Below are 72,089 nucleotides of genomic sequence, written 5' to 3'. Positions count from 1 at the left end.
AAGTAGCTCGAACGATGTTTGCTTACTCCAAACTACCTCCGAAAATGTAGGGGGAGGCCATTTCCACTGCATGTTATACCCAAAATCGCTGTATCATTAATAAACGTTTTGATAAAACTCCTTATGAGTTACTATATGGTAGATGCCCAAATGTCAAATATTTTCATGTCTTTGGTTGTATATGCTATGTGCTTAACGATTTTGACAGCCTCAGAAAGTTTGATCCTCATGGCGATCAGGCCATATTTCTCGGTTATTCTTCGAACAAAGTATCCTATCGTGTCTAACACAAACGGACAAAGACGATCAAGGAAAGCATTAATGTAAGGTTCGATGAGTTATCGGGAATGGCTTTTGAACAACTCAGTTCAAAACCCGATCCTAACCTGACTACTTCTTCTTCCGCGCAAAATTCAATTTTATTGAAGAAGGGTGTTCCTACAGTAACAACAGAGGAACTAGATATCTTGTTTGATAGTCTTTATGCTCCTCAACGGAATTCAAATGTGCAAGCCGTACTGGTTACACCATCACATTCAACTACTGGGGAGACTCAACCAAGTCTTTTTGATGAAGATACAACACCAACTATTCACCCGTTTCTTCTTCATCCTCCCTCCCACCTCCTGATGCTAATCTTGAACCAATTCAAGATACATCTGTTAATATAACTCCAGTTGTTTCTCCAGATACTCAAATAGATCCATTAGAAAGTGTTACATCAGATCAAGCAGATCAAGGCTTAACGTCAACAACGGTTGATGTTTCAATGGATACCACTGATGTACAACCTCTTCCACATAATAATCGATGGACTAAAAGTCATCCAGTTGATCTTATCATTGGTGATGCATCTGCTCCAGTCTCAACTCGAAGGACAACTCGGAATATGTGTCTATACACTGCCTTTCTTAGTAAGATTGAACCAACAACGGTTGCTCAAGCTTTACTAGATCCGAACTGGGTGGTAGAAATACAAGAAGAGATCAATCAATTTGATCGTTTGAAAGTATGGCGATTAGTTCCAAGACCAACGGGTCAACGACCAATAGGGGTTAAGTGGATTTTTAAGAACAAGAAGGATTCTGATGGAATTGTGGTTCGAAATAAGGCATGCCTTGTGGCCAAGGGATATCGACAACAAGAGGGTATTGATTATGAAGAAACATTTGTTCCGGTTGCTAGGATTGAGGCTATTTGTCTTTTCCTTGCATTTGCTTCTCATATGAAGTTCACAGTGTTTCAAATGGATGTTAAAACTGCTTTTCTGAACGGTCATCTTCAAGAGGAAGTTTATGTTCATCAACCAGAAGGCTTTGTCGATCCCATTCATCCAAACCACGTCTACTACTTGGAGGAAGCTTTGTATGGTCTGAAGTAAGCACCGTGTGCATGGTACGAGACCTTAACAAAGTATTTGCTGGACAATGGCTTCTCTCATGAAACGATTGATACAACGCTATTCATCTGTAAAAACCACGGTCACATTCTCTTGGTTCAAATTTACATTGATGATATTATTTTTTGTTCCACGTCCTCGGCCTTATACAAAGAATTTGGTGACTTTATGGCCAACAAATTCGAAATGAGCATGCTTGACCAGTTAAATTTCTTCTTAGGGTTACAAGTAAAACAATTACCAAATGGGATTTTTATCAGTCAAACAAAGTATATCAATGATATGCTAAAATATTTTAAAATGACTGCTTTAAAACCAATGACAATCTCAATGAGGACTTTACTGGATACTGATGCTAATGGGAAACCCTTTGACATTACACTTTATCGAAGCATGGTTAGTTCTTTAATGTATCTGACTGCATGTAGACCAGACATTACACTTGCTGTAACTGTCTATGCCCGCTTTCAGTCAAACCCTAAGAAATCACACTCCAAAGCGGTTGTTAGGATTTTTCAGTACCTTAAGGGTACACCTAACCTTGGGATCTGGTATCCTCATGGATCCGACTTCAATCTCACTGCTTATACTGATGCGGATCATGGCGGTTGCCATGTTGATAGAAAGAGCACATCTGGATCAATTCAAATGTTGGGGAATAGGCTAGTTGGTTGGTCATCCAAAAAGCAGAACTGTGTGTCCTTATCAACAGCTGAGTCTGAGTACATTGCTGCAGCTCACTATTGTTCACAAGTTTTGTGGATGTAAACTCAACTTTTGGACTATTGCTTTAAGACCCCAATTTACTGTGATTCACAAAGTGTTATAGCAATTACAAGCAACCCGGTCCAGCATTCTAAGACTAAACACATTGATACTCGTTATCATTTCATTAAGGACCATGTAGAAAAAGGAGATGTAGAGTTATATTTTGTGCCTATCAATGTGCAATTAGCTGACATGTTCACTAAGCCTTTAGATGAAATTAGGCTAAAGTTTTTGATCAAAGAGATTGGCATGGTAGAGTATAGTGCTTGACATTCCTTAGATCTGTTGGGACTTATACTTGGGATCTTGTGTTTAGGGGGAGTAGATACTTTCTAGGGGGAGCAACTGATTTCTTATGCTTTTGTTAACATCTTTCAAGGGGAAGCCTTTTAGATCTGTGTTAACTTCCTGGGATTAAGTTTCAATGGTTACAAAAGGGGGAGGTAACTCATTGATATCATATTTTAAGGGGAGTTAATTCATTTTCTTGGGAAAATATCAAAATGGTGATTTACTTTCTTGTATATCACATTTTGAGGGGGAGAAAATGAATATAAAATTGTTTTTCAAAAGTGAATTTCATAAATTCTTTGTTTATTTCTGAAAATAATTCACTAAGGCTTGTATACGTCTCAGTATACAACCCGTTTTAACAATTGGTATCACTGAAGATTTGTACATTGTACATAATTCAAAATGTTTATAAGTGCAAATCTTGTTTTATAAAATTCATAAAAATTGGAAAAGATAAAATCCAAAAAGATGTGAATTTTAAATGAATAAATGCTAATTTTAGCATTATACCGAATTTGACAACCAACAGTACAGATTCGGTAAGTTCAAAATTTTCATAAATTATCTCAGAAATGTTTTTCATAAAAATGTGATAGTCTTGAATGATTTTTGATAAAGATTTGTCAAAATTTGAAGTCAATATGTTTAAATCTGAAATTGGACTATATTCGGTATTTAAGGCCCATTCGGTAAAGCCCATTTCTTCAAAACATTCGGTATCTATAAATAGCAGGGTCAAAGTCAAACTTTCTCTCACTTTACTCTAATTGCATACCGAATCTGAACTAATCTACCGAGTCTACCTAATCTACCAAATCCGCGTCTCTGTATCTTCAAATCTTTGGTATATTCTTGTTTTAATCAAATTTAAGTATCACATGTTGTAGATCTGAGATGATTGAACATTTGTAAACCAGAAAATAATGCAAATAACATGATTGTGACACTTAATTTTGAAAAAGTGTTGATTATACCGAATCTGAGTCGAGTTTCTTAATTCTTAGATTAAACTAATCTAATTTGGTTAATTAACATAAATTCTTGTCAAATCTATGTTAAATTAGTTGATCTATCAATTGACCGAGTCTGATTACATGTTTAATTGAGTATTTGATGGATTCTGTACATACCGAATGTGTTCTTGCTACAGTACCGAGTCTGTTCAAATGATTAACATGCTATTCTGCTTTGATTGAGTTGTTAATTGATTATGATCATATTTTTGCATGATAGAAGACTGAATATGCATGTTTGAATGATTATGTGTGATTTTTGAAGATACCGAATCCGTTCTTGGCATTTTACCGAGTCTGTAATTTGATACGTTAAAAATAATGTATTTTTCAACTTGATAAATCTTGCATGCTTTATTTAAGTCTTTGGTATGAAAACTCAAGCTTATTTGGTTACAGAATCTTAAGTTTTCATGACTGCCGAATCTGCTTGATTTGTGCTTAAATATGACTAAGTGTTGTTCTGATTCTTTGTGTTATATAATTGACTTTGCATGATGATTTTGTACTGTAATGAATATCATATGAATGTCATGTTTGTTAATCACTTGTTCATATTTGGAATAAATGATTTTTATAACTTAGAAAAACCATAAAATTTATAAAACTTAAAAAATACAAAGGATTTCAAAAGGTAAATAAGAATAGAGATATGTGCTTTATGTTAAACATCTTGTGGTCTTCTATTTCTTATTTATACAGCTAAATGGCGAACAATCACTTTATCAACTTTGAAACCAATATTTTCTGCAACTACTGAACTGCAATACTAGAGAGGCATACACTGTGGCCTGCTCTAAGCTCAACTGCCAGTGTGCCTGTAACAGATCTGGAGCTACTGAACAGAACTATTAGGTTTGTGGAAGCTAAACAACCTACTGCTGCAAATCCAGAGGGTACACAAGCTCGGTTTGAGTTTGAGCTAAGAGGAGTTCAAGGGATGAGGAGTATTACAATGGCTAATTTCAGGAGGATCTTTCAGCTTCCTCTTGTTCAAAATGCTCCTGCTTTCCCTGCTACTCAGCAGATGATGTCTTTAATTTTTGATCTTGGTTATGTTGGAGCTACCAATGTTCCACCAGCTAAGTTTCAGAAGAAATACTTACATTCAAGGTGGTATGTGATCTTCTCAATCATCAACAGATGCTTGTTGATGACAAGGAGTGGATCAGACAGCTTGACGGTGCCAATGCTAAGGCTGTTCTACTCATTCACAAGAGTAGAGACTCCTGACTATGCAGAACTTCTATGGGATTTGGTTCAGGCCCAAGTTGATAAGCCAAGGGGTTCATACATCCCTTGTGAAAGGTTTTTCTGTATCTTTATCCATGATGCTATAAATGTTTGCAGAAATGCAAATATATTTGTACCAGGTACACATGGTTTACAGATGAAAAGATTTGGGGAGCTGAAGATGAATACCCCGATAGTATCTGGCAATCAATTCACTGTGCCAATTCCAAATTCGCTTGTGAGGCTAGCTGCACCCCAAGACGTTCGAATGCGTTCATATTTTGAGGCTGTAGGAATACCTCTTCCGAACCCTGTACAACAAGCACAAGTTGTACCCGTCGCGGTTCCAGCCCCAGAGGTTGTAGAGGAACCTGTAGTACAACCACTCGGGCCAGCTAATCCTCCACTTAGGGTGAACCTCAAACGTTCTAGGGTAGCACACCATGCTCAACCCGTGAGGATCAGGGAACCTAGATCATCTAGGATTGAACCAACCCTTTCAACAACACCCGAAAAGAGCAGTGACACTGATTCTTCAGCAACTGAATCATCTCCTGAACATTCTCCTAAGAGAACTCGATTTATGCCTGATGAGATGATTCAGACTCCGCCAACCTATCGAGTAACTAGATCTAGGAATTCGACACCCATCATCCGCCAAACAGTTACTCTAATCATTGGTGATACGGACCAAGACCTAGAGCCGATTAGGTCACCCTCACTCATCTCTGTATCACATCCAATAATAACAGTAAGCACTATACTAAATTAAGCGCAAGCTTCGGTAGGCAAGAGAGCTAAACGCACGAATGGTAAAAAGACCAATAAGCCCATCCAATCTAAACAGGACTTAATAATAAATCCTACACAGCAAGATGCTTCGGCATCTAAGGAAGTAAAGTCTTCCTCTACAGTAAAGTCTACATTGACTCAATCGATTGAGGAAACTCAATCATTGAAGTCCAGAACGGCTGAAGGGAAGACGAAAAATCTTGAAAAGGCACCCTGCATATCGGCTGGAAATCCTCCCGTGCCTCAACGTACAACAGGGCCTCGAGGTCCGACTTATCTTGATGAGGGAGATCTGTCGCGTCGCATGGAAACGAGTCAACATGACAATCCTTTGAGATATTTATCAGACTTCCAGCAGACTGATCCCTTGGTTCATGAAAGTGATCCATTGGTTCAAACCACTTCTCTTTCGGATTCTGAATCTCATGGTCTGGAGGAAGAGTCGTTAACTAAAAGAGATGTACAACCTCATGGTATATCAATGATTTCAAGAGTCGGAAATAGCAATATCTCTGCGAGATTTAAACCGACGGGTAGTTCTACTACTTTGTCAGAGTCCCATGAGACTAAAGTCATGGAGGCGGATGCTTCGAAAGAAACTTCGCCGGCGACAACTCCGGTTGTTGCCCAACCTCCATCAGAAGGGGATATCACGAATCTGACTAGTAGTATGTACAGCCCTACATATAAGTACAATACCGCACGTATATCCTTACCTGCCCTCACAGCAAATCAAACACTTCCACCGACATCGCCTTCAACAGTTGCTGCTGATTCTGATGTTGTTCGTGGTTACACCGTTGTTTCACCAACTAGGTCACCTTCTTGGATTTCGAATAGATATGGATTAAGATATCTCTTTGACAATGAGGTGGAGGAACTATATCTTGCTGAGTTTTCTAAATGAACTGATCTTGATGAAGTTCGCGAGACTATGATGATATATCTTGAGCAAGTAAGGATAGTATATCCTTTATCTCCATGCAAGTCACTTGGACCAATTCACATGCCTGATCATGATGATTTCGATCCCAAAAATCTTCATGAGGGGGATAATAGACAAAGTGGTTATCGGTCCAGTGGTTTTCAAAGATCAACTTATGAAGCTGGTGCATCTAGTCAACATAAGGATCAAGATGTTGTTGATATATCTGATTCTGAAAGTGATAAAATTGAGGAAATCCAGTGTGAAAGTTTTCTAGATGAATCGGAAGGTCAGAGAGAGGGTGACTCAAGGATGCTTATGATTATGGATTTAGCTGATCAAGTAGAGAATAAGTCAGCTCAAGAGGACAATCAAAACTTTGATAATATTGAAGATATTTTGAAGGGGTCGTCGAGTGTCGCCAATGAATTCAATGATCATCAATTTGTTAACTTGTCATCTTCAACTGATGAATTTGGGATACACTTTGAAAATGAGATTTTCTCTAACGGCAAGGAAGATACTACGACTCCTCCTGATCTGAATGTTCCATTTCAAATTGTAGAGATTGTTCTTGAGCGTGAAGCTGATTTCCAACTAAGTGAGGAAGAAGAGAAGATGATTCTTCGTTCACCATTCATTGAACAACAAGCGTATAGAATCTATGGTAATTCTGATCTCGTCCTTTCTGCATCAATGAGTGTTCTGGGTGCATGGAAATATCATAAGAATCCGGAATATCTCAAAGCTTATCTGAGTGTTCGCAACAAATTTAAATTGAAGAATGAAGAAAAACTTTAAGAGCAGCGAAATTCAGAGATCAAAAGCATAAATAAGGTTTTGATGATTAATAAGGATGGAGTGAAGATGCCAGTGTTTCAGGTAACGAGAATGGATGATGATGATTATCAGTTCTCTGAAGAAGATTTTGATAGACTGAAGATGGATGACATTATTTTCATCTATAATTACTTGATTGACTTGAATGAATCTGCAACAATTTATCATGCTACTGCGATGAAGGAAGTCTACAGATTTATTCTTGACTCGATGAGATGGATGTCTGTTCACGATTTTCAGATGGGGTTAGAATCTGGACACAAAAATCTCGGAATCAAACCGCCAAATTAAGTAATCGAAGAGCTAAGATATATGTCCTTACTTGAAGTGAGTGATTGTCCTTATGGGTTTGTGTTTGTCAATTCTCACTATACAAAGATCTTCATCAGAGTCTCAGATTTCAGAAGATACTCAGACGGAATGTTGATGTATGCTTTCAAATACTTGAGATGGAGATTGATCAATAACTTCTATTCAACTGAAGATAATGAGATTGTTAAATACATTCTCACAAGATTGAAAAGTCGTCTAAAGACAAGAGTGAACATACGAAGATATGAGAATCTCAAGGGATTCAAAACCAAAGTTCACTTCAGAGGAACAAAGTTCCTTTAGATTACTCAATAGGATTATATTGTAAAGTTCACATTTAACACTAAGGGGGAGATTGTTAGGACCCCGAAGTTGTATAGTGTTAATGTGAAATAAGCTTAAATGATGGTTCCTTAGAATAGGGCTATATAAGGAACCTAAGTAGTCCTAATTAGATAGCCATTGCATTGTAACTGAGTTCTAGAAGCTGTAGAATGTAAATCTTATTGATTCTCTCTCATACCGAGTCTCCTTTACACTTACCAAATCTCATTCTAACTTGTCTTTTCTTCTAATCTCGACCAATCACATGACGTGATGGAATCTTTTTCCAGTCCTTCGAACCATGTTTGAGCATGATGAGTGAGAGAATAGGGAAACAAGTATAGCCGGACTATATCTTGTCCTATCCCTAGCTGTTTATAAGAGTTCGAAAGAGATATGAATTTATCAAGGTGAGAATTAGGATCGTCATTCGGGAATCCACGAAACTGACAGCTATTCTGGATGAGCTGGATGATGTGATGTTTTAACTCGAATGAGTGTCCTTGAATCTCTGGAAATCTGATCGGTCCTCCTCGACCTTCAATCAAGGGTTTGGTATTTTCTGCTAAAGTAACGCGTAATGCCATTCGATTTCTGATTCGTGCTTCCTTGCTTGCTTTAGAGATTATTGCGTCAGGATCAGGTACGAATAACAACGGCCCTAGTCTAGATCGGGTTTAGGTCATACACTGGGTATGCCTTTTTGTTTTTAATTTTAAGTAGATAAACTAAATTTCTAAAGTAGTCTAAGGTAATCTAAACTAATCTAAGGTAGTCTTAATCTAAGCTAGACTAATCTAAAGTAGTCTAGTTTAAAGTAATCTAATTTAACTAACTATCCTAAGGTTGAATATGTTTTTGGTTCTGGCTACTGATTTCCTGGTATTTCGATAACAGAGCTCTGCACGAACTATTCAACAAACCAAGTGGCCAGGCCGACTACGGAGAGGCAGGATCCTTTTGGTCCCAATATAATTGGAGACTGTTCGGAAAATCCAACAACCAAGTCCGTGTATAATTGTCTTTCTTAGACACCACTAAATGCTTGTGAATAAGTTTGATAGAGAGTAGTATTGTCTGATACCAGTTCCCCGGCAGCGGCGCCAAAAACTAGCTTCCCTCCTGATATGGCCAAAACGGACGGTTTTATTTGTGCGGTGTCGTCAGGTCGCAACATGTTAGAATCAACCACCAAGAGGGGGTACTGTTTTAAATTTATATTTAGCAGGGCCTAAATCGTACTACTCCTTAGTATGAGTGAGGGAAGTATGACCTAGAGTCGTATTTTTTGAGATATCAGTAGAATCGAACCTGCCTAAGATAGTTATGAAGGAGTAGTGGTTACTTAATTTTGAGATTTTATAATTTAAAAGACAGATAAAGTAAATGCAATAAAATTCGTAATTCAGATAAGGTTAAAGTAAGTGCATACTATGATTTCATCAGTTATTCTGCCGAGATTATGGAATGTTGGCTCATGAATAGGCAGAGGCCTTGTATTCATTACACTGGTCCTAAACGCCCCTGTCATAAGACATGTCACTAGGTACTGCGATAGGCTTGAAGATTCTGAATAGATAGCAACGTCCCTTACCCCCGACGCCCGTGCAGTCTGACTATAGGAATACACGTTCAGACGGCTCATCCAATTGTTGGGTGACGTATTAACATTCCACAAAGGTCTAAACTTTCTTAAGCATAATAGAATACATGGTTTACCATATTCGAGAGACGTGATGTGCTTCAATGCTTTCGTTAATGATTGGTTTTAAAAGATAGTTAGGCCCTTAAAAAGAGTTCAACCATAAAGAACACAATGGCCAAGTCAAACTGACTTCCATGAACACGTTCGGTTATCCTAACGGTCCAATCCTTTATGTGTCTAAACAAACAGTTCCTTATTTAACTAAGAATCCCTCAAGCGGGGTGCAATTCTTGAGACCGCGTTATGGTGCAGTGTACTAATCAACACTGACCGGGTTCCATGGCCTTACTTAGTAGAGGTATAGCTTACAACAACTGATGTGCTTTAGCATATACGTACGAAGTTTATATGCTTGGTGACTACACTAGCATGGTCTGGGACCAAAAATGTACTAAGGGTCTAGTCAGATGTTTCACTACGAAAAAGTCCTCAGTCGGAATCCAAAGCTCGATAAACTTACTACAACCGGTGTGCCTCAGTCGATCTTACGTTGTATCTGATAAACTTCTCTTACCAAGGGGTGACACAGATAGTGTACTCTGAATCGGGGTTCGTGACTTTCCAATAACAGAGCCAATAACTAGGTTCTATTAGTTGGAAAAGCGATTGAGTTTAAAGCATAATCGGAAAGCATTTCAACAACATACATAAACCATAACATTATTTCGGCATTATAACTGCATACATCATAGCATACACTAAAGATAACTGCTCGCTAATCATGGCAAAAATATCACAGAACATAATGATAGAAGACATTATATAAAGATAAAGGATAGAAGTACCAGTAGATTAAACGAGTTCCGAATACAAAAGTGACAAATTCAAGACTCCAGACCGCTCCTAATACAATCTTCGGCGTTCTTCTCTGGGTACTAGGTTTCCCGCACGGAGTCAAAAACCTTGAATGTATGACTAATATTGTAAAAGAGAGAGAAAGAAGTTGATAACTCCTAAATTATACATGTTTTTGAATACATTTTGAGGAGTTATTGTGGTATTTTAAAGTCATTTTGATGCTAAAACACACAAAAATGGGGGGAAATGGAAAAAAGGTATTTTAATGTTTTGTTTGAGAAATGTGTTAAAACAGGACTAAAAACATGAAAAAAAAGTAAGTGTTGAAGCAATGCAGAAAATCCGCGTGCTGTCACCGTTTTGGCCATATCTTGAGCATCCGGACTCCGTTTTTGACGAGCCACCTATCAAAACGACCGTAATAGAAAATTCTACAACAAAATGGAGGAAGCTGCCGGCCTTGTTAAGAGGAAGCTGCTGGCTTGGCCAAAGGAAGCTGACGGCTTCGGTCAAAAAGTCAACATTTTTACCGGGCACGTTTTTCTTGGCCTCCAAGCTCAGATCTGAAGTGAAGCTGCCGGCTGGACAACTGAAGCCGCCTGCTTGGACCTAAAACATGTTTTCTTGGGCATAACGATCAAGTTTTGAGTGAAGAAAAACTCACCACCATGGAAAGCCGCCGGCTTGGCACGGTTTTCGAGGTCTATAAATACTGGCCGAATCCTACAGTTTTCAATGTACCTTTTCATTATTTCACTCTCAACTTTCAAAATTCTGTAGTTTAGGGTTAGTTTAGGTTTTATTTTCAATGTAAAGTCATTCTCTTTCATTGGATTCGAGTTTTAATTCAAGTTAATGCAGTTTTTCTTATTCCTCTTTATTGCTTTGTAAGTTCTAATCTTATTTACTTTATCGCATCTTTTTAATTATGTCTTTATTTACTGTTATCTACTTCTGTTCATCTCCAACTATGAACTAAACGTTCATAGTGGTTACTTGGACGAAAACTGTGAAAATCTGGGAAAACAGATGAAGCCGCCGGCTTCCTCAGTCCAAGCCACCGGCTTCGCTGAGCCAAGCCGCCGGCTTCGTGCTTTAGTCCGTACAGTTTTTGGTTCATTTCTAGATCTGTATGTTCATGTTTCTGTGAGGATTATTTAAACTGTTTATGTCTGCAATGATTAAATAACTTGTTTGCCATGCTTAATGATTAAATATTATGAATCTAGGATTAACTAGTCATTGATTCTATGATCTTATATTCGATTCATATCACTTGCTTAGATCTAGTCCATCAAATATAGTGTTTGGATTGCATGCAAATTAAGGTAAACATCATTGGTAGTTATACAACTAGCTGAACTTGAATCACACTTATATAATAGAATTCATTATTGTTAGGCTTAATCGAAGAACCTTTGTTTATGTGTGTTTAATTATCAATTGCATGAGAACCTGATTAAGATTAACTTTCAGCTAGTAACTTGAGTTGATTTGATTAAGTTTATTAGCTTATATAATTTGTCAGTCTAATAAAATGTTGCCTTGGATCCACATCGGGTTTAGGTGATATTTATCAAGTGATTATTTGAATGTCATGAATGAAGACATTAGCTATGAGCATCACTTAGTTAATGTATGCTGAAATGTCACGTTCATATTGATTATAAACGTTCCATATTAATTGATTTCGTCGCGAGGTTTTGACCTCTATATGAGACGTTTTTCAAAGACTGCATTCATTTTTAAACAACCATAACCTTTATTTTATCGATAAAGGTTTAAAAAGCATTACGTAGATTATCAAATAATGATAATCTAAAATATACCGTTTACACACGACCATTACATAATGGTTTACAATAAGAATATATTACATAAAAAATAAGTTTCTTGAATGCAGTTTTTACACAATATCATACAAGCATGGACTCCAAATCTTGTCCTTATTTTAGTATGCAACAGCGGAAGCTCTTAATAATCACCTAAGAATAAACATGCTTAAAACGTCAACAAAAAATGTTGGTGAGTTATAGGTTTAACCTATATATTATCAAATCTTATAATATACCACAAGATTTCATTTTTATAACACATCTCATATCAGGCATTTCGCAAACTGCATAGAGATATAAATCATTCATATGTTGAACACCTGGTAACCGACGTTAACTTAATGCATAGAATATCTCCAAAACAGAACCTCTCGTCTGTATAATAATCTCGAAGTACTAAACCATCCATAACTTGAATGGGGATTGTTAAGCCCAATAGATCTATCTTTAGGATTCGCGTCAATTAGGGGCCATTTCCCTAATTCTTAGGTTACCAGACTTGAAGGGCGATATTCGGTTTAATAATCCAACCATAGAATGTAGTTTTGCGTACTTGTGTCTATTTTGTAAAATATTTATAAAGCTGCATGTATTCTCATCCCAAAAAAAAAATATTATATTGTAAAAGTGGGACTATAACTCACTTTCACAGATTTTTACTTTGCCGAAAGTAAGACTTGGCCACTGGTCGATTCACGAACCTATAACAAATATGTATGTATATATATATATATATATATATATATATATATATATATATATATATATATATATATATATATATATATATATATATATATATATATATATATATATATATATATATATATATATATATCAAAGTATGTTCAAAATATATTTACAACATTTTTATTACGTTTTAATGATTTGAGTTTGTTAAGTCAGCAGTCCTCGCTAGTAACCTACAACTAGTTGTCCACAGTTAGATGTACAGAAATAAAGCAATATATATTATCTCGAATCAATCCACGACCCAGTGCCTACAAGTATCAGACTCGATCACAACTCAAAGTATATATATTATTTTGGAATTAACCTCAACCCTGAATAGCTAACTCAAACATTACTGCATATAGAGTGTCTATGGTTGTTCTGAAATATATATATATATATATGTGGGTCGATACGATATGTCAAAACATTGTATACATGTCTATGGTATCCTAAGATTTCATAATATGTATAATACAATATAATTTAGTTAGGATATATTTAGTCTAGATTTGTTACAAAATTTTCGTAGCTAAAACTAGCAAATTTATCCAATTTTTTTTACCCGTCATTTCTTCGTTTCAAATCTGTTTTGAGTGATTCAAGTTGCTATGGTTTCATATTGAACTTAAGTTTATGAATCTAAATAGAAAAAGTATAAGTTTATAGTCGGAAATACAGGTTACAAGTCAATATTATAAGAGGTAGTCATTTCAGTCGAAAGAACGATGCCTTGATGACCATTTTGGAAAACATACTTCCACTTTGAGGTTTACCATGATTTTTGGATATAGTTTCATGTTAATAAGAAAAATCATTTTTCCAGAATAACAAATTTTAAATCAAAGTTTATCATAGTTTTTAATTAACTAACCCAAAACAGCCCGCGGTGTTAGTATGATGGCGTATGTCCGGTTTTACGGTGTTCTTCGTGTTTTTAGGTTTTAAATCATTAAGTTAGAATATCATATAGATATAGAACATGTGTTTAGTTGATTTTAAAAGTCAAGTTAGAAGGATTAACTTTATTTGTGAACACGTTTAGAATTAACTAAACTATGTTCTAGTGATTACAAGTTTAAATCTTCGAATAAGATAGCTTTATATGTATGAATTGAATGATGTTATGAACATCATTACTAAGTTAAGTTTAGTAGGTAAACCTACTGGGAGTGAAAAGAAATTATAAAGCTTCAAAAGATTCTTGGATGGCTTGAAAATTCTTGAAGTAGAATCATGACACGAAAACAAGTTCAAGTAAGATTTCTGCCCGAATTAAGATTGTTATAGTTATAGAAATTGAATCAAAGTTTGAATATGAGTATTACCTTGAATTAGAGAGATAATATACTATAAGTAACAAAGGTTTCTTGATCTTGGATGATTACTTGGAATGGATTAGAAAGCTTGGAAGTAATCTTGCAAACTTGAAAGTGTTCTTGGTTTTATGAAACTAGAACTTATAGAATATATGAAGAACACTTAGAACTTGAAGATAGAACTTAAGAGAGATTAATTAGATGAAGAAAATAGAAGAATGAAAGTGTTTGTAGGTGTTTTTGGTCGTTGGTATATGGATTAGATATAAAGGATGTGTAAGTTTGTTTTCATGTAAATAATTCATGAATGATTTATAATATTTTTTTGTAATTTTGTGAGACATTTCATGCTAGTTGCCAAATGATGGTTCCCACATATTTAATGACTCATATGGGCTACTAAGGAGCTGATCATTGAAGTGTATATACCAATAGTATATACATCTAGAAGCTGTATATTGTACGAGTACGAATACGGGTGCATACGAGTAGAATTATTGATGAAAATGAATGAGAATTTAATTGTAAGCATTTTTGTTAAGTAGAAGTACTTTGATATGTGTCTTGAAGTCTTACAAAAGTATACTAATACATATTAATACACTACATGTATATACATTTTAACTGAGTCGTTAAGTCACCGTTACTCGTTACATGAAAGTGTTGTTTTGAAACCTTTAAGTTAACGATCTTGTTAAATGTAACTAATCCATTGTTATAATACTTAAATAAGATGTTAAATTGTTATGTTATCATAATAACATGCTGTATAAATATATCTTAACATCATATATATATATATATATATATATATATATATATATATATATATATATATATATATATATGTTAAAATACTATTACAACGATAATCGTTACGTATATATATTGTTTCGAAATTCTTAAGTTAGTAGTCTTGTTTTACATATGTAGTTCATTGTTAATATACTTAATGATATATATAATTATCATTTTATCATGTTAAATATAGTGTAACAATATCTTAATATGATACATATGTATTTAGTAAGACGTTGTTATAACGATAATCGTTATATATATCGTTTCGAGTTTCATAATTCAATATTCTCATTTTTATGTATATCACACATTATTAATATACCTAGTGAGATTATTACATAACATAATCTCATGTTAACCATATATATATCCATATATATAACATCATGTCATTTTTACAAGTTTTAACGTTCGTGAATCGCCGGTCAACTTGGGTGGTCAATTGTCTACATGAAACTCATAACAAATAATCAAGTCTTAACAAGTTTGATTGCTTAACATGTTGGAAACATTTAATCATGTTAATATTAGATATCATTTAATATATATAATTATGGAAAAGTTTGGGTCACTACATATGCTTTAGGTCCTACCTTATGAATGATATGCGATATTTAGCTTAACCTTTTAGGGATGATGATTGGTCTATGATTGTTATCTTTCTATTTGTTAATATAAGTTATGAAATAATTAATACAATTCCCTTATGATTCACACGTCCTTGTAATTACTTCTTTTTCATAATTGTTTATTTTAAATCTTTATTTCTTGCTTTATATTTTGTTATTTTGTTTACCTTCAATCATCTCTTTCCTAAGAGATAAATATCAACAACCTTAAAACACATAAAAATCTATCTTTAGTTCTTTAATAAGAGCTAAGCTATATAATAAAACAACTCTTATCTGCTTCCACACTCTCTTGGGACGATAACCTAAAATACTACATCTGACCTAGTTTTGTTGCTCGTTAGGGTGTTAAAAGTGTATTAAATAAAGGTTATATAAATTTAAAAGTTTGAAAGGCAAATTAAGCACTGCAAACTTTTGCACATCAACTTTTTGGCGCCGCTGCCGGGGAGCGCGGTAAATATTGAAATTGAATATATTTTGGTTATTGATATTTCTTGAAAACGGGTGATGACTGTCTTCCTTTAGGGGAGGGTTGCTGGGGTTCCGATTTAAAGGCTCTTGCTTGAACCTAGACGCTGATGGGTCACTTAAGTATTGAAAGATTCAATAGGCCGTGTATTTTTTATTATTCGTTGTTATGCGATAAAAGTTGTTATTTAATTTATTTATAAGTTTATTTTTATTTTATTACTTCAAATTTAATTTATTTAGTTATTAGTTAATTACTTAAACTATTTTCTTATTCAAATCTTAATTCCTCCTATAAGTAAAATCTCCATATTAATATCTAAATCTCAAATCTTATTTAAAAATATGGAACAACCAACAAAGAGATAAGAAGATATAAATTTTATGGAAATGTTTAAAGAGAATAAGGATGAATATACAGCTGATCCATATACACCAAAACAAATACAATCGATGTTAGAATGGAATGAATACATGAGACAAATAAAAGAAAAGGAAGAAAATGCTCAAACTCAACATACGATAACTATCGAACAATATCTTTCCAATGCGTATTATTGGACTAATGATGAGGAAGAGGTTAATGAGGAGTTCGAACCGGTCAAAGAAGAGGTAGAGGAGATTGGGGTTAGTGTTAGAAACATGTCAATAGAAGAGATGATGATAGCCGAGGGATTTTGCCCGTGTTTTTATGGACCTTTTCAATGTTGCACAAATCCAGACGTAAAACACTCATGTACCTCATCTAATACACAACTACCTACCGATTCATACCTAGAACAATTAAGTAAGATAGAATTCCAATACCACAACCAATAACTACACAACCTACCATTCCACCACCTATGTTAGTAGACCCGGATAGTATATTTAGAGATGAAAGTTTAGATGAAGAATCACAGGGTATAGATTGGGATCCTTCAGATACCGAAGACGATGATGAGTTCCATCCGATCAAATGGGATTCTTCTGATGATGAAGAAGATGATTCTTATCTTAATTTTAAGGTGTACGGATTGCTAGAAAACACTAGGTTAGTGGAAACTGCTCCAATTTTAAGGATATATGATATTGATTCTTCTCTTGAGGAAGACTTTTGGGCATTAATGGATGTAGACATGGGGGATTTCACACCTATAAGTATTAAGGATGAAGATCTAATGAAAGGACCCGTTCTAATCCATCCGGACGAAGTCTATATCGATTACAAATGATTCACGACAGTTGATTACATCGCGAGGTACTTGACCTCTATATGATACATTTTACAAACATTGCATTCGTTTTGAAAAGACAATCTTTCATTACATCTAAAGTTGACAGACATGCATACCATTTCATAATATATCTAATTATAATTATCTAAATAATAATCTTGATGAACTCGACGACTCGAATGCAACGTCTTTTGAAATATGTCATGAATGACTCCAAGTAATATCTTTAAAGTGAGCAAATGCACAGCGGAAGATTTCTTTCATACCTGAGAATAAACATGCTTTAATGTGTCAACCAAAAGGTTGGTGAGTTCATTAGTTTAACATAAATAATCATTTCCATCATTTTAATAGACCACAAGATTTTCATTTTCTCATAAACATACGTCCCATACATAGAGAAAAAAATATCATTCATATGGACTGAACACCTGGTAACCGACATTCACAATATGTATATAAGAATATCCCCATCATTCCGGGATCCTCCTTCGGACATGATATAAATTTCGAAGTACTAAAGCATCCGGTACTTTGGATGGGGCTTGTTGGGCCCGATAGATCTATCTTTAGGATTCGCGTCAATTAGGGTGTCTGTTCCCTAATTCTTAGATTACCAGACTTAATAAAAAGGGGCATATTCGATTTCGATAATTCAACCATAGAATGTAGTTTCACGTACTTGTGTCTATTTTGTAAATCATTTATAAAACCTGCATGTATTCTCATCCCAAAAATATTAGATTTTAAAAGTGGGACTATAACTCACGCATATAAATATTGTAAAATAGTTAATAAAGCATTTGCATGTATTCTCAGCCCAAAAATGTAAAGAGTAAAGGGGAGCAAATGAAACTCACCTAATGTATTTTGTAGTAAAAATACATATAATGACATTAAACAACCGAACAATGCAGGGTTGGCCTCGGATTCACGAACCTATATCATTTGTGTATATATATATATATATATATATATATATATATATATATATATATATATATATATATATATATATATATATATATATATATATATATATATATATATATATTAAAACATATAATCGAAATCGAACAAATTGTATTTTAGTATATTTCCTATATTAGTAATTTATTGACCATTTATTTATATTTTAAATACTTAAAATTTGTATAACTATAGGTATATATATATATATATATATATATATATATATATATATATATATATATATATATATGTATATGTATATATATATGTATATATAACGGATTTAAAGTAGTAGATATGTTACGTATTATAATTATCCTATGTTGACGTTTAGAAAGAAATATCATATTAGGTATTAAAACTTTACATTGATACATTTGAAATTTATTTGAAATAATAATAATAACAGTGATAGTAATAATAATAATAATAATAATAATAATAATAATAATAATAATAATAATAATAATAATAATAATAATAATAATGTTAATAATGTTAATAGCGATAATAATAACATAATTTTAGTAATGATCATAATAATAATATTGCTAATAATACTACTTATTAATATCTTAAGAACTTAACGGTTTTATATCTATATATGTTTAGATACATTGTTTACAATATGTACGATCATAATTATATCTTAATCAATATAAATCTTATATTTATCTAAATACTTATCTTAGTCAAGATTATAAGAGTTTTCCATAATTTACAAGTTTAGTTCATAAATCTATAATAATTAATAATAATAATAATAATTATTATACAATCTTATTACTAATATTGATAACTAATAATAATTACCTGACAACATCAATAATCAATAATAAATAATAATAACAATATTAATAATACAAATGATGATTATAAGCTTAGTAACAATAATAATCATAGAACTTGTATTAATAACAATAATAATAATAACAATGGTAATAATTAATAATGACATTATTAATAATAATAATAATAATAATAATAATAATAATAATAATAATAATAATAATAATAATAATAATAATAATAATAATAATAATAATAATAATAATAATAATAATAATAATAATAATAATAATAATAATAATAATAATAATAATAATAATAGTTAGTAACAATAGAGTTACCTAAAAAAATAGACATTCTGCCCAGGCCAAGACTCGAACCCGAGCCATCTCGTTCACCCTTCAACCCCCCAAACCACTCCTCCGTATTTGCTTTTCTGATATAATACCCACTGAATATTTATTTAATCTATATCTTTCTGTTTTCCTAATTTCTTCTTCTTCCCCAAGTATCCAGTCGACAGAGTATTCAAAGAAAAAATCAAAATGACGAATTAAATGTTGGAATTAAGATTTGAAAATAATACAGATTATTTAGAGGCTTATTGTATTAATTAAAACATCAAAAGGTTAAAAAAATCGCTGTACAGAAAACTATGAAGCCCGATATGTACCCAGATTTGAATTCGAAATTTGAATGGGTTTTAGATAAAAATCAAAACATGAAAAAGATGTTGAATCATTCATTGAAATTTTCTGCACCCTCAATTTGATTAGAAACTTTCAAACAAATCCAAATTTCACGATGAACGGATTGTTTGACTTTTAAAAATAAAAGTTTGACTTCAAAATTGAAGCTCGATAGAACAAATTGAACAATGAGACTTTGTGGATAGTTTGAGAAAAAAGTTTCAAACACAATTGCATTTACACTTTCTGTAATTTTATATGAATTCAAGGTTTTAAAAAAAATTAACACGAGCAGACACATAGTCTGTGTTCTTTGTTTTTTTTTTTTTAAACCACATATTGACAACTGTAAAATATATTATGTACTGATAGTTGGTAAGGCAAGGTTTTTTTATATCAAATAACACTGTTTAATCGAGCTTTACAGCAAATTTCATCGACAGCCAGAATCAATTCGTACAAAAATAAATAAATAAAAAATATAAAAGTTGGATGTGGATTTCTAACAGATTTTGTTTTGATGCTGTGTTTGATTCCAATCTGGTAACCAGTTTAGAGAATGAAAACAAAAGCCAGTACACTTTGATGGTTATGTGAAACTAATTCTTCTTTTGTATATATATATTTTTTTTATAACCGTACTATTAAATAAATAAATAGGTTAATATTAATAATAATTATATAATTAATAATGATAATAAATTTACCAGCTTGTGTTAATAATAATCCACAATAATATTATTCATGATATTAAAATGATTTGTATTTTTCCTTAAGATAAAATAAATAATGATTTTAATAATAATGATAATTATATATATAAAAGTACTAATATTAATAAAAGTAATAATGATATCAAATCCAGAATTAATGTTAATATTAATAGTAATAATTAAAGTAATATTAATATTACTTACAACAACTATATTCTTAACTTGTAATAAAATTTATTATGTTAACTTTTCATATTATAAACTCTGTAATACATATTTTTATATAATAACATATTTGAGTATTTAATATATATTATTAATTTTATATAAGAGTCATATATGTATATACATATATTTTTATTTTAATAACAGCTTAATCCTTTTGTATTTTACATTATGTTTTCAATTCAAATGATTAATTTGTATTTTATTAATTCAAATTTATATATATATATACTTATATTTATATTTATATATATATCTTTATTTATAACAAAGGTTCGTGAATCGTCGGGAATGGTCAAAGTTAGATGCATTCATGGAAATAGTTCAAACATTATGAGACTCAGTTTAATAGACTTTGCTTATCGTGCTGAAATCATATAAGATTAAGTTTAAATTTGGTCGGAAATTCCCGGGTCACTACAGTACCTACCCGTTAAAGAAATTTCGTCCCGAAATTTGAGTGAGGTTGTCATGGCTAACAATAAAAATGTTTTCCTGACGAATATGAGTTGATAAATAGAGTTTTATCATTAATGAATAATACAGATAAAATAATTTGATTATTCGAAGAGTACGAGTGAATCTATCACAAAATAGTAAAATGAAAGGATAAAGATTTGTCTTAGCTTTCGACAGAGTCAGGGTTGAATTTGGATAATAAGGTGCGTCTTAACTTTTGACACTGTCTTGGTTGAATTCCGGAATTCAAGGGATTTAATGAAAATCTTCGAAATCTAAAAGATTTGCTTCTTCGGCGAATAAGGAAATTAAGATCTCTATAATTAAATACGGTGATCTGCCTCGATTACTCTGTCTGATATTTCCATTATAAATTTACCTTTTCCGTTCCATTAGTTTCCACCACTTCTATACCTTCTTTCTCAGTTCATATATCCAAAAGATTATAATAATGCTTAATCCGGTTCTAATCCTTGTTCTTATTCTGACTATCGCAATGATCGTTCTTCTTTTCCAACTCCCACCGGAAGAATCTGTTTATTTCTACTATGCTCTAGGAATTATTGTATTTATAATCCTCCCGTGTCTTTATATTGCTATGTGCACTGATATCCATAGTTTGTAATTTCGGTGTTGTTGTTAGGCTTTATATTTTCCCTTATATATCAGAGCTTCGTGCTCTTGTTTTCTCTTCCCGACTTTGAATCAAGCGAATAATGGTCCAGAATTTGTAGATATAGAGTTTCGAAAGAACTTAATGTTCTAAATGAGAAAGAATCGTAATAGCACGATTTGATTTGTCAAAATTACCAGAATCACTGAGAATAGAACTATCAAGAATATATTTTCTTGATATGTTCAGAAGTTAATCAGAATGAAAGAGTTATATAACATGGCACATGATGTCGTTATGATCTGTGAATCATCATGTCCCATTAGAAACTCAGCATGACTTACTGTAATATAATCACGTTGATCAAGTGTCATTATATTATACTAACTCATGCATCAGTTCCCAACACTACTTCAAAACATTCGTATTTTAAACTCGAAAGTTTACAAAATATAGAAACTAACAGTTTCTATATGATGTAACACTGATAGTACGAAGAGATTAATGATTTCAGATATGATTAGTTATGAAAATATCTTCAGAAATATGGAGGATATTTATAATGAAAGATACGATGATATCTTGGAATTTCTAATATCGATGGATGATGAAGAAGATTTATCCGTAAGGGTTTAGATTCGGAAGCAAGGTATTCGCTAAAGATTTCATCAGAAACAGAATCATTGGATTTCTTTGAAGTCAAACTTATTCTTTGTGATTTGTCCACGGCTTCCTTCATAGTTTCGCATAATCCGCTTTTCGGTACTAAATTTTCTATTGAGTGTTTTCAATACTCCATTATTTATCGTCAAACTTTCGACGGTTAAGGTCGTTTACGATTATCTACAGTTTCTGCTGCTTCATTCAGCTTTTTCAAAGTTCGATGTATTAATTCGTAGGCTGGGTGCTTTTCAAAATTTCAGAATGAAAGATCATTATTCTAAAAGATAAATGTTATACATATAATTGTTGATGTAGATATGCTGTGAATTTTCAAAGTACTGATTGCCGATTCTTCTACTTTTACTGCTACCATATTTGAATCATTGGTTATCGATCCGAGGTGATTTCAAGAAAATTGTGTTTTTAGATGATTAAACGCTGACGGTAATATGGTGGAATATAAAAAGTTTCTCGGTAATAATAAAAGAACATACATATAAATCAAGGTGATAATAAGGTTGTTTCGAACGAAAAGTCGAAGTTGATTTGCTGAAGCTGTGACAAAATTGGCTACTTTGAAAAGGGATCGCAAAGTTATTTTTGCTAAAAAAAAAATGCCAAATGATCTGACGCGGCTACGTGTTAAACTTTTATTCAGTTGCCGAGAGTTTCTCAGGTGCATAACAATATACATAAATCTTTTCTTCCGTAGATGAAGTGCGGTTGATTCATCCTATCGATTGAGGTGTTTTCAAGAATCATGAAAAGTTTGAACGCGGATTGTAATCGTCAAGATACTAATGAAGTTTAGAATGAAATCAAGTGGCAAACTTGAAGAATTGTTTAGTTTCATATGTTATAATCAATATTTTAATTCATTTTAATTGTCCAACGTTGATAGTCCTCAGTTGATAGTTCACAGTTAGCAGTGTACAAATAATAATTCATATATAGTTTACTATATAATATTCGAATTAATTAATACGTATCGCGACCCGTGTACATGTCTCAGACTCGATCACAACTCAAAGTATATATATTATTATAGAATCAACCTCAACCCTGTATAGAGAACTCAATCATTACTGCATATAGAGTGTCTATGGTGATTCTAAATAATATATATAGATGTGTCGATATGATATGTCAAAACTTTGTATACGTGTCCCGATATTTAAAGTGCGTAAAATAAATAACAGAAAGTAAATGACGGTAAATAAAGTGCGTAAAGTAAATAACAGAAATTAAATGACAATAAATAAAATTGCGAGAATATAAATTGCGATAAAATAAATTGCGATAATTAAATTGCGATAAATAAAATGTAATACGGAATTAACAGTTAGCTAGGAACAGTTAGCTAGGATTTTTGTTAGCGTGGTTTCTTAATAAAATTTAATATTGTTAATTAGTCTGTTTCTAATCAAATTTTTTTTTTTTTGTCCATTATTTCTTCATTATGCCACTTGTTGGATTCTGATAGGTCAAAATCCAAATATGAATTTGAATTTGAATGAAAATAGTTATTCTTTGGTGAACGGATACGTATCTCGGTGGTTGTAAATAGGATAGTGAATAACTGTTGAATCAGATTCGAAGAATATACAGTGTAACTTATTAATGCGAAATCTAAATATTCCTCGGGTATTACCTACCCGTTAAAATATTTTCACCATTAACAGTTTGTACAAGAGAATTTTTAATTACAATCTTTATGAAAACATATATACATATATATTTTCTTCAGATGTTTTCATGGATTTAATGAGTTAATATGATATTAAACTCATTTGCCTTTCGGTTGGAACTAGAATAAATAATCTCTCAAACTTTAGAGATTACATATTCGCCATGTCGAACGAAGATAAATGAGATAGAACGATATGTAGAACGAAGATCATACTCAAAGTACAGATGATGATATTGAAACATGGATTGTTGATGGTACTGGTGCTGTTATTGATTGTACTGTTGGTGCCGGTGATGTTGCTGAAGCTGGTACATTTTGCACCATATTCTCCGAATTGATTATTCGAGCGCGAAGTTCGTTGACTCATTACTCCAGGACGATTGTCGGTCGGAACGAGCGGGTGAATAAGGTTCAGAATTGCGAATAGAATATAATCTTGTCGAGTTACCCTGGAAATGAGACTGAAAATGGTGTCTCGAACAGGTTCGCCGGTAAACGCTTCAGGTTCATTGTCAAGAGGTGAATTCGGTTGGTGGAAGGGATTGCCTTCTGCGCGTTTCCATTAATTAAGTTGACTACGAATGCATCAGATGAATTGGGGATGGCTGATTGATTGATTCATTCTGGTGACATTGCTTCCGGAGCTTAGGTGAATATCCATGTCGGAATAGCTGTCGGAAAAACTATCGGAATAGTTATCGAAATCTGAAGGACTCGAACTGGTTGAGGGATTCATCTTGTACAATTAGATGAAGGATTTTCGATAAGAAATAGATTATAGGATGTAAATTAGTACCCTGCAATACATAATTTACATATACATATATAATACTAAAATCCCATAAGTTACGGAGGAATTTACGGAATATGTCAGACAAAGTTACAGTAACAAATACGCTAAGATATGAAGTAGCAGATACGCTAATATGTGAATTTTGTCTTTACACTATTCATGCAGTCAATGCAGTAAAACGTGTCTAGACTAAGAATGATAAGCAAGTGATTCTCTAAGAATGATAAGCAGGAAATTTTTCGACACGAAATGATAAGCAAAACTTTTGACATGCAGACCAGGTTCAAGTCCAGACTCCTTAAAGTAACCTAACAACTATTAAGTCGAAGTCCAGACTCACTTATGTATCCTAACAACTCCTAGTTAGACACACTAATGCAAGACCTGGTTCGCTACGACCACCGCTCTGATACCAACTGAAAGGACCCGTCCTAATCCATCCGGACGAAGTCCATATCGATTATAAACGATTCACAACAGTTGATTACATCACGAGGTACTTGACCTCTATATGATACATTTTACAAACATTGCATTCGTTTTGAAAAGACAATCTTTCATTACATCTAAAGTTGACAGACATGCATACCATTTCATAATATATCTAATTATAATTATCTTAATAATAATCTTGATGAACTCGACGACTCGAATGCAACGTCTTTTGAAATATGTCATGAATGACTCCAAGTAATATCTTTAAAGTGAGCAAATGCACAGCGGAAGATTTCTTTCATACCTGAGAATAAACATGCTTTAATGTGTCAACCAAAAGGTTGGTGAGTTCATTAGTTTAACATAAATAATCATTTCCATCATTTTAATAGACCACAAGATTTTCATTTTCTCATAAACATACGTCCCATACATAGAGACAAAAATATCATTCATATGGACTGAACACCTGGTAACCGACATTCACAATATGTATATAAGAATATCCCCATCATTCCGGGATCCTCCTTCGGACATGATATAAATTTCGAAGTACTAAAGCATCCGGTACTTTGGATGGGGCTTGTTGGGCCCGATAGATCTATCTTTAGGATTCGCGTCAATTAGGGTGTCTGTTCCCTAATTCTTAGATTACCAGACTTAATAAAAAGGGGCATATTCGATTTCGATAATTCAACCATAGAATGTAGTTTCACGTACTTGTGTCTATTTTGTAAATCATTTATAAAACCTGCATGTATTCTCATCCCAAAAATATTAGATTTTAAAAGTGGGACTATAACTCACGCATATAAATATTGTAAAATAGTTAATAAAGCATTTGCATGTATTCTCAGCCCAAAAATGTAAAGAGTAAAGGGGAGCAAATGAAACTCACCTAATGTATTTTGTAGTAAAAATACATATAACGACATTAAACAACCGAACAATGCATGGTTGGCCTCGGATTCACGAACCTATATCATTTGTGTATATATATATTAAAACATATAATCGAAATCGAACAAATTGTATTTTAGTATATTTCCTATATTAGTAATTTATTGACCATTTATTTATAATTTAAATACTTAAAATTTGTATAACTATAGGTATATATATATATGTATATATAACGGATTTAAAGTAGTAGATATGTTACGTATTATAATTATCCTATGTTGACGTTTAGAAAGAAATATCATATTAGGTATTAAAACTTTACATTGATACATTTGAAATTTATTTGAAATAATAATAATAACAATGATAGTAATAATAATAATAATAATAATAATAATAATAATAATAATAATAATAATAATAATAATAATAATAATAATAATAATAATAATAATAATAATAATAATAATAATAATAATAATGTTAATAGCGATAATAATAACATAATTTTAGTAATGATCATAATAATAATATTGCTAATAATACTACTTATTAATATCTTAAGAACTTAACGGTTTTATATCTATATATGTTTAGATACATTGTTTACAATATGTACGATCATAATTATATCTTAATCAATATAAATCTTATATTTATCTAAATACTTATCTTAGTCAAGATTATAAGAGTTTTCCATAATTTACAAGTTTAGTACATAAATCTATAATAATTAATAATAATAATTATTATTATACAATCTTATTACTAATATTGATAACTAATAATAATTACCTGACAACATCAATAATCAATAATAAATAATAATAACAATATTAATAATACAAATGATGATTATAAGCTTAGTAATAATAATAATCATAGAACTTGTATTAATAACAATAATAATAATAATAACAATGGTAATAATTAATAATGACATTAATAATAACAATAATAATAATAATAATAATAATAATAATAATAATAATAATAATAATAATAATAATAATAATAATAATAATAATAATAATAATAATAATAATAATAATAATAATAATAATAGTAGTAGTATTAGTAGTTAGTAACAATAGAGTTACCTAAAAAAAATAGACATTCTGCCCAGGCCAAGACTCGAACCCGAGCCATCTCGTTCACCCTTCAACCCCCCAAACCACTCCTCCGTATTTGCTTTTCTGATATAATACTCACTGAATATTTATTTAATCTATATCTTTCTGTTTTCCTAATTTCTTCTTCTTCCCCAAGTATCCAGTCGACAGAGTATTCAAAGAAAAAATCAAAATGACGAATTAAATGTTGGAATTAAGATTTGAAAATAATACAGATTATTTAGAGGCTTATTGTATTAATTAAAACATCAAAAGGTTAAAAAAATCGCTGTACAGAAAACTATGAAGCCCGATATGTACCCAGATTTGAATTCGAAATTTGAATGGGTTTTAGATAAAAATCAAAACATGAAAAAGATGTTGAATCATTCATTGAAATTTTCTGCACCCTCAATTTGATCAGAAACTTTCAAACAAATCCAAATTTCACGATGAACGGATTGTTTGACTTTTAAAAATAAAAGTTTGACTTCAAAATTGAAGCTCGATAGAACAAATTGAACAATGAGACTTTGTGGATAGTTTGAGAAAAAAGTTTCAAACACAATTGCATTTACACTTTCTGTAATTTTATATGAATTCAAGGTTTTAAAAAAAATTGAACACGAGCAGACACATAGTCTGTGTTCTTTGTTTTTTTTTTTTAAACCACCTATTGACAACTGTAAAATATATTATGTACTGATAGTTGGTAAGGCAAGGTTGTTTTATATCAAATAACACTGTTTAATCGAGCTTTACAGCAAATTTCATCGACAGCCAGAATCAATTCGTATAAAAATAAATAAATATAAAATATAAAAGTTTGATGTGGATTTCTAACATATTTTGTTTTGATGCTGTGTTTGATTCCAATCTGGTAACCAGTTTAGAGAATGAAAACAAAAGCCAGTACACTTTGATGGTTATGTGAAACTGATTCTTCTTTTGTATATATATATTTATTTATTTTTATAACCGTACTATTAAATAAATAAATAGTTTAATATTAATAATAATTATATAATTAATAATGATAATAAATTTACCAGCTTGTGTTAATAATAATCCACAATAATATTATTCATGATATTAAAATGATTTGTATTTTTCCTTAAGATAACATAAATAATGATTTTAATAATAATGATAATTATATTTATAAAAGTACTAATATTAATAAAAGTAATAATGATATCAAATCCAGAATTAATGTTAATATTAATAGTAATAATTAAAGTAATATTAATATTACTTACAACAACTATATTCTTAACTTGTAATAAAATTTATTATGTTAACTTTTCATATTATAAACTCTGTAATACATATTTTTAAATAATAACATATTTGAGTATTTAATATATATTATTAATTTTATATAAGAGTCATATATGTATATACATATATTTTTATTTTAATAACAGCTTAATCCTTTTGTATTTTGCATTACATTTTCAATTCAAATGATTAATTTGTATTTTATTAATTCAAATTTTTATATATATATACTTATATTTATATATATATATATATATATATATATATATATATATATATATATATATATCTTTATTTATAACAAAGGTTCGTGAATCGTCGGGAATGGTCAAAGTTAGATGCATTCATGGAAATAGTTCAAACATTATGAGACTCAGTTTAATAGACTTTGCTTATCGTGCTGAAATCATATAAGATTAAGTTTAAATTTGGTCAGAAATTCCCGGGTCACTACATCTAAATGCCAAGTTTGACGAGTTTATGAAAGTCAACATCAATGATGAATCCGATGATGAATTATTTGAAATATTTACTAAGAAAGAACTTATACCGAAAACACTACTTGAAATATGTATAACTCCGATAGACTTCGTGTATCCTAAAGAAATTATTAGATGTGAAATGGTATTTAAAGACCCGTTTTGGCAAGAACCCGCAACGAAAACAAACTTATTGTCGCAAGACCTACACAATGGGAAACTATTTATTGACACTCGGGTTAATTTCAAAATTTTGAATAAACAGCAAATTAAATATATCTTTACAACCCGAGGTGTTAATGATTGGTTAACGTTACTAATTCGTGGAACGTTTTCCACCGATTTTATATGTCGCCCGATAAGTGTGGGGAAAGTTAAACCCCACGAAGGAAAATTTTAAATGGGGTCGAGTCAAGCTTATGACTCATTAATAAAGAAGAGCGTATTTATTTCCTTTTTATTAGTGATTATTTGAATAAATGGGGTGATTAGGCGCGTGTTCTTCAAATTCAACTGCTGCAACTATCCTGTAACTACAATCTACTTCCAAGTAACATCATTCTTCTCCCTATTTACTTTTTTGTCTTCCTTTATTTTATCGTTGTAGTATAAATTCATGCAAGTGAGGGCATTGCATGATGTGTGGGGGGAAGACGTGAATTTTTCACTTAATTAAAAACCAAGATAAATTATTTTTTGAAAATTGTTAAGGAAATACTAATAAAATGAGGTTTTTATGATTTAAAAATCACACTTGATTTTGTTTGTCCTACATTAAAAAAAAATTGTTGCTTTGTGATTAATAATTCATACTCCTAAAAGTAACTAATTTTTGACTCCCTATATGGTGAAATTTTTAAATTTTGAGATAGAATAAATTATCAATAAATATAAATCACCTAAAATCAAGGTAATGTAAATGATAAAGAAATATCTAGGATTTTATTTTTTGTTAACCTTTTGTTTTAAAACCTTTTTAAGCCAGTTCACCCAGATTGTTAGCACCCAGTATGTGTGCTAGAAACAAATAGTTACCATTAGAAAGCTTAACCTTTTTAGGAATAACCCATATTAAACCAAATTCCCATTCCTAACCATATATTTTTGAAAGTATAAATTCTTAGTCAAACTTATGTCTTTTCATTAATCTAATCTAAAAGTTAATAGAACTACTCTCAACTTCGAGATCAGACTACTTGTTTAAGATAGGAAGTAAACGCCAAATATTGTGAAACGATTGCAAACTTATAGCCACTAACATATGGCATAATAAGCATGGACCACTGAGGCAGCAAAAGAGTCCTAATGAGGGCCAACTTAGAAAAAATTCCAAATGTAAAGCTAATGCTAAACATGAAAGCAAAAGAAATGAAAAGTATAAGAGCCCAATGAAGGCCAAAAGGAGTAATGAGGGCGAGAGAAAAGAGTTTCAATGAGAACCACACACTTATAAAAGCTCTAGTTAGAAAATAAAAGAGTCCAATGATGACCAACTGTTGTATAAATCTGGATTAACGAACATTAGGACCACTTGTACTCCTTGGTCTGGTTCAGACTAGTTCTTATAATAATAACTAAACTTTAATGATTAGACATCTTTTTGACTTTGCATTTTGCTTCTGCTTTTAAACCAATTTGATCCGTGTCATGACCAACCCGATAAACTAAATTCTGATATAAACTACCCATTTAATATTTCTTTTGATACATTACCTAGGTGAAATTCATATATAAGTGTTAATCTTTGAAAAAAATTCGAAGATAATTTTCAGCTGAAAACACAAGATTAACCAAATTATTGTCAGAACATCTCATTAAATACTATGTTTGATAAAAATGCCTAAGGGAGAATACTTTTAAATGTTTTAACTTTATTTGCTTGAGGACAAGGAAAAGCTTAAGTATGGGGGATTTGATAACTCTTAAATTATACATGTTTTTTGAATACATTTTGAGGAGTTATTGTGGTATTTTAAAGTCATTTTGATGCTAAAACACACGAAAATGGGTAAAAACGAAAAAAAAAAAATGTATTTTAATGTTTTGTTTGAGAAATGTGTTAAAACAGGACTAAAAACAGAAAAAAGGAAGTAAGTATTGAAGCAATGCAGAAAATCTGCGTGCTGTCACCGTTTTGGCCATATCTTGAGCATCCGGACTCCGTTTTCGACGAGCCACCTGTCAAAACGACCGTAACAGAAAATTCTACAACAAAATGGAGGAAGCCGCCGGCTTCAGTAAAAAATTCAACATTATTGCCGGGCATGTTTTTCTTGGCCTCCAAGCTCAGATCTGAAGTGAAGCCGCTGGCTTGACAACTGAAGCCGCCGGCTTGATCATAAAACGCGTTTTCTTGGGCATAACGATCAAGTTTTGAGTGGAGAAAAAGTTACCGTCATGGGAAGCCGCCGGCTTGGCACGAAGCCGCCGGCTTAGCATGAAGCCGCCGGTTTGGCACGGTGTTTGAGGTCTATAATATTGGCCGAATCCTACAGTTTTCAATGTACCTTTTCATTATTTCACTCTCAACTTTCGAAATTATGTAGTTTAGGGTTAGTTTAGGTTTTATTTTCAATGTAAATTCATTCTCTTGCATTAGATTTGAGTTTTAATTCAAGTTAATGCAGTTTTTCTTATTCCTCTTTATTGCTTTGTAAGTTCTAATCTTATTTACTTTATCGCATATTTTTAATTATGTCTTTATTTACTTTTATCTACTTCTGTTCGTCTCCAACTATGAACTAAACGTTCATAGTGGTTACTTAAACGAAAACTGTGAAAATCTGGGAAAACAGATGAAGCCGCCGGCTTCGTGCTTCAGTCCGTACGGTTTCTGGTTCGTTTCCAGATCTGTATGTTCATGTTTCTGTGAGGATTATTTAAACTGTTTATGTCTGCCATGATTAAATAACTTGTTTTCCATGCTTAATGATTAAATATTATGAATCTAGGATTAACTAGTCATTGATTCTATGATCTTATATTCGATTCATATCACTTGTTTAGATCTAGTCTATCAAATATAGTGTTTGGATTGCATGAAAATTAAGGTAAACATCATTGGTAGTTATACAACTAGTTGAACTTGAATCACACTTATATAATAGAATTCATTATTGTTAGGCTTAATCGAAGAACCTTTGTTTATGTGTGTTTAATTGTCAATTGCATGAGAACCTGATTAAGATTAACTTTCAGCTAGTAACTTGAGTTGATTTGATTAAGTTTATTAGCTTATATAATTTGTCAGTCTAATTAAATGTTGCCTTGGATCCAAATCAGGTTTAGGTGATATTTATCATTTGATTATTTGAATGCCATGAATGAAGACATTAGCTATAAACATCACTTAGTTAATGTATGCTTTAGGTCCTACCTTATGAATGATATGCGATATTTAGCTTAACCTTTTAGGGATCATGATTGGTCTATGATTGTTATCTTGCTATTTGTTAATATAAGTTATGAAATAATTAATACAATTCCCTTATGATTCACACGTCCTTGTAATCACTTCTCTTTTATAATTGTTTATTTTAAATCATTATTTCTTGCTTTATATTTTGTTATTTTGTTTATCTTCAATCATCTCTTTCCTAAGAGATAAATATCAACAACCTTAAAACACATAAAAATCTATCTTTGGTTCTTTAATAAGAGCTAAGCTATATAATAAAACAACTCTTATCGGCTTCCACGCTCTCTTGGGACGATAACCTAAATACTACATCTGACCGGGTTTTGTTGCTCGTTAGGGTGTTAAAAGTGTATTAAATAAAGGTTATATAAATTTAAAAGTTTGAAAGGCAAATTAAGCACTGCACACTTTTGCACATCAGAAGTGAATTGAAGTTTGTGTTGGATTGAATGACAAAGACCCTTTAAATAAGCCTAAATTTTTCCTGCAAACGGCTGGCAGGCCGTTTGGCAGGCCGTTTGCAGGGGCCGTTTGCCAAGCCAAGCCGTTTGCAAGGGCCGTTTGTCTGACCCGTTTGGAAGGCCGTGTTTTAGCCAGGCAAGCTGTTTGGTAGGCCGTTTGTGAGCCAGGCAAGCCGTTTGGCAGGCCGTTTGGCTGCCTGATTCTCTAGATCGTAACTTGATTTCTTGTCTTTCATCGTTTTCGCTCTAGAATCTTCGTTTTAGCTCCGATTCTCTTGATTCTTTTTGCACCGTCTTCGTATTTACTTGTTCTCCAATTCTAACCGACGAAGTGGGTATTTTGCCAACATAATACGAATCTTTCTTGTTTTTGACCTTTAATACCGGTGTGAAAACATGACTTTTTAGCCGATATCAAACTAATAAACAATGATGGATCATGTAATTCATTCAAACAACATTATTCAATTGATTTGGGGTAAATACTAGCATTAGAGATTCATAGATAAGCAAACACAAGAGATTTAGCCAATCATGGCCAAAATCAAACTAATAATAAGCATAGAAATGTAAACAATCATCATCTTCAAGTTATTACAAGTAATCAATGCAAAGTATGTGAAGTAAAGTGAAGATTACAACCCAAAATGTAAAGAAAATGAAGATCTAAGCTAAACACTGATGGATCTTGAGCTAGCTTCCTTGAATCCACCTTTAAACACCAATAGATGATGAAATTAGGGTTTTGTGTGTGAAATTCGGACCTAAAGCAGTTGCTCTCTAAAGATGCATATAAAAAATGACCTAATCTCGTTCCTTTTATAGTGCTGAAAATCTGGGCTGAAACAGCGACATGAGCGCCGCTTTTGGCTCAGGAGCGGCGCTTTTGACTTTAATGAGGAGCGATGCTTTTGATCAGGAACGCCACTTTTGGTTCAAATTAGGGGCGACGCTTTTGTTGTAGGAGCGACGCTTTTGCTGGATAGGAGCGGCGCTTCTGGCTATAGGAACGGCGCTTTTGCTCACTGGTGGAAAATGGAGCTGAAATGTGCATGAGAACGTCGCTTTTGTAGTTGGTGCGTCGCTTTTGGCTCACAGAAACGGCGCTCTTGAATGTGGAGCGGCGCTTTTGAAGCTAATTCTGCACTTTCCATTTCCTTAACCACTTTTGCCCAAGATTTGGTCAAGTTTACACCAAATCAAGTCCTTAGCCCCCAAATAACCATTTAGCTCAATAGCACACAAAATAGGCTCCAAGATAGTCATAAACCGAGCAAAGTGAGGTAGATATCGCGAGATAAAACATATATAAATGGAGTGATATCACCCATTTACTGGCATGCCGTTTTCCCTTATGGCAAGCCGTTTGGCAAGCCGTTTGCTGGACATAACTTGTCTTTAACCGTTTTCGCTCTAGCATCTTCGTTTTAGTTCTGTTTCTGACGACTCTTGCACCCACACGTTCGTAATTAAATATACTACAACATGAGATTAAGTAAATAAACTTTTCCAAAAATTATAAAATAAGTTATCTAAACGCGAGTTAATCGTCTTAGTCGCTTTTGCTCGTTTTTTCTCGTTTTTCATCCGTTTTTTAGTGATTCTTAAAACATAACCTTCGTAATGATATAATCTACCAAATGAAGCAAATAAATGCTTATTTAGATGATAAATTCATTTACTTTATCATAAATGGGGCTAATATCGGGGGTAAAAACGTGACTATCTAGCCGATATCAGTCAGATTCAAATGCTCTCCAGTGCTTGCTATTTATAGTGGAATTTAAAAACTAGCCGTTGTCACACGGTCACAGGCACGGTCGACCGTGGTTCGACCGCGCGTACCTAGTCTAAAATATGTATCCGTTGTATAGCCGTTAGACTCAGATTTGAACACCATATTTTGGAATCTTTACTTCATCTAGTACCTTCAAAAGAAACCCAATATCCTATACATATGCATTAAGTGTGTGAGATTTGGTCTTATTGTGTGAAAATGACATAACACTCTAAATATGGTAAACCCAACATTCTTGGAGAAGTGTTTTGATTGTCATTTTGGGTAATCTGATTTTGGTCAAGACTTAGTTAGATTCATTAATGCATTTGGTTCAATCCTAAAGACTAGTCAACATGTCATTAACTTTCTAGTTTCAATTAATCACAAATCATATTCATTTCAAGATTAAATAAAGATTAATTGAAAGATGTCTTTTCTAAGTTAAACATTAAGTGTGTGAAGACATCAATGTTAAGTCATACTTGGACATGTTACATAATGTGTTACTTAGACAAGACCAAATAGATTATTGACCATTAATGTTTTTGAACCATTTTACACTTAATTTATTGAAGTAAACTAGTTATTTGAATCTTAGTGTTCTAACTAATAACACATAGCAAGTTTAAGAGCATGTTATCAAGTTGGCAAATTAATGAGTATCAAACATATTAACAAGTAGCAAGTAATACTCACATATAACAAGAGATAGTTATTCTAATATCAATCATATGGTTATTTGCACAACACTATGGTTCAAGTTTTAGCAAGCTTACTTGAAATATAACATATTGCATGATTAATGTGTAAGCACACATTAATGTCCAACACATTCACAATGAAAGAGCAATCTCTAGTTGGGACTTGGTGACCATCCTAAATGTATCTAAGTGTATTTTAGGATTACAAGTCTTTACTAGTTACACTTAAAAATGTTGTTCTTCATTTAGCCTTAATTTGTCACTAAGTAATCTTTAATTGTAATTAGTGTTCTAGTGACATTAGCTTATGTGTGTTGGTACTTGGTGATCATTCTAAGAATGTCTAGACAAGTTTTAAGATCACAAGTTATTGATTAACACTTATGTGTTATGCATAATCATGGTTAAATTGTCATTAAGATGTAATTAAGCGTAATTAACCAAGATTAGTGTTTTTATGATCAAAACTCAATTGAGTATGGAGGAGGCATCTATTCTAAGCGTGTTGAGAAAGGTTTCATGAATTATAGATTTCGGGAAGTGGTCAAACTAAATTTGATCAAAAATAGTGACAGAGAATTCTGCGGTCGCACTGCGGTTGACCGTGGTGGCGACTGTGCAACTTATTTTCACAAAACTACGTTGCAGATTCAGTCTGGGCTTCTACGGTCGAGTATACGGTCGACCGTGGTTTGACTGTGTAACTTTATGATGTTTATTTTCATTCTAAGTTTTGTTTGATTTGGTCATTTGCAAGATTAAGTATGGATTAGTGAACTTGCGTGTTTTATGTTAAGATGTCGATCATCACTTATGCATATGTATGTGCCATCATCAAAACATATTCTTTGGTTAAGCATCATACTTAACTTTTTCGGTTAGTCCATTAACCAACATTCAACCAACAATGTCGAATTCTGATCGAGAGAGAAACATTTTGCAAATGAAGCATCGTGTAATATAATCGAGTCACTTCATTCTTGTTCTTCAGTTTTCCAGATCAACGGGTTTCGGATGATCATATCTTTGGAAACTATTCGAGAGATACGCCTTAGTTAGGTACGTGTATCAAGCTCGGAAGCACTTATCGAGTGGACAACGATTTGGTTTTTTGAGGTTCGAATGAATTCGGGATGTCGATAGTTTTGCTATAACCTTAAACTCAATTCAAATAAATGGAGCATGGCTTCGTGCTTACAAACTGCGTGAGAAAAAGAAGAGTAATGTCCAGAGTACGATAAATTCTCCAGAAGATGTTCATTGTCGATGGTTCACAAAGAGGAGCAACTTAGGATGGGAGAAAGTTTGTTGATGTTGACGTAGGTGGCAATAGGGATTCGTTATCTTCATTGACACATCTTATGACAAGGTCTTGCAAGGATTGCACTTCGAAAGAATTTCAGGATATCACTAAATCCATTGAAATTAAGGTTGACGGTGAGGTTTTCGAATTTAACATTAACGAATCACTGAACAATCGCAACCTCGTTTTCAAACTATTATCTCGATCGGTTTAACTAGACATTGATAAGGGAGGATGGAACTTGATCTACTACCTGTAAACCTTCCCTGGTTCCTGAAGTTTCGTCGAGTTTTAGTTGTCTCGTTGATTCGAAGGGTAGCGATTGGGATAAGTCTGTTGATTTCAAGTCGGACATACATAAAAATTTTGAAGTTTTCAGTGAAAAGCTTGATTGTATGGCCGGAGATTAAGATCAATGGTTGGTCAAGGAAGATTGTTTGGAAGATGAGAAGTTGAGCTTGGAAATTTAAAATGTTGTTCGAGGATAATTATGACTTTGAAGCCGCAGCTCCAAATTTCAAGGAGAAAGAGTCGTCACATGCGTCTCGCTCTATACGCATGGAAAATAGATCAAATTTGAATTCTATGTGATGGGCCTGTTGCAAGTATTAGTACAATTCCAAGTGATGGATCAAACTTTGGTGGTGGGCCAGTGGACTCTAAATTTGAGCCTAATGATACTGTTATATGTCTAAACAAAATAAAGTGGAATATAATTCGGAATGCTCGACTCATTTATATGATGTACCACCCGAATCCTTTTTGAATTACTCACCAACCACAGTGTCAAGTGTTCGTGGGCCCGTCTCCAATGCTGGCCGTACTAACGAGTCATTTGGTTTCTTTGTATACCGTTTACGCTCTCGAATTCGACAAAATAGAATGGGTAATGTAAAAACTAATCGTCATTTTTTCAATTATATCAAGCAAAAAAAATCTTATGAACCGTAAGAGACATCGTGATGAGCGTAAATGGTATGCGTGGTGTACGTTTATCGATTGATTTGTGGGCTGGGAAGATGTCGTTGGCGATAGTGATGGCGATAGCGATGGCGAAAACGATAATTATTTGTCCTTGGATACTGAATCATGGGTGTCTCTATAATGGTTGTTGCCTTTTCCGTAGGTCAATGATCGGGTTCTTGTGTCGTCTAGTTTATGTCAGTTGATCGCTAGCTTTTTTTTGTTTTGGCCATCGTCTTCGGGGTTGTAATTTTTGTTATTGTGCTCGATTGTTTTGTGTTTATGTAGGTTATTGGTTCCCTTTTGTCGTTGTAATTTCTAGTTTCTTACTAGTTTTATTTATATTAACAATATCTTGATTTCAAAAAAAATGAAAAAAACACCTTTTTAATTACGAAGTACAACACGAATTATTATAATACATAAAATATATACGACAACTCAATGATGTTACATACAAGACATAATTCCAAAATTTATCGTGACAAGCTCTACGAGTGAATGACTCACTCAAGACTAAATCCTACTTATCGTATGATTTTTGAAGTTTTATTTTGTAAAAACCTATTCATAAAATGTTACAATAACTCGTATGGTTTTTTTTTTTTTTTATGTAAAATAGCTACTATGTGTATATAAAATTTTTATATTAAAATTTGTTTTTCAGTAAGTGTCGGGAATCCATCTTCTTAATGGTGGCCAAAGTATAACGGTGCCCATATGCAAGAAAGGGAATTTTTTTTTTACTTATTTAATCAAAAAATTTAGTATATTCATTTTGGTTAGGATTGTGCTTCATTGTATCAACATAGAGTGAAAGAGAAGGCCTCAAAGTGTAACTGTAACTAGTGATGATTTGAACGAATTGTTAAAAATGCAATTTTGATGATTTTTGAAAAATAAAAAATACACCTAACGAGAAAAGAAATATATATTCAGATAAAATAATAGATTGTTTGTAAGAATTAATATTGTAATTTTTGGCTTAACATACTCTGGTAGTATTAAAAATTGGGGATTATCCCTTCTTCCACACCTTGCTCCCAGATGAAATCAAAGACTCAAGGTAAGGAAGCAATGCACCTTGCTCCTTGAAAGAAATTTGGCATTTTTTATTTTTAACTTTCACGCAAAAAAAGTATAAAAAATGAGCTTTTTGATAATCCTTAAAAATCGACACAATGACATAGTAAGAGAAGCCCATTATGGAATCCAAAGTCCAAATCCATAAAACAATTTATAAACCCGACCCGATCAATATAATTTTCCTCATTTCTCTCGAGGGGGTTTTACAATTGAGGAGAGAGTCGAGGAGTGTTAGAGAAGAAGAATCTGATTTATACTTGAAATTGAAATTCATTCACAGAGATCTGCTTGTAAAACACAAATTATCATAGCAGCAGATCAAAGTTGATAATTATTGATTAAACATCATCATGAATATTTTCAGACTTGCAGGTGATATGACTCATCTGGCCAGCATTCTCGTCTTGCTTCTCAAGATACACACAATCAAATCATGCGCTGGTAATAAACCCTAATTTTACCCCTAAATTTCTCCGACATTCAATGTTACACATTTTTTACACAATTGTTTCGGTTTATTTTATAATGTATCAGGATAGAATTTAGTACTGGTAATATATTTCAGGTGCGATTGTTTTTATATTGTTGATTAATGTAGGCGTTTTGAATATCAGTTATTAAAAATTTGATTACATATCAGTTATGAAGTGAATTGTTTTGATAATGTTGTGATGATCAAAGTAGGGTTGATGATGATGGTGATACACATATATTATATTGCAATATGTAGTAGGAAATTTATTACATTTTCCTCTGATTAAACAATACTATTCTCAGGCATGCTTTAAACCCCATGAAAATCTGATTCTACCATTTTCATGGCGTCCCCCTTTTTTTTTTTTTATCTATATATTTATCTATTTATTTTATTATTTATTTTATTTATCTTTGCATTTTTTAATTTATTTTTTAATTTCTATTTTTTAGTTTTAAATTTAAAAAAAAAAAGAGAAAAAAAAAAGTCTTTTTTTAGCCGGAGGTCCTCACGGAAGCAATCTCTCTACCCTGGAGTAGAGAGGGGGATGAATTTCCTTTCCCGTGGGTGGAGAATTCTCTCGACTCGTGGTAACAGAAACGACTTCTCTTCTAGTTTAGGGTAGAGGAAGGATTGTCTACATCTTACCTCCCCCATACCTCGCAGGCGCGGGATTGGGTTTTGTTGTTGTTGTTGTGTTGTAAACAATACTATTCTCAGTAATTTACAGTTTATTACTAGTAAAATTTCAATTTGTTTTGCAATTTTCTTTTTCTTGTCTTCGTGTGTGACCTGCATTACCATGTTGGATGCTAATCACCATAAACCAATTAGGTTACTAAGTATCGATGTTAGACCGTTTAGCTGCTTTCATTGACTTAGGATTTTTATCTCTATGTTTTACTTTGTTTATTCTTTATTCTTGTTTTGGTGTTACTATTTATGTTATTTATAGTATATGAGATTTAAGGATTTATAACTTCATGGATATCTGCTTTCCGCGAAATGTGGTTTTTGGGTTTAGGTTTGAGATGTGCGATTTACGATTGTGTTTTTGGAGAAATGTTACTCTTTTTTTTTTTGTTTCTAAGTATATGATACGTAGTAACACTAAACTTAAAATTTTATTAGGCCACTAGTAGTACAATGTCAAGTTGTTGTGCGTAATTGAATTGCTTATTCGTTTTTTATTACTGTTGCCAGACTTTGTTACCCGATTCTGGTTGACAGTTTCATATGCTAATTTCCATGTGTGTGTTAACGATTGAGTATTCATCTTAAACCATTTAGCTTTGTTCCTTGGCCTAGGATATAAACTTCCTTCTTTCGTGTTTCGAATATATTTTTAATTTGTTTCCACTGTGGAAATATTGCCCTATGCCTTGTGTCGCTTCATTAATGCTCTGTATTTATTCAATCTATTGTAACACAATACCTACCCGATTTAGACACATTTTAAGTAAAGGTTAGTTAGCTAAACCCTAACAATTAATATGCTGCTTCATAATAAGTAACAATATTACCGAAGTAGGTTTTTTGAAGTAGTTTTTTACATGTTTGGATTTATTTCATCTAAAATGTTGTTTGCAGGGATTTCATTGAAGACTCAGGAGCTATATGCGCTGGTTTTTGTTACTCGTTACTTGGATATATTCACAGACTTCATTTCAGTGTATAATACTGTCATGAAGATAATATATCTGGGAAGTTCTTTTACTATTGTATGGTATATTAGGCGCCACAAGATTGTACGTAGATCATATGATAAAGATCTTGATACCTTTCGGCATTATTTCCTCTTACTTCCTTGTTTGCTTCTAGCTGTACTTATTCACCAGAAGTTCACTTTTAAAGAGGTAAAAAAATAAAAATAAAAATTGAAGTGATATAATCGAGATCTATATTATTTTGCTATGTGGATTTTGTATGTTTAATACTCTATATTGAGCAGGTAATGTGGACATTCTCTTTATACCTGGAAGCTGTTGCTATACTTCCTCAGCTTGTTTTGCTGCAAAGGACTAGAAATATCGACAACTTGACTGGACAATATGTGTTTCTCCTAGGGTAATTCACTTCTTTTTATGCTTATTTATATAATATGTAATTATATATTTGTAATATATTTGATATTTGGTTTATTTAAAGGTTTGTATCTTTATTTTCTTTTTTTCGTTGTGCAGAGCATACCGTTCGTTGTACATTTTTAACTGGGTCTACCGTTACTTCACTGAGCCTCATTATGTCCACTGGATCAGTATGTCGCTTATTCTCTTCTAATATTCCTGATGCAAAATTCAAAAAGAATGAACAAAAGAAACAGAACTTATTTCATATTATCTAAACTTATAGTTATAGCGCATGCACACTTACTATTATGTGTATGTGTGTGTATTTATATTTGTGTTTATATATCTATTGCTTATAGTAGATACTAATTTGCATGATCCAAGAAGTTATCATATATAAGAGGAATGCTTTCGTAACATAATAAATTGTTGATCTTGCAGCTTGGATTGCTGGCCTAATCCAAACGTTGCTTTATGCTGATTTCTTCTACTACTACTTTGAAAGGTAAAATACCCGTAATATTGAAGCATTTTGAGGAAGTTTATGTATAAATCTGAAATGTTGTTTTCATTTTGAATACAGCTGGAAGAACAATGTAAAGCTCCAGTTACCAGCTTGATGATCATCCTATGATAATGATAGCGTCAGGTTATAGACTTATAGAGTTCTAAGAATCGTACCTTTTTTATAGAGTTTATCGTAGAGGGGCGTTTTTGCCATTTCCTTTTTTAATATGCTCTCATATTTCTATAATTGGATCATTTATTAGATATTTTTTTTGGCGTAATGATAAGTTAGATACAGAGTAATTTGGATCTAGTTACATCTACATCAAAATCTAATAAGAACCGTTAGCTATACGTCAATAAAAATGCTTGGCCCGTATGTTGAATAAACCAGTTCGACAAGCAACGGAAACTGAAGCATAGCAAATAACGTCACCGGAACCGATGCAAATAACGTAACCGGTGCAGCTATCCACGGTATTTCGTCTCGTAGCACTAACGCAAGTGCTGCACTAAACGCTATCATTGTAGCAGCAAGTGACAAAAAAAGTGACACGAGCGCGATCATCATCCTCTTAGGTAACGCATAGTAAAAATCTTCTTCAGCATACCGGGAAGTAAGTATGGCTAGAAACATTAAAACGGAAGTCGTCGAAGCGAATAATGCTATGGCATCTGATACTATAAATATTAGGAATACTGGATCGTCTAGAAAAAATGGTAAGCCATTACTGTCATTGCCACCTGGCACTGTAAAGGCGGCTGCAAATGCCATGGTGACAACGAGTGCTCCCACAACCGTAGATGATGATGATGTGTCCTTCATCCATGCTTCTCCTTCATCAACTAAATCCTTGTGTTCGTTGGTAAATACCATTCTTGGTGTCATTTGATCATTGTTTAACGCTTCTTTATATATCGGCTTGACGAGGCTCTCCACTTTCTGCAACAGCATTAGCGAATTAGGTCACATCTAATGCCCCAAAATCTGTAAGTTCTTAGATTTTATACCATAGTAAGGGATTGTTTGGATTGCTTTCCAAAATTAATTTGTTGAACGTAGATTCAAATATGACCTAGTTACTCAGTGTTGCAAAAAACGGGTGAGATGCCCGTGACAACTGATTTACCAGTGTACTGCCGCAACGGGTAAAAAATTGGTCAACGATTAAACAGCGGTCAACAACGGTAAAAAAAGGGTCAGCAGCGGAATAAAACGGTCGAGACGGATGTTGACCGATGTTGACTTTCTATATGTATTTCAAACATAAACATTCCAAACACAAATATTTCAAATTAAAGACAACGTTGGTCAAACACAATGTATTTGCCTTTAATTTGAAATATTTATGTTTGAAATGTTTTTTTTGAAATATTTATATAAAAAGGCAACGTTGGTCAACATCCCGTCTCAACCCCGTCTTGATCGTTGCGACACTCCAAGGTCCGGACTGTCTTGATCCTGTCGCGCGTCTCTTTCAACCTTGCCTGTAAGTAGTTAGGCAGTGTTGCAGAATTCGAAATTACTTGATGAGTACTCGGTCTATGCAACTCGGGGATTACTCGGAAAGTACTCGGTCAAAACTCGGGATTACTTGGTAAATTGGTCAAAACTCTGCCAAAACTTGTGATTACTCGAAAAATTGGTCAAAACTCGGTCAAAGTCAAACTTGGTCAATATCCAAGTACTCCCCGAATTTCCGAGTACTCCTTAAAAAGTCTCGACCGAGTAGTCCTTGAGTAGCAATTTTTGCAACCTTGTAAGTTAGGTTTATTTTGAGAAATAAGATACCTTGTACCACTGAAGTTCCCGTTGCATTTGTAAAGCTGCTCCACTGACAGTTTTGAGGCGAGGGAGAGGCGACAACCTCCCAGCTATATGCAACGGGTTGTCTGCATTGGAATTTACAGTTGCTGCAAATACCTTATGCCCCGTCATTCGGTACACAAGATTAAACACTTTTTCTTGACGATATCTAATCGCAGCAATGAACAAATAGAACCCATCATCTTCATACCAAACTATATCCGGGTAAGTCTCAACACACACCTTTATAAGTTCATGAATCCCGTATTTCACAGCTGTAGATACCGCAGTTCCTAGTATATCCCATGCTATATCATGACTACCTTTTTCTATAACAACCGAACACATACGTTCCACAAGTTTTAGTGTCTGTACGTGCATTAGTTTCTTATTATACAAATCTTTAGGGGATATGAGTAGGATTAACTTTGAGATGAACGATCTGAACGTGTGATCTGATGTTTTTTCAAGATCCACAGGGATGCCTATTATTTAAAAGAAGAATTTATAACAGTTAGATAAACGTAGTTAGATACATTTTGAATTGTTTTTTGTAAATATTAAGAGATCATACATGAGTAAATGAGATTCTGGAAGATATGTAATTTACTGCCACTTGGAAAAACATGTGGTTTTGAAGCTAAGACTTTTAATGCAGTATCACCATTCCTATCTTTCTGAGTAACCATATCCGGGTACTTTTTGACTAGATACAAGGCTACATCTATACGTCAACGACATAAGCATATAACAAAATGTTAGGATGAAATTACATAAGAATTGTGTGAATTTGTGGAGGTGTCAATATGGGCGGGTCATGCTGGTGGTCAACAATTGAAACACTCCCAGTTGTGTTGTTTATCATTTGAAAAAAAAAAAAAAAAAAAAAAAAAAAAAAAAAAAACAAAACTATTATTACAATCATTTTAGGAGGACTTTAATGAAAATCATCACTTACATGGCTTTCAACATGTTCAAGTTCTTACCATTTTAGCAGATTCAAGTATTCAACCCATCAGACTCATTAAACACAAAACACAGCCCATATCGACACATTGAATCATTTGAATGTGTAGATGTGGCAATATGGGCAGGTCATGCTGGTGGTCAAGTGGTCAACAAATTGAAGCACTCCCAGTTGGGTTCACCCAGAAAGAAAGTCATTTGTTTTTGCTGTTTAGATATGTGTTGTTTATCATTTAAAGAACACGCTGTAATTACAATCATTTTAGGAGGTCTTTAATGACAAAATGGCTTTCAACATGTTCAAGTTGTTACCTTTGTAGCTGATTCAACCCATTTGACTCATTAAACACAACGCACAACCCATATTGACACATTATAAGTACGTGGGTCAAAATAGCCACTTCTAGTATCTTGTAAGTAAACATACAGGGGGGTACATACTAACCACAAAAGCCTGCGGTTATGGATAGAGTAATGAGATCAGCACCAGAAACTCCACTATACGGACTCATACCATTCTCTCCAGGCTCATCTTTAGTCACACCCAACAAATACCAAAGCGTGTCGTGTCGACCGTACCATGCAGCCAGCTTTAACGCAGTGTGTCCTTCCGTATTAGTAACCTGTGCAATACCCGGATCTTTTGACACCAAAAGTTTAGCGTCTATCGTGTTCCCGAGTTTAGCAGCATAATGTAGGGCAGTGTTTCCCCAACAGTTTTTCGCCCCAAGCTTCCGAGCATCTGTAAATACGATATTTTCTACGATGTTGTTAACAAAACGGTGCGAAGTGTTGGTTCCAATTGCTATGTGCAATGGTGTTTCCCACCAAATGGTGATTTTGGCATCGAGTTTATCGGGATTAGCATCGAAGATGTGCTCAACGCAGTCCCAATCGTCGTTCATTGCTGCTTTGTAGATAGGAAGGTTGCGAATTGTGGCGTTATCGTCCATTTAGGTTGAATTTGGTTAGGTTTATGAGATGTATGATGAATTTTTTTAGAGGAATATTGAGAGTTGACATTGTTGATTTTCTTGGCTTAAGAAGATGGTGGAGCAGGTGAGTTCAATACGTCAAATAAATAAATGAAAATTCAACTTGCAGCCACAGGTCATGACTTCATGTTGCATATACATATTTCTTACTTTATAAATTTGGAACCATGTTAATTAAATAATGACCCTGTTTTTGCAAATAATTTTGTATCCAAATTATCTGTGCTTGAACCTTTTATTCTTTAGATTTAACTTTAATTTAACAAGACAATATGATCCATCCTAAAGTTTTAATCTAAAATAAAATACTATAAAATATATATAAAAAAAAACTTTAAATTCATAAAGGCTATAAAAGAAAGTTGTTTGAACATAAAAATATGTATACGTATCTTAAAAATTACATACAAGTTCACGAATTAGAGTGATTGAAAGTTTACAATAGAAAATGATATTTTTAATATTATTTTTTCATATGTTCACTCATATTTCCCAAATTATCCTTAATGATGTACTTAATTTATTAAATGGTAAATTTTGAAAAGCAATGACAAATGATGATGAACGAAAATACTCCCGAATATTAAAAATTGGTATGAACAGTAAAAGTGAAGATTTTTATATATTATTAAAAAGGTTTTTGTTTATGTGTCATTTTGTGATTAAATTGAATTAATTATCCATTATAATTTAATATATACCTATATATATATATATATATATATATATATATATATATATATATATATATATATATATATATATAGTGGTAGGATCAAGAGGGAAGTAACCAAGCGGGGGGAAGCAAAAATATTTTATTTTTTTTTCATTTTTTGAAAAAACTTTGTTTACGAACATTTTAGATGGGATGAAAATATGAACATTTAGTAGAGACACTTTGTGATAAATGTTTTTATTTTGGTGGGAAAACGCTCGAAGAAGTAATATATAACAATTATCGTGTTTTTCGAGCGTATGTTGAGGTTTTAGCTATTGGGGTTTAGATATTAGGGTTTATATATTAGGGTTTATAGGGTTTAGATATTAGGGTTTAGAAATTTAGGGTTTAGGGTTTAGATTTAGGGTTTAGATTTAGGATTTAGAATGAGTTTTTAACACGAACGGTTTAGAGTTTAGGGTTTAGGGTTTGATGTTTTGAGTTTATAGAATAAACTCAAAACACCAAACCCTAAACCCTAAACCCTAAACCCTAAACCCTAAACTCTAAATCGGGCTAAATTTTACTTCACAAAACATGAAGAAAAAAAAACGTTCATATTCTTCACGAATAATATTATCTTGAATGTTATTTTTGTCGATCATTTTTCCGCCTAAATAATAACATTCATCACGAAGTGTCTCTTCTAAATGTTCATATTTTCGTGTGATCTTGATGCCGGAAAAAAAATTCCAAAAAAAACGAAAAAAAAATAATTTTGCTTCCCCCCGCTTCCCCCCGATTTGTTACTTCCCCATTGATCCTGCCCCTATATATATATATATATATATATATATATATATATATATATATATATATATATATATATATATATATATATATATATATATATATATATATATATATATATATATAGTGGTAGGATCAAGAGGGAAGTAACCATTCGGGGGGAAGCAAAAACTTTTTTTTTCTTTTCGTTTTTTGAAAAAACTTTGTTCAAGAACATTATAGATGAGATGAAAATAGGAACATTTAGTAGAGACACTTTGTGATAAATGTTTTTATTTTGGCGCGAAAACTCTCGAAGAAGTAATATATAACAATTATCGTGTTTTTCGAGCGTATTTTGAGGTTTTAGCTATTGGGGTTTAGATATTAGGGTTTATAGGGTTTAGATATTAGGGTTTAGAAATTTAGGGTTTAGGGTTTAGATTTAGGGTTTAGATTTAGGATTTAGATTGAGTTTTTAACACTAACGGTTTAGAGTTTAGGGTTTAGGGTTGTGACGATCGCTCCAAATCCATATGGACGAACACGTCATTCATCGATTTCATTGCGAGGTATTTGACCTCTATATGATACGTTTTGTAAACATTGCATTCTTTTAAAAAGGCACACCATAAATGAATATTTAAATCAAAGGTTTTCGACATCTGATGATTTCTACATATAGACTATCACCGTAAATAATAGTTTGCAATAATACTTCCGTTGACAATGCAGTCAAAATAAGATACATGGTGATGATTTGGTGAATGCAACGTTTCCTTGAAAGATATGTCATGTAAGACTCCATGCACATAGCTTGTCTAACACATAAGCAAACAGCGGAAGACTTCTAGGAAACCTGAGAATAAACATGATAACAAGTGTCAACACAAAGGTTGGTGAGTTCATAGTTTTATTGTTTCATATAATCTGTATATAAAGGTGGATCACAAGATTTCAATTGTTTCATCCAGAAACGTTTATCAAATATTCTACAAAATTGAACACCCTGGTAACCAAACTTAACGTATATATAATTTGTACCCTTTGTATAATCATCTTAATAATACACGCAAACCAACGTGTACGCTTCTCAAATAGCATACGTCCGTTAAAAGGCTAGTGCTCTAGCTCGGACGGGGATATCAAGCCCTATCGATCCATATACAACTACTCGCGCCCACCAGTTCTGATAACCGGCAGTTACTAGTTACCAAAGCTAAGGGACTTTCGGTTCAAACTCAGTATAGAATTTAGTGTGTACTTGTGTCCATTGTTTAAAATAAAGTACATGTATTCTCAGCCCAAAAATATAAAGGGTAAAAAGGCAAATGAAACTCACCTTAGCAGCATATAAAGTCGTTCACCAAAATGTGATCGAAACTCGAATTACCAAATAACCGTAGATCTCAACCTAGAGAACATATGTTGGTCAATAAATGTCTATCAAGCTAGGTCAGGTCATAGTGTATCACAATCCTAATGCTCGATATCGACATACAAAAGTTATCCAAAGTCGTTTCAAAAAGTCAATTTTGACAGTTGTTTAACAAAACGAGACGTATCTTATATAAGGATTCATTTACTCAGTTGGTAATATTCAAAAAATCCAATTTATCAATCTCGTAAACGAGTTGTTTAAATCTTAATTGTAGATTCAAAAGCAATTTCAATTAACGTCAATCATAATTCAGTTGATCATATCTTTTAATCCGTTCATCGAAATTATTCGATATCTAAATGAAAAGTTATTGATTTTTCGCCAGCTTTCCAAAAACATGTATATCATATACCATTTACCAGTAATATATGTATTTAATTCGTGATTCATTATAGACTATTTAACGACGAAATTTAGCATACATGCATGCATAAATATATATACTCGAGCACTAGACATGGATACACAATTAATATATAAAAGATAAGATATGAATGCTCACGTATCAATATTGTGATTCAATATTGCAGGAAAGTACGTAGACGTAACGGAGATGATAAATACTAGGTTTGACTTGCGAATATTACCCATGAACATTACCCATAACCTCCATGGCAATAGCCCATAATTTCCTTAGCTCTATCCCGCTCGAAAACCCATTTTTGAAAGTGACACGCTCATAACCTCGTCGTAGTATTTTATGTATAATACTAATTAATAATACTAATAATAATAATAATAATAATAATAATAATAATAATAATAATAATAATAATAATAATAATATAACAGAGGGAGTAATATAGATGAAGTGTGCAACAAATGAACAAAAATCGTCGAAATTTATAGATGTTTGCTGGGATCTGTCACCATGCGATCGCATGGCTCCCATGAACAATTCCCATGCGATCGCATGGATTGGTTTTACAGCTCACAATGTTTTATCGTGTACCTCGTCGACATATTTATTAATTATATTTATAATATATTTAATTTATATAATTAATTATATACTATATTAAATTCACGTGCATAGTTGACTTGTAATTTTCGTTCTGATAAGTCGTACGTCGTCACTCGACTTATGTCCCGGTTCCGATTTTTCGAACGTCCTTTCATACACTGAGAAAACTAGTACTTTTCGTTACGCGACGTGTACCTTTATCAAAAATTAAACTTAATCATTGATAAACTATGTCACTCGAAGTGTAGCTTTAATCAATTAAGTGTTTTGGTTATTTGGTTCTATAAATCATCGTCTCGTAGTATATACATATACATATATACATTTTCATTTTGAAATAGTGTTTTACTGTAGCAAAGTTACTGTAGCAAGTTTTTTACTGTAGCAAATAGTGATTTTCGAAAACACTGTAGCTTTTCGGGTACTGTAGCAATTCGAAAATACTGTAGTAATTTAGTGTTTTACTGGTTCATCTTAAACGTTCTAGTTAACTTATCTAATTTTATCAATCAGATAATCAAACCAATAAGTTTAATGCACAGTATCATATACTCAACACTTTGTTACGTTTTCAAGTTATAGTATATATATATGTATCTATTTACATATAATTGTTCGCGAATCGTTGAGAACAATCGAAGGGTAATTGAGTAGTTCAAAAATTTTGAGATTCAACTTTACAGACTTTGCTTATCGTGTCAGAAACGTTAAATCATTTAAAGATAAAGTTTAAATTTGGTCAGAAATTTCCGGGTCATCACAGTACCTACCCGTTAAAGAAATTTCGTCCCGAAATTTGAGTAAGGTCGTCTGTAACAACCCAACATCGTTTCACCGAAAACACGCCCCTAAAAAAAAAAATTTGGGACAGTACATCTGGACGGCGTCCAGCTCTGAAGGACTGGACGGCGTCCAAGCCCTTGGGACGGCGTCCAAATGAACTAAAAGTTCCTGATCAGTTTTTCAAATTCACGCGAGCGGAAAACCCGCTTCCCGACACTTTTAAACGAAACAATTTTCACAACACATCATATTAAGTAAAACTAAGAGATTTCCGCAATGAAAATAAGTTTTACAACACCGGGCCCACAATGACCCGTTTTACAAATAATGTAGCGATTTCGACCCATTTATCTCTTTAGACGGATTAGGACTCTATAACCCAACCCAACACCAAGAGCATAATCCCGGAGACTACCAAATCCCCAATCCGCGTCCATATAACCAAAAGCTACCCCTTTGAGCCCAAGCGCTCCTACGCATCTAGTCTAACAACTAGCTAGCTTCATAACACAATACCTGTAAAAAGGTAAACAACGAGAGGGGTAAGCATAAAGCTTAGTGAATGCAATAATTATACACATACATATATAATATACCTACTTGCAAACACTTACTCACATACCGCATACATGCTAGCAACACAATTAGCTTATCATCACTAGTACAAAGCCATTAACCTCCAATACCACAAGCTAGCACAACAATAGCATATATATAACCCGAACAATATAATATGCTACACTACAACACAATAACCCTGGTTAACCAATCGTACAAGGAACGGTGTTTAAAGACCGTCGGTGTTCGCAACAACCATTAGTGCACTTAACACTTCGCACACTAACCCCACGGGTGGCATCTTAACACTTCGATGCTTCACCCCGGGTGGCACCCTAACACTTCGGCACTTCACCCCGAGTGGTGTCTTAACACTTCGACACTTCACTCTTCACCTTACTTGGAGTGGCATCTTAACACATCGATACTTCACTCCCGAGTGGCGTCTTAACACATCGACACTTCACTCGCCACGTGGACGTGGTGTCTTAACACATCGACACTTCACATCTCACACTACACAAATAAATACATTATATATCTACGCATATGATGTTTCGCGAGGTGTATATAAAATAGCTATTATTTTTTTTGCCAGGAAATACTATTAAATACGATACATTTTTACACAAGATATTTATTTATTTATAGAATGGATATACTTAAACCTTGCTACAACACTTATAGGCAGTGTACCTAATCGTACAGTAGTGTAGTTTTTAGTAAGTTCGGTTCGTTCCACAGGGAATCTTTTTAAACAAAGCTTAACGCTATATTAGTTTACTTTTATAAAAATACAAATATATATATATATATATATATATATATATATATATATATATATATATATATATATATATATATATATATATATATATATATATATATATATATATATATATATATAAGTAATATTATTATTATAAAGGGGGTTTTTACCGTTTAATGACCGGTTTGTCGATTTTAAAACTTTAGTCACAGTTAAAACCAAATGTAAAATATTAAAAATAAATACAAGACTTAAATTAAAGCGTAAAGTAAATAACAATAATGAAATTGCGAATAATAAAAGTGCGATAAAATAAACTTGCGATAATTAAAAAGTACGATAATTAAAAGTGCAATTAAATACAATAACAATAAAAATGCGATAATTAGAAGTGCAATTAAATATAAAATAAAGGAAATTAAATATGAAATAAAAGAATTATGCTTATTTAAACTTCCGTAATCATGATGTTTGACGTGTTGATTTTAGTTTTATGCCCATGGGTTAATTGTCCTTAGTCCTGGATTATTTAATATGTCCATACGGATTTTGTCCATAATAGTCCATCAGTCATAAATATAAAGAGCGAAAGCCTTCGTCAAATTATTCTTATTCCCGAAGTCAAATATTCTAACTAATTGGGGATTCGAATTGTAACAAGGTTTTAATACTTTGTTTAATGAATACACCAAGTTATCGACTGCGTGTAAACCAAGGTTTTACTACTTTGTTAACAATTACACCAATTACCCTTGAATGTAATTCACCCTTGTTTCAACAAGTCTATTAACTATTAATCCAGTTCCGTATCCGGTAAAATGAATAATTATTGGTATTTATAGATATCCCGCCCACCGTACCCAGTCAAGCGTATGTGGTTATATATAAATACGTCGAATTATAAGTTTGTATATTAAATTAACAAGGTATTGTTTAATTAATATAAAACCCATTAATAACCCATAGTCTAATTTCCACAAGTGTCGTTCTTTTGTCCAAACCCCAATTATGGTACAAAGCCCAATTACCCAATTTTAGTAATTAGCCCAACATCATGATTACTTCGGATTAAATAAGCATAATAATAACTTAGCTACGAGACATTAAATTAAAAAGGTTGAACATAACTTACAATGATTAAAAATAGCGTAGCGTTACACGGACAGAATTTCGACTTACACCCTTACAACATTCGCTAACATACCCTTATTATTAAGATTAAAATTAAAATTAAAATTAAAATATAAATTATATATATATATTTTACGTATATAGATAGAGAGAATGATATATGATGGATTAAAAATGCTCAGAATTCGGTTGCTTTTATAGGGACTTTCAAAACTTGGGGCTCCGCGACTCGCGGCCAATTTTGCCTTCAAACTCCGCGAGTCGCGGAGTTTGCTTTAACAGCTCACACAAGTTTGGCTCTTTGTTTACCGACGGATTTATAAATAAATATAATATATATATAATTAATATAATTAATTATATATTATATTATATTTATATATATAATTAACTTGTAATTTTTAGTCCGTTGCGTCGAGCGTTGAGAGTTGACTCTGGTCCCGGTTCCGGATTTTCGAACGTCCTTGCGTACAATTTAATATCTTGTACTTTGCGTTTTGAATCTTGTACTCTTGTAATTTCGAGACGTTTCTTATCAATAATTGGAACCTCTTTGATTGTCTTTTGTACTTTTGAGCTTTTTGGTCGTTTGCGTCTTCAATTCGTCGAATCTGTCTTTTGTCTTCACCTTTTATTATTTATACGAATATCACTTGTAAATAGAACAATTACAACTAAAAGCTTGTCTTTCTTGAGGAATAATGCTATGAAATATATGTTCGTTTTTAGCATTATCAAATATTCCCACACTTGAGCGTTGCTTGTCCTCAAGCAATATCGTCTTGAAATACTAGAATCACTTCTTTATTCTTCACACTTTGTACATCAGTGATTTCTATACGGCGGTATAAACAATGGTAGTAACGATATGGTTTACAGTCCCACATGACTATAAAAATTTAGATCCATTAAGGAAATTGGATCTTTATGAAAACATTTGATCTTTTGAAAATTAAATCTAGTTTTTACCCTAGATAAGTTTTTCGGAATAACCCTTCATCGGTGTTTGCAAAATATTTTTGTGGGTTTGGTGGGTTTCAGATTTGAAAATTTTAGCTCAAAACTTGCGGTTTTGTGTCACCCACTTGCTAACCTTGTATTTGGAAAGCAACACGTCCAGTTTACTTGTCCCGTATATTACCTTTCGGTAAACTACCGTCCGGTTGTAAAGGAAAGCGTTGAACAAGCAATTGTTAAGGCAATGTCCCCTGACATGCTTTTAATTATGGTTTATAACGTGTCGGACGCAATTACTATCCTTGGTAGGAGCAATAGTAAAGCTCACCCTTATAATTTTTCGGTCTGGCACAAGGTCCTGTCTTTGACCATGCTATGCAACCACCGTTCTTACGGTTGACACCCGATTTAGTTCAGGTGACCTAATGAATTCCAGGTGAATTCCTAGGATTTTACGTTCAATGGTAATGAACGCATTGAAAATAGGGTTTTCAGAAAACAAATCGGTTTGTAATTTTGATCAAAATATTTTCTCGTTCAAGCTCGAGTTTAGATATCATTGAATTCCATGAGTTTGTAATTCTCAATCTTTAAGGTCAATCTCAAGGATTGAGTAATATCAGGCTTAAAAGCTGATTTTTGATCTTTTAAGGAGATTATCCTTTCTGGGGATCTGATTTATTAGTCTTATCCAGCTAATTTGCATGGTGCCCCCCCATTTTACGAGATAAATCCTTCTCATGGTTAGGATAAATCTGACCACTTGGCGACCCTGTTTTATGCTGAGGTCCGTGGATTTCCTGCTGATTTTAGTGATGACTTTTCTAGATTTTTCGTCAACCTACAGCTGGTCTGGACGACAACTTCATGACCTAAATCAAGAAGCGCGTTTCTTTTTCGGAAGACTTTACTTCCTTTTAATGATGGAATTGATTCATCGTGTAGATCCATCTCTTCTTTTCTTTCATCGGGTAAAACAGTTTAGTTTAGTCCAAAGCAAAAGTATTTTCAGTTATTTGTTACAGAAATATGTGACATATGTTTAAGATAACTTGGTAATTTTGCCACACTTGGCTTTTATTTTCCTTTTTATCGTCCTCTATTCCATTTTAAATGAATTTTAACATTTTAGTTTGTTTCTCAATTTATGTCCTTTCTGAGGTAACAATAATTTCGGTGTTGAAACCTAGTTTTATCGTTCATAAATATGTATAAACATGATTTTGAGTTCATTTAATTGAAAATTTTGAAAAATTTTACTAGAATTGGGTAGTCAGTATATAAGACTAGGGCTGTTCTTTATTATCAGAGAGCACTAGATTCTAATACAACTACTGCTTTACTAGTATTTTTAATGCTAACCAAGTGTATAAAGTAAAAATTTTAAAATCCGAAAGAATTTAACCCCTTCCCACACTTAAGATCTTGCAATGCCCTCATTTGCAAGAAATCAGTAACAATTTAAATTATTGAGGGTGATTTGTGTGAAAATGATTAAATTTTTACCAAAGTTTCCAAATATTGTAACATCCCGCGTTTTTCCGTTAAATTTATTTTTAACGCCGTCTTTTTCTTTTAAATAATACCTTTCGTTATTTAAATTCGTAGTTTCCGTTGACTAACGTTCATAAAAATTCCGTCATTTAATTATAACATCTCTCGTTAACTTGCGTTTTAAAAATATTCGATCGGTTAAATCCCGCACCCGCTTTGAAACTCGAGGGACCGGAGTTGCCAAATGGGCAAACTAGTTGACTAGGTCAACTAGTCAACCCATTTCACCACCATTCAATCCCTCCATCTCTCTCTCTTTCTCTCTAGCAAGAACACACACAAACCCCAACTTCATAGAATCATCATCTAAATTCGGGATTGGAAGCAAACTTCAAAACAAATTACATATTTGGAATCCTCTCTTCATCCTCTACAATTTGATACCAACTTCATCTCGTTTGGGTAACATTTCTAAAACTCTAGATTTCTCTAAATTCGTGTTTTTGACTTGAAATGGTGTTAGTTAGTGTCTATGGCTCAAGTCTAACATGAATATATGTTTGGTTTGCTCGATTTGTTGTTTTTGGAGTAACTAGCATGAACTTGAAATGGGTTTGCTTAATCCTTGATTTTGGATGAGTTAATGTTGTTAGTTTGTTAAAGTGCATGTTTTAATTGTGTTACTAGTATCATTAGCCACATTTGGATGTGTAGGTTGATTAAGAAAACTTCAAAAACCCGATTAATGATTTTGTAATGTTTGACTAGGGTTTGATAGTTCTTGACATGAACTTTTGGATGCTTAAATGCCATGGAGTGTTAATTGTTAGTGTTTAGTAGTAATGTATGCTTCATTACCTTCAAAACGGCATATCGTATGTGTAAATTGGATTCCCGAATCATAAAATACGTTTTACGAACTTGAAACTTTGAAAATAAACCTTTCTTGATCAATTGACGAGTTTTCGGTTATTGTAAATGATGTTTTTGATTGATGATATATGGTTAGTTGTATTCCTCGTCAAAATACCTTTTCGACGATATATGATAAGCATTATAAGTGTCTGCGGGTCAAGAATTGGGTTGGAAAAGGTTTTGGTTCGTGCACACTTGGAAAGACTGACCAGAATTCTCTGGCCAGGTAGTGGCGCGGCGCGCCACATCCCCGCGCGGCGCGCAGAATCGCCTGGCCAGATTCTGCTCACTTTGTCACATTTCACGCGAAATGTTTGACTAGCTACCGACCTCCGATTCACGTGAAACTTGTTCTAATATGCTTATATATGAATAAAAACCTCAGAAAAATAGTTCGGGACCGAACCCGAACGTGTTGACTTTTTCGTTGACTTTGACCAAGTTTGACTTTTAGTCAAACTTAACCAAACTTTTATACAATCATTCTAACATGCTTTTATACTTGTTTCTTGTATGAAACTTGACAACGTGATTCACATGCTATACTTAATCGAGTCGTAACGAGCCATAGGACTAATTGAACACATTTCACCCGACTTTGTGTCGTAACCGGTTAATTGACACAACTTACTTGTTTAGGTCAAGGCTAAGCAACTTTCATGCATACGTTACTTTGTGAAGTACTTTTATACTCGTGCACTCGAGGTGAGATCATAGTCCCACCCTTTTCAACAACTTTTTATACTTTAAATTGTGGGCTGAGAAACATATACTTTGTTACATTTTGTACTACTTACTTTTATACTTTGAACACAAGTACAAGGAAAACAAACATTCCACAGCGAGTTAGAACAAAAATCCTCAATTCGATTATCATTAGTTACACTTGCAGGGTGTAAGCGAGAACTTATATTGTGTGGCCATACGGGTTTGACAAACCCTCATTACGGACGGTTCGCTACCGTCTACGGATGAAATATATTTTCGGGAAACAGTGTATGTTCTAACACTATTGTGATGGGGTTCTATGGAAGGAAACGTTAAGTCTTGATAATTGGGTGCTCGCGAACAATACTTTTGGAATGCAAACGATTTTGATAATCAACTATGGGAATACTAAATCTTGTGGTTCAAAAACAACGTTTATTACAAACACCTATGATTTCACCAACGTTTTTCGTTGACAGTTTTCTATATGTTTCTCAGGTTCATACTTGGCTATTTGATACATGCTTCCGCGTACACTCATACTTGCTTGGAGTCGAGCATACATGCATACACTCTGATTTCTTGCTTGGGGTCAAGCATACATACATACGCTAGGGATAGCACTTTTGGATTCAAATTTTTGTTTACATACTTACGCTATTTATAGCAACTGTGTTTTTAAACTAATTATGTCGCAAGTTATTTCATTTATACTTTATGACTTTTGTAAACTTAGACTTGTTGTCAAACGGTTTTGTAAACTAAACTTGCAAGTCTTGTACCTTTCAAATGAATGCGACATAATTTTGGTCAAACGAGTCTCATATAGGGACTACGACCACGCAACGGGACCTAAGTTAACGGCGCCGTCAATAACGGTTTTGGTCGGGTCGCTACAGATGGTATCAGAGCGTTGGTTGTAGGGAACTAGGATGTGCATTAGTGTGTCTAACAGAGTCGTTAGGACGCATTAGTGAGTCTAGACTACAACCGGATAGTTAGCATTTGAATTCTGACATACATTTGCTATAGATAGCACTTACTTGACTACTTGTGCATTATACTTGAATCATTCTTAGGCAAACTTTTTAATGGTACCCAACCTTCATCATACGAACTCGTATTCCGCCACTTTTTGGTAACACACGTAAATTCATGATTCATACACGTATGGATGACGACGACTTCATTAGTCACACTTGTTCGGGAACTCTGTCTTCCGGATTGTTATTTGCCACCGTTTCAACTTACTATCGGTTTCCCACTGGTGTTTCTTACTATCTACTTTTTGGTGTTACTACCATCACTACTCTAGGTGAGTATCGTCATCAACATTTATCACTACGGTTGCGTGCTACTCGTTATCATGACTCGTTACTCTTTTCATACCTAAATACATTATTGTTGAATCGAACCGATTTGACGTTAACAATCATTTATACACTTCCCTCGGGGAACGCTTCCTTAGAGTTGCAGAAATTCTTTCGATTTAATACGAGTCACGTTTGAGACGTCGTTACATTTTGTTCATTTTAGATTTTCGCGATGACACGAACTTGAATCTATAGAGTGATGTGGGAATGGAGGTATGAGTTAGCGTAATATAACGACACTCGATCAACGTGGTTATATTACGGTAAGACATACCAAAGTTCTAGTGACGCGTGATGGTGGTTAGACTCGATCAACCTAAACACCACCATGTGCCATGTACATGACTTCATCTTTTCAGGTTTGGACATCCGAAAACTCCGAGAATATTTATAACAACCATACCGGGGACACACCTTCGATTTTTGTCGAACTATACTTATGCTTCCGAATGAATTACCGATTCCATTCGACTTCAACCGTATGTCACACGGGTATACTAGCTCGTCCTCGCGCAGTCTTAATGACTAACTACAATTTACTCGTTATGCTCACATCGGGGCGGGAACTTCTCTTGCATCACCCTCGTACTTCCGGTTCAGGAGGTCCTTATTCTAAATTCTCAATGGAGAGCGACTCTTCACGTCATACAAGTATTCGCCGCGAGGGTGGATAGTCCTAACAATCGTTTTCAAAAACCCGATAAGAACTTGCCCCGACGAACGTTTTTGGAAACCGATAAATCTTCCGCGACGCGAATTTTCTTGAGAAACTTGTCCTAGCTAACGTTTTCAATTCCTAGCAAACTTGTTCACTATGCCTTAGGGAAATGTACCCCGTTTCGGATCGAGATCCTCGTTTCACTTCTAGATTTTGGAGTGCCTCACAAAAAGCCTCGGGACCGCGTTTAGACATGAGTACCGCGTACCATCCACAACCCGACGGACCGAACAAACATGCGATTTAAACCTTGGAAACCATAATACAAGTTTGTATTACCAACTTCAAATTTACTTGAGAAAAGTATTTTCCTTTAACCGAATCCTCGTACTACAATGATTTTCATTCGAGTTTTAACGTCACTCCTTTTGGAACCACATGTGACCGGAAACGTCATTCTCTTTTGTCGAACCAAGTAAACGATGATCAATTCACCGGGACCGGGATTATGCATGAGCGACCGAGAAAACTTATCCATATCCAAGAAAGACCCAACACGACTCGTTGTCGCCAAATGAGCTACGCCGATTTAGACGTAAACATTTCAAATTCCACGTGGGAAACCGCGTCACGTTAAGAGTCGCACCTTGGGAAGGTGCAATCCGTTTCGGGAAAACGTAGGAAGCTAAATTCGTGATATTTTAATCCTTTTGAAATCTTGGGGAGTTTTGGACCCGTTGCTAACCGTTTAGATTTTCCGACCCATTTTGAGTCTTCGTTTATCCTACATTCGATGTATCAACTCAAAGACGTGTTTTGCGAAACGAGAACTTGTTATCTCCTTTGATGAACTCACTATCGACGATAACCCTCACTTCCTAGGAGGACCGGTTGAAACCATAAATCGTGAAGCCAAACCTTAAAACATCATATAATCCCGACCGTCGAAGTTCGTTGAAATACCCTAGAACGTACTTCTCCCTCATTCGTAGAATTGGCAACACAAAATCTCGAGGAAGATTCAACAACTACTACTTCCAACTAAATTTCGGGACGAAATTTCTTTTGAGGTGTGGATAATGTAACATTCCGCGTTTTTCCGTTAAATTTATTTTTAACACCGTCTTTTTCTTTTAAATAATACCTTTCGTTATTTAAATTCGTAGTTTCCGTTGACTAACGTTCATAAAAATTCCGTCATTTAATTATAACATCTCTCGTTAACTTGCGTTTTAAAAATATTCGATCGGTTAAATCCCGCACCCGCTTTGAAACTCGAGGGACCGGAGTTGCCAAATGGGCAAACTAGTTGACTAGGTCAACTAGTCAACCCATTTCACCACCATTCAATCCCTCCATCTCTCTCTCTTTCTCTCTAGCAAGAACACACACAAACCCCAACTTCATAGAATCATCATCTAAATTCGGGATTGGAAGCAAACTTCAAAACAAATTACATATTTGGAATCCTCTCTTCATCCTCTACAATTTGATACCAACTTCATCTCGTTTGGGTAACATTTCTAAAACTCTAGATTTCTCTAAATTCGTGTTTTTGACTTGAAATGGTGTTAGTTAGTGTCTATGGCTCAAGTCTAACATGAATATATGTTTGGTTTGCTCGATTTGTTGTTTTTGGAGTAACTAGCATGAACTTGAAATGGGTTTGCTTAATCCTTGATTTTGGATGAGTTAATGTTGTTAGTTTGTTAAAGTGCATGTTTTAATTGTGTTACTAGTATCATTAGCCACATTTGGATGTGTAGGTTGATTAAGAAAACTTCAAAAACCCGATTAATGATTTTGTAATGTTTGACTAGGGTTTGATAGTTCTTGACATGAACTTTTGGATGCTTAAATGCCATGGAGTGTTAATTGTTAGTGTTTAGTAGTAATGTATGCTTCATTACCTTCAAAACGGCATATCGTATGTGTAAATTGGATTCCCGAATCATAAAATACGTTTTACGAACTTGAAACTTTGAAAATAAACCTTTCTTGATCAATTGACGAGTTTTCGGTTATTGTAAATGATGTTTTTGATTGATGATATATGGTTAGTTGTATTCCTCGTCAAAATACCTTTTCGAAGATATATGATAAGCATTATAAGTGTCTGCGGGTCAAGAATTGGGTTGGAAAAGGTTTTGGTTCGTGCACACTTGGAAAGACTGACCAGAATTCTCTGGCCAGGTAGTGGCGCGGCGCGCCACATCCCCGCGCGGCGCGCAGAATCGCCTGGCCAGATTCTGCTCACTTTGTCACATTTCACGCGAAATGTTTGACTAGCTACCGACCTCCGATTCACGTGAAACTTGTTCTAATATGCTTATATATGAATAAAAACCTCAGAAAAATAGTTCGGGACCGAACCCGAACGTGTTGACTTTTTCGTTGACTTTGACCAAGTTTGACTTTTAGTCAAACTTAACCAAACTTTTATACAATCATTCTAACATGCTTTTATACTTGTTTCTTGTATGAAACTTGACAACGTGATTCACATGCTATACTTAATCGAGTCGTAACGAGCCATAGGACTAATTGAACACATTTCACCCGACTTTGTGTCGTAACCGGTTAATTGACACAACTTACTTGTTTAGGTCAAGGCTAAGCAACTTTCATGCATACGTTACTTTGTGAAGTACTTTTATACTCGTGCACTCGAGGTGAGATCATAGTCCCACCCTTTTCAACAACTTTTTATACTTTAAATTGTGGGCTGAGAAACATATACTTTGTTACATTTTGTACTACTTACTTTTATACTTTGAACACAAGTACAAGGAAAACAAACATTCCACAGCGAGTTAGAACAAAAATCCTCAATTCGATTATCATTAGTTACACTTGCAGGGTGTAAGCGAGAACTTATATTGTGTGGCCATACGGGTTTGACAAACCCTCATTACGGACGGTTCGCTACCGTCTACGGATGAAATATATTTTCGGGAAACAGTGTATGTTCTAACACTATTGTGATGGGGTTCTATGGAAGGAAACGTTAAGTCTTGATAATTGGGTGCTCGCGAACAATACTTTTGGAATGCAAACGATTTTGATAATCAACTATGGGAATACTAAATCTTGTGGTTCAAAAACAACGTTTATTACAAACACCTATGATTTCACCAACGTTTTTCGTTGACAGTTTTCTATATGTTTCTCAGGTTCATACTTGGCTATTTGATACATGCTTCCGCGTACACTCATACTTGCTTGGAGTCGAGCATACATGCATACACTCTGATTTCTTGCTTGGGGTCAAGCATACATACATACGCTAGGGATAGCACTTTTGGATTCAAATTTTTGTTTACATACTTACGCTATTTATAGCAACTGTGTTTTTAAACTAATTATGTCGCAAGTTATTTCATTTATACTTTATGACTTTTGTAAACTTAGACTTGTTGTCAAACGGTTTTGTAAACTAAACTTGCAAGTCTTGTACCTTTCAAATGAATGCGACATAATTTTGGTCAAACGAGTCTCATATAGGGACTACGACCACGCAACGGGACCTAAGTTAACGGCGCCGTCAATAACGGTTTTGGTCGGGTCGCTACAAATATATTGGCGTTTGTTTGCTGAATGATAAATGGTGCACATCATTTGTTCATTCCGTCCTGTTGTTATTTCACATATATTTTGCATCTTGTCGTCAAAATTAGTTGCTTTTGCTGAACTTAATGCCAGTCTTTGAAAATGCGTTGTTTTACCCTGTTGTGTACATAAGATAAACTGCAAACATATATACATATTTTTGAAGTTTGGTATATTACCCCACATTCAAAAATTATTAAAATCTAAGAATAAAAGTTAGAAAATTATAACAACTATTACAATATTAACATAAGTATTAAACGTATCAACATTACAAATTACAAAATAAAAAAAAAAAAAACTAAGTAGACTAGGGATGATATTGATACCAATAGGGGTTCCAAGCATAACCATAGGTGCTATAGAATGCTTTGGCAGAGTTATACGTAGGATACGGTGGTTGCATCTCTATAGACCAGGGAGGGAAGATGGGTTTCGGTGTAGGAATATAGTTTCTACCTATATGTTGGCAATGAGCTATGATTTGGTTCTGATGAACTTGCCAATCTTCAAATGCTCTCTGTCTAGCATTTTCGTACTCCTGTGAAGCTATAAACCTTTGCATTTCTTGCATCTCATTTCCCCCTCCTACATTACCTTGTTGTTGGTTTCTCTCAACTTGTGGATGTCTACCATGGTATTGTACTGCGGCGTTATTTCGCCTCTTCAAAACTTTCGCACCATGGTATACATTTAAACCTATAGTATCGCGGGGTTCTGGTTCTTCCACTAATAATCCCCCCGACTTATATCCACACCGAGATATTCAGCAATCAAAGTAATAAAAATACCACCTCCTATTATGCTATGCGGTCTCATCCCCCTAACCATAGCTGATAAATAATAACCCACACAATACGGTATACTTACAGCGCTTTGTGGGTCTCGAATATACATATGGTAAAACAAATCCTGTTCATTTACCTTTTCCTTGTTCTTACCCCTTTGTGTAATCAAATTAGCTAAAAACCTATGAATTACTCTTAATTCAGCTCTATCTATATCCAAATAAGAGTAATTTCCCCCTTTGAAACGGTGATGGCTTGTCATTTGACTCCACACACCGTGTGTATCAAAATTTTCATCTATCTTTCTACCATTTAGTATCAACCCTCTACAATCGGCAGATGCTAACTCCTCAGGCGTATATATACGTAAAGCCTGAGCCATGTCTAGTAAAGACATGTGGCGCATCGAACCTCCTAACAAAAATCTAATAAAAGATCGATCGGTTAAACTAGCTACCCGATCATTTAACTCTATACTACATAACAATTCTTCACACCATACTTTATATACAGGTCTATGCATGGTGAATAAACGTACGTAGTCATTAAAAGTAGAATTACCATACCTCTGTGCAAGTAATTCCCTAATTGGCCCGGCCAATTCTACAGCTTCTAAGGGTCCCCATTCTATGACCCTTGGTACCTCAACAACTTTGGAATGAAGAGTATGCAAACCCCTTTGGTATTTTGGATAATCTATCCAAAGTCTGTCAAATCTCAGGTTCGGGTGCAACTCTTCCAAGTGCATATCAGAAAATGTCATGACCGGATGAGGTATATCTTGCTTGTAGTAGTTATCCACCTCCTGTTGTTCCGCATTCTCAGCAGGAGCATTGCGAGCTTGGGATGAAGATTCACCCCTTTCAGTCTGCAAAACATATCAAACACAATTTTTGTGCATCCAAATATGCATTAGTGTCAGCAAAATCATCAATCAAAATAATTACAATGACATGATCAATTTATATCAAACTTAAGCTCATTTTCATATTTTCATCAAATCTACACTTTTTCAAAATAGCATATACGAAAATGTTCGCCAAGTTCATAAGCATTCAACTCAAATAACATGTCAAATTAATCATTACTAGCAATTAAACAAGTTTCAAATGGCATTATCTTTCAAAAATCAAGTTCATGAATTTTAGACTTGAAAAAGTCCACTTTAATTCTCAAAATCATGTTTAGGCTCCAAGTTTGGATCATTTAACTACCTAAACATGTTACACTACTTAATTTAACAACAATTCATGACAAAAATCGGCCATAACCTGTTTATATCAAAAAGCTCCAAATTTGCTCAAGAACACAAACCCTAGATTACTCAAAATTTAAAGTTTAAGGCTTCTAATCATGTTAAATAGCATCAATCTAGGTTATACAAGCATAATACATAAACAATTTAAGCATAATTACACTAAAAAGCATCAAAATCAAATTGGGGGAAAAATTGCTCAAGAACACCAAATTTCGGATTAAATGGTGTTTAGGTGTAGAAATTTACCTTTTTTCTTGAGTAATTCCTTGATAGCATCCTTCTCAACATGATTTTAGTAAAAGATTTGATGATTAGCGGTTAAAAATTGTGATTTTTGGGGGTGTTTTTCGTGTATTTTCGGCAGTATGTTCGCAGTGTTTTGTGTTTGAGGTGTGCAACTGAGCTGTTCCAGCTCTTTTTATTTTTTCTGTAATTTCATCCCTCCGCGAGTCGCGGAGATTAAACCTCCAAACTCCGCGAGTCGCGGAGTATGGTATTTTTTTTTTATAACTTATACTAATTAAAACAATTAAGTAATTAATTTTAAAATTTTGTTTCCCTTGTTATTTAGGACGAGGTCGTTTCGGATCGATGTCCTAGTCCGTCCTTCGACAAAATTTTAAAATTTGTCTTTTTGTAGCGATTGTTTTAAAAGCTAAGATTTTTGGGTTTTTTAATGTTTTTGGCATACTTTGATTCAATAAGATTAAAAATAATGATAATAAAAGTTCTCGTCCCTCCCTCGGGTAAAGCAATTTCGGTTCAAAGACCTAGTCTTCAACTTACGACGAATTTTAAAAATCATATTTTTAACTTAATGAGATAAAGTAAATTTTTGTTTTTAAATTCACACAATTTAAATATAAAATTCAAAATTAATATTAAAAATTCACACCAAACTTAAAATTTAAAATGCATAAAATTAAAAATTCATATTTTAAAAATTAAAAAATTCACACCAATCTTAATTTAAAAATTCATATTATAAATTCACACCAAACTTATATTAATTTTTTAAATATTTACAATTTTAAATATATTGATTTTACAAAGTTTACAATATTAATTTAAGATTTATATATTAATTTTAAAAACATGGTAAAAATAAAATTAAAAATCTTTTTGGCTTTTTATCCCACTTTAAACAATCAAATATTATCAAAAATATGCGCCCCTCTTTTCGGTAAAGCAATTTCGGTTCCAAGACCTAATTTAACTCATGACGAATTTTTGAAATATTTTGGGTTGATTGATTAAAGATATTTATACCTTAAGAATAAACGTTAAATTTCGCAGTGATGTAATAAATTTTTGTATGATATCAATAATTTCGGTCGCCAAACCTAATTTTATTCAATACCAATTTAATACTTTATAGCGAACAAATTAGCGTTTATTATCAAAAGATTAAAAATAAAAAAAAATATAAAAACTGTACAGACTTACCTGTGAAATAGATTTCTTAGTTATATGATCTATCCCATTCATAAGATAGTCGGTTTAATTGGTTTTCCATGGCTACATAGGCGTAACCTCGAGCATTCAGTGTCTTTTCTTCTAAACATATGAACGGTCCGTCTCTGCATAAAGTAACAAATTCGGTATTTGAATAGGTTTGATTATTTGAACATTTACCTCCATGTGACCATTTTCCGCATTTGTGACATCTTTCTAGGTGTCGTGCTATTCTTTTCGCTGCGGATTTTGATTTTCCTTTACCAAATTGTAACTTATTATCTTCGCATCTGGATTCTTTTCTAACTCCGTCCATTCTTTCTCTGATTACTGATACTATTTCACTCGGTAGTATGTCATTATTACGTTTAGTGATCAAAGCGTGTAGCATTAGACCATGGTTTAGTTCACAGGTAGTCTTCATTTCCTAAAAAAAATAAAAATTCAGAATGGGGGGAGAAGACTAGTTCTTTAGGGTCTGCTAGGGAAAGACCATTCGGGTTCCATTTTCGAGAACTACACGAAAACAGACAATCTAACTCTAACAGAAATACATATTATCCTTTAAAGACTTGATTCTCCCCACACTTAGTTAGCTGTGGTGTCGAAATTGTGATTAACTTCGTTGTCAACTTCCATTGGACCATGTATGTAATGTTTAACTCTGTGACCGTTAACTTTAAATTCAATCCCATTTGAATTTATCAATTCTATCGTTCCGTATGGGAAAACTCTTTTGACTATGAATGGTCCAGACCATCTTGATTTCAATTTTCCAGGAAATAGCTTGAATCGTGAATTGAAAAGAAGAACTCTGTCTCCTTCTTTAAATTCTTTTGAACTTCTGATTCTTTTATCATGCCATTTCTTCGTTCTCTCTTTATAGATTAATGAATTTTCGTATGCTTCATGTCTTAATTCTTCTAATTCATTTAGTTGACTTAACCGTAGACGTCCAGCTTCATGTAAATCAAGATTACATGTCTTCAAAGCCCAAAATGCTTTGTGTTCAATTTCTACTGGAAGATGACATGCTTTTCCATAAACAAGTCTAAAAGGTGTGGTTCCAATTGGAGTTTTGTAAGCTGTTCTAAAAGCCCAGAGTGCATCCTCCAATTTAATGGACCATTCCTTCGGATTTGATCCTACGGTTTTCTCTAGAATACGTTTTAAAGCTCGGTTGGTATTTTCAACTTGTCCACTTGTTTGTGGATGATATGCGGTGGAGATTTTATGAGTTACTCCATATCTTTTAAGAACTTTCTCAAGTTGATTATTACAAAAATGAGTACCCCGATCACTTATTAAAGCTTTCGGTGTTCCAAACCTTGTAAAAAGACGTTTTAAAAAGTTGACTACAACTCGTGCATCGTTAGTTGGGAGAGCTTGTGCTTCCTCCCGTTTAGATACATAATCAATGGCTACGAGTATATATAGATTATTATGAGATTTTGGAAATGGACCCATAAAGTCAATACCCCAAATGTCAAATACTTCACATACTTGGATGACATTTTGTGGCATTTCATCACGTTGACTTATTTTTTCAGCTCTTTGACAAGCATCACAGGATTTGCAAAGAAGGTGTGCGTCTTTGTAAATTGTAGGCCAATAGAATCCAGCATCATAAACTTTTCTTGCTGTTAGTTGAGGCCCATAATGCCCTCCTGTTGGTCCTGTGTGACAATGGTTTAATACTTTACTAGCTTCATCTCCAAATACACATCGGCGTATTATTCCATCTGGACAACTTTTAAACAAATGTGGATCTTCCCAAAAATAGTGTTTTATATCACTGAAGAATTTCTTCCGTTTTTGGTACGATAATCCTTTTTCAAGGAATCCACAAACTAAGTAGTTTGCATAGTCTGCAAACCATGGAATTTCTTTATAATCTATCTTCAATAGATATTCATCAGGAAAGTTGTCTTGTATGGCCGATTCATTTAGAACTTCTAACTCAGGATTTTCAAGACGAGAAAGATGATCAGCGGCGAGATTTTCTGCTCCTCTTTTATCTCGGATTTCAATATCAAACTCTTGTAAGAGTAAGATCCAACGGATTAATCTTGGTTTAGCATCTTGTTTCGAAAATAGGTATCTAAGAGCAGAATGGTCGGTATAGACCACCGTTTTTGCTAGAACGAGATATGATCGAAATTTGGCAAAAGCAAAGACAATAGCAAGGAGTTCTTTTTCAGTAGTTGTATAGTTCATTTGTGCTCCTTGTAACGTCTTACTAGCATAATATATAGGTTGAAATCGTTTTTCAATCCTTTGTCCTAAAACGGCTCCCATTGCAAAATCACTTGCATCGCACATTAGTTCAAATGGTAGATTCCAATTTGGTGTTATCATGATCGGCACATTAGTGAGTTTCTCTTTAAGAATATTAAAAGATTTGATACACTCATCGGAAAAGATGAATGGAGCATCCTTTTCTAGGAGTTTATTCATAGGAGTGGCAATTTTAGAAAAATCTTTTATGAAACGTCGGTAAAAACCGGCATGCCCTAGAAAACTCCTAACTCCTCTAACATTGGTGGGATGTGGAAGTTTAGCAATTACATCTACTTTAACTCTATCCACTTCAATTCCTTCTTTTGAAATTTTATGACCAAGAACGATGCCTTCTTTAACCATGAAATGGCATTTCTCCCAATTAAGTACTAGATTTGATTGTTCGCATCTAATAAGCATTCGTTCCAGATTAACTAGACATGATTCAAATGTGTCACCGAAGACTGAAAAGTCATCCATGAAAACTTCCATGCATTCTTCTATCATGTCGTGAAAAATCGCCATCATGCACCTTTGAAAGGTTGCTGGGGCGTTACAAAGTCCAAATGGCATGCGTTTGTAAGCAAAAGTACCATAAGGGCACGTGAATGTGGTTTTCTCTTGGTCTTCGGGTGCTATTGGAATTTGAAAATATCCAGAAAATCCATCTAGAAAACAATAGTAACTATTTCCGGCTAATCTTTCCAACATTTGATCTATGAAAGGTAAGGGAAAGTGATCTTTTCTGGTGGCGTCATTTAATTTTCTATAATCAATACATACACGCCATCCTGTTACAGTCCTAGTAGGAATAAGCTCATTTTTCTCATTTGTAATGACAGTCATGCCACCCTTCTTAGGTACGCATTGAACTGGGCTTACCCATGGACTATCAGAGATTGGATATATCAAACCTGCATCTAGCAGTTTAATAATCTCTTTCTTAACTACATCTTACATATTAGGATTTAGTCTTCGTTGGCGTTGCACATACGTTTTATGACCTTCTTCCATAAGGATTTTATGTGTGCAATACGAAGGACTTATTCCTTTAATATCATGAATCTTCCATGCAATGGCTGGTTTATGAGCTTTCAACACAGAAATGAGTGTGATTTCTCATTTTCAGTAAGAGAAGACGATATTATTACAGGTAATTCAGATTCACCATGTAAATAAGCGTATTCCAAATGGTTTGGAAGTGGCTTTAACTCTAATTTCGGAGGTTCTTCTATCGATGATTTGTATCGATATCTGTCTTCTTCTTTTAGCATTTAAATTTCTTCTGTTGTTGGTTTATATCCATTAGCTATAAGTGTAGCTAACATTTCAGCTTCATCAATTGGTTCATTACCTTCTCCTAAAGAACATTCTCCTGTTCCTTGTAATTCTGGAAATTCTTCTAATAATTCTGCATGTGCATCTATAGTTTGAATATAATAACATGTATCATCTGCAGATTGTGGTTGTTGCATTGCTCTATCAACTGAAAAGGTAACACTCTCATCCTCTATACTTAGGGTCAATTTCTTACCGAACACGTCTATCATTGCTTTAGCCGTATTTAAGAATGGTCTTCCTAATATGAGAGGAACTTGAGAATCTTCTTCCATGTCCAGAACAACAAAATCTACTGGAAATACTAAAGTACCAACTTTAACTAGCATGTTCTCCATTATCCCTCTAGGATATTTTATTGATCTATCGGCTAGTTGTATGCTTATTCTGGTTGGTTTCAATTCTCCAAGGTCTAGTTTAGCGTATAGTGAATATGGCATTAGATTTATACTAGCACCTAAGTCTGCCAATGCTTCTATTGAACTAAGACTACCCAGAAAACATGGAATTGTGAAACTTCCTGGATCAGATAATTTTTCTGGTATCTTATTCAACAGCACTGCTGAACAATTAGCATTCATAGTAACAGCCGAGAGTTCTTCCATTTTCTTTCTATTTGAGATTAGATCTTTCAAGAATTTAGCATATCTAGGCATTCCTGAAATCACGTCAATGAAAGGAAGATTTACATTTATCTGTTTAAACATATCCAAGAATTTAGATTGCTCGGCTTCAAGTTTCTCTTTCTTCATTTTACTCGGGTAAGGAAGTGGTGGTTGGTATGGTTTAACATAAGGTTTATCCTTAGCTGTGTTATCTTCATTAACCTTTTCAGCTACCGGTTCTTTTTCCTTATCTTGATCAGGTTGTGGTTCTTGTGGAGTAGGAATAGTTTCATCAGAAGTTACAGGTATTTCAGGTGGTTTAAGTGTTGTACCACTTCTTGTGGTAATGGCTTTAGTTGTTTCATTCCGGGGGTTAGCATTTGTATCACTAGGTAGACTTCCCGGTTTTCTTTCACCTATTAACCTTGCTAGGTTACTTACTTCTTGTTCCAGATTTTGAATAGAAGCTTGTTGATTTCTAAATCCTTGAGCATTTTGTTCATTGGTTTGTTTTTGAGATGTGAAAAACTGCGTTTGAGTTTCAACTAGCTTTGTCATCATATCTTCTAAATTCGGCTTTTTATCATCGGTTTGTTGTGATGGTTTGTTTTGAAAATTAGGTCTTTGCTGGTTGTAAGTATTATTGGATACTTGTCGATTGCTAGGACCTTGTTGGTTGTTGTATGGAATATTTCGGTTATAATTCTGGTTTTGATTGTAAATCGGTCTTGGCGGTTGATAATTATTCTGATAATTATTTCCAGGCCTTTGGTTTATGTATGAAATATTCTCTCTTTGTTCCATTGTTAATTCAATACTGAGACAATCTTTTGTCAAATGTGGTCCTCCACACTGCTCACAACTAATTCGTATTGAGTGAATATCTTTAGTCATCTTTTCCATTCGTCTCTCCACAGCATCTATCTTTGCGGAAATGGAATCTAAGTCATGGCTAGAATCGGCTCTAGCTGCTTTAGATGATCTAACGATATCTTTTTCTTGGTGCCACTCATGTGAGTGGGAAGCAGTGTTATCAATAATTTTGTAAGCATCAGTTTCGGTTTTCTTCATAATAGAACCACCAGCTGCTATATCTATGTCTTTCCTTGTAGTGATGTCGCATCCTTGGTAGAATATTTGTACTATTTGACAGGTGTCTAAACCATGTTGCGGACATCCTCTTAATAACTTTCCATATCTAGTCCACGCCTCATATAGAGTTTCATTTGGTTTCTGTGTGAACGTAACAATTTCTGCTTGAAGTCTTACGGCTTTAGATGCAGGAAAGAATTGTTTAAGAAATTTTTCAACTAAAACATCCCATGTATCAATCGCCCCTTCAGGTAACGATTCCAACCAATCTTTGGCTTCTCCCTTTAAAGTCCAGGGAAATAACATGAGATATATCTGTTCATCCTCCACTTCTCGGATTTTAAATAGTGTGCAGATCCTATTAAAGGTACGTAGATGTTCATTTGGATCTTCCTTCGGCGCACCACTAAATTGGCATTGATTTGTCACCATGTGTAGAATTTGTCCTTTGATTTCATAATCTGGCGCATTAATGTCTGGATGAGTAATTGCGTGACCTTGGCCAGTGCGTTTAGCTCTCATTCGGTCTTCCATACTTAAAGGTTCCAGATTCTCCATAATTGAATTTGTTGAATCGGAATCACTAGAGGATTCTGATTTAATGGTTCGTTCCTCAACAATCTCTGTTTGAATGATTGGTGGTTTCGGAGGAAAGTTTAGTGGTTCAGGATCTACGAATCGTTCCTGAATATTCTCCAGATTCTCAATTGTG

At 33.5% G+C, this 72,089-nt stretch overlaps 2 protein-coding genes across 2 annotated transcripts; one reads left to right on the top strand and one right to left on the bottom strand.

Annotated features, from left to right (window-relative positions):
• The first annotated feature begins 39,138 nt into the window (after positions 1–39,138).
• Positions 39,139–42,280, top strand: LOC139897551 (ER lumen protein-retaining receptor-like). Its single transcript, XM_071880254.1, has 6 exons — positions 39,139–39,376; positions 41,001–41,266; positions 41,362–41,477; positions 41,594–41,667; positions 41,921–41,984; positions 42,063–42,280. The coding sequence occupies exons 1-6, from the start codon at positions 39,286–39,288 to the stop codon at positions 42,097–42,099; spliced, it is 648 nt and encodes a 215-aa protein (XP_071736355.1). The 5' UTR covers positions 39,139–39,285; the 3' UTR covers positions 42,100–42,280.
• On the bottom strand, positions 42,244–45,741 carry LOC139897550 (uncharacterized). The gene is made up of 4 exons (XM_071880253.1): positions 45,205–45,741; positions 44,368–44,517; positions 43,779–44,278; positions 42,244–42,929 (listed from the first exon to the last, which is right to left on the bottom strand). Exons 1-4 carry the CDS (start codon positions 45,710–45,712, stop codon positions 42,336–42,338), a joined length of 1,752 nt encoding a protein of 583 aa, XP_071736354.1. The 5' UTR covers positions 45,713–45,741; the 3' UTR covers positions 42,244–42,335.
• Positions 45,742–72,089: the final 26,348 nt, after the last annotated feature.

This window comes from Rutidosis leptorrhynchoides, chromosome 3 (genome assembly GCF_046630445.1).
Source record: "Rutidosis leptorrhynchoides isolate AG116_Rl617_1_P2 chromosome 3, CSIRO_AGI_Rlap_v1, whole genome shotgun sequence".
In the NCBI taxonomy this organism is placed as follows: Eukaryota; Viridiplantae; Streptophyta; class Magnoliopsida; order Asterales; family Asteraceae; genus Rutidosis; species Rutidosis leptorrhynchoides.
This window is presented reverse-complemented; position numbering and strand designations above follow the sequence as displayed.

Bases quoted from the DNA above. Each gene is read 5' to 3' on its own strand.
- LOC139897550 (XM_071880253.1), bottom strand. From the start codon at position 45,712: ATGGACGATAACGCCACAATTCGCAACCTTCCTATCTACAAAGCAGCA. The intron at 44,518-45,204 runs GTTAGTATGTAC...GTTGACGTATAG, and splicing joins CATAACCGCAGGCTTTTGTG to ATGTAGCCTTGTATCTAGTC. The intron at 42,930-43,778 runs GTATCTTATTTC...ATGCTGTTGCAG, and splicing joins GGGAACTTCAGTGGTACAAG to AAAGTGGAGAGCCTCGTCAA.
- LOC139897551 (XM_071880254.1), top strand. From the start codon at position 39,286: ATGAATATTTTCAGACTTGCAGGTGATATGACTCATCTGGCCAGCATT. The intron at 41,478-41,593 runs GTAATTCACTTC...TTCGTTGTGCAG, and splicing joins CAATATGTGTTTCTCCTAGG to AGCATACCGTTCGTTGTACA. The intron at 41,985-42,062 runs GTAAAATACCCG...TTTTGAATACAG, and splicing joins TTCTACTACTACTTTGAAAG to CTGGAAGAACAATGTAAAGC.